This window comes from Manis javanica, unplaced genomic scaffold (assembly GCF_040802235.1).
Source record: "Manis javanica isolate MJ-LG unplaced genomic scaffold, MJ_LKY HiC_scaffold_23, whole genome shotgun sequence".
Classification (NCBI taxonomy): Eukaryota; Metazoa; Chordata; class Mammalia; order Pholidota; family Manidae; genus Manis; species Manis javanica.
This window is the reverse complement of record NW_027332169.1, coordinates 1,402,260-1,474,348: the sequence shown is the minus strand read 5'-3', so window position 1 is coordinate 1,474,348 and position 72,089 is coordinate 1,402,260. Positions and strand designations below refer to the sequence as shown.

The 72,089-nt window shown below is 39.1% G+C and overlaps 1 long non-coding RNA gene across 4 annotated transcripts; it reads left to right on the top strand.

The window, feature by feature from the left end:
• The first annotated feature begins 24,324 nt into the window (after positions 1-24,324).
• LOC140847592 (uncharacterized) lies at positions 24,325-70,088 on the top strand. 4 transcript variants are annotated; one of them, XR_012127633.1, is made up of 8 exons: positions 24,325-24,356; positions 26,109-26,239; positions 26,606-26,696; positions 28,093-28,216; positions 32,365-32,494; positions 36,516-36,645; positions 39,148-39,277; positions 67,444-70,088. It is a non-coding gene; the product is annotated as an uncharacterized lncRNA (long non-coding RNA). The 4 variants fall into 4 exon arrangements; XR_012127632.1 differs by lacking the exon at positions 26,606-26,696; XR_012127635.1 differs by lacking the exons at positions 26,606-26,696; positions 67,444-70,088 and adding an exon at positions 53,842-53,959.
• Positions 70,089-72,089: the final 2,001 nt, after the last annotated feature.

The window sequence follows — 72,089 nt, the reverse complement described above, 5'->3', positions numbered from 1 at the left end:
ATTTTTAGGTAAGTAGATTGAAAAAAATAGTGAAAAATAGGTGGAAAAAATGAGCACACTCAGGGATACTAACTTTTTTCAGCCACTAAAGCCAAAAAAGAGGTTACAGTGGTGATAGAAGTTTGAAGTGAAATGAGGACCGAGGAAGGTAACTTTAGGGACAGGGAATTTACCGGTGATTTAGGAGATGATACAAAAAGTCAGATAACAAAATACTAGGAAACAGCTATGTCTAAGGAAGTGCCACAAGTGTAGACTATTTTTAGAAGATTTTTGTGGGGATTCTATCTATTCTATCTACTACAAATCTTTTGCAAATACCAAAATAAGATACGGAAGTGAATATACTAACATATTTAGACAGCTCATGGTAGGAGAATAGGTAAAGATGGATCTACCTTCCAGAGAATGATGGATTTACATAATCATAGTCAGCTTTTCCTGACTCTAGCAGTGTTTTAACATTGCCAGATGAGAAGCATGGTCCCTGCTGCCTCACTATATAGAATACTTATATACCAGTGTTTTAATAATCCAAATGAGCACCCAAATTTTGGAGCCAATATTATTCTTTGCCATCAAGGGGAAGAAAAATTTGTGTCCATGTGGTGATGTGTCTTACAGGTAGGGAATCAGACTGGGCCATTCCTACAACATGAATGTCTGTGTAAGGTAAAGATCCTGGGAGCCAACTTTACCAGACATTTGGTTATCATTTTTAAGAGATATTAAAATTTTAAATTTGTTTTCCAAATAAAAATTACTGGCATCGTCTATATCTCTTTGGCAGCATTTCTCCCTTTACAAGACTGTTATGTTCCACATGCATTTCAAATTAGAAAGAAGGCTTTTAAGATTTCAAAATACAGCTTCTGGGACTCTCACCTTGGATATCAGAGCACAAAATAGTAAGCAAAATAGAGCACCATCCCATAAGATACCTTACTTCTTCTCCAAGTATTTCCTTATATATTATCTTAGTAATTTAGACATACTGATGATGCGATTAAAATAATATTTCTGTTTCAGCAACTGTTGACTATAAATCTTAGTATTTTTGATGACTTTGATGTCCTGCTGTAAGATCATATAATTGTAGCATTTAATGGAAAAATGCTAAAGCTGCCATTAAATATAAAATGGTAGTGTAAATCTCACTGGTAGTGGTGAATACACAGTTATAGTTACATTATGTAATATGGCAACTTTGGTGCATAATTCACTTAAACTCCAGTTCAAAAGTTTAAAAATGTAAAAAATAATCATAAAAAAATAATTTGTTGCAAGTTACAAAAAATAAAAACATGTAAATTTTAACCACAATAATCCACAATGTGGTTGGGAAGAGTTGTTCAGTGCAAAGTCTATGAATTCTATTAAAATTAAACTGTCATTTTAAATTAGGGTGTTATAAGTTTAAGATATTTTATGTAAGCCCCATAATAACCACAAAGAAAACTTCTGTAGTAATTATAGAAAAAAATAAATGATTAGTGTACTGATACCAAAAGACATCAACACACACACACACACACACACACACACACACACACACAAACAGAAAACAATTAAAAAATTGAAAATAGTAAGTCTTTACTTATCAATAATTACATTAATGTAAACACATTAAATTCTCCAGTTAAAAGGTACAGAATAGCTGGTGGATTAAAAAAAATATCAAACATATGCTTCCTGTAAGAGGCTCACTTTAGACTTAAAAGAAACAACTTAGACTGAGAGTGAAATGAGGTAACAAGACACTTAATGCATAGGGGGAGTCTTATAAACCATAATGTTGCTAATGTAATTGTAGATTAATGATACCAAAATGAAAAAAAATAAACCAGAGAACAGGAATACAGAGATGCTGAGGCAGAGAGACATAAAAGGGTCTCTAGGGAATGAAAATATTAAAAGAACAGTGTGACCAATCCACATGGAACTACATTTGCATTATAGGGGTACCAGAAGAGAAAGAGAGAGAAAAAGGGATACAAAGTGTCTGTGCAGCAGAGGAGGCAAACAAACAGTGAATCTGTGGCATCTTACTACACTAATGGACAGTGACTGCATTGGGGTATGGGTGGGGACTTGATAATATGGGTAAATGTAGTAACCACACTTTTTCTTCATGTGAAACCTTCATAAGGGTGTATATCAATAATACCTTGACTAAAAATTTAAAAAAATAGTAGAAAAGCAAAAGGGAATGAAGAAAGACATCATTGACTATGTAGTAAGTGCATTGAATGACTACATGAAACAAAATGCCTCATGTGTGGGGATTTATGATACAGTTATAACAAAAACAGGAGAAAATAATAGCATATAAATGGGGAAGAAAATGATGAAAGTTTAAGAAACAGTTTGTTTTTGTGAATGAAGTTAAACACCATGATAACTTGAGATATTGTTGATAATGTATGTTAAAATATCTATGCTGCTGAATGTAGCTAGAGAGTATTATGCTCAGTGAAATAAGCCAGGCTGAGAAAGACAAGTATCAAGTGAGTTCACTCATCCATGGAGTGTAAGAGCAAAGAAAAACCTGAAGGAACAGGACAGCAGTAGTCTCACAGAACCCAAGAATTGACTATAGCAGTTACCACAGGGCAAGAGATTTGGGAGCAAGGGTGAGAATGGAGTGAAAAGGGGGAAAGGGGGCAATAAAATAGCATACACAATGTGGCCGGGGATGGGGGCACGGGGAGAGCAGGATACCTCAGAGAAGACAAGTAATGATTCTACAGCATATTAATGGGCTGAAAGACAATGAGTCTTATGGGGTATGTGGTGGGGACTTAATGATGGAGGGAGTCTAGTAACCATAATGTTGCTCATGTAAATGTTTAGAACTGACACCAAAATAGAAAGAAACCCACAGTACCTTGGATATGGTTTCCATATTCCTGTACAGTCAAGGGGGTCAGCACGCACCTCACCGAAGTCATACACACGCAAGGGCACCAGGCTCTGAAGTGGGAATCTGAGCCACACACCATAGACACTCTGTACCTAGGAAACAGGCACCAGTGTGATTTCATGGAATCTCCAGGCAACAGTGCTGCTCTTGCAAAGTCCACCCCAGATTATGGGCACTGCCCAGCCGTGGCAAACAGCATCAATTTAGCAAACATTAGTGGTTCTGCTCTACATATGTGTGTATACATACATATATATATATATGTGTGTGTGTGCGTGTGTGTGTGCGTGGGTGTGTGTGTGTGTGTGTGGGTGGGTGGGTGTGTCTGTGTGTGTATCTGTGTGTGCTTAATTAACATATGCACATTGTATTGTAATGCTACTGCCCACTAACTAAACTAACAGTATTATGTATACATATCTTTCGAATACGCTGGGAAACCAAAGAATTCATTGGAATAAGTTAATTGTGATATTTGCTTTATTATGTTGGTCTGGAATTGAACCCAAATAGCTCTGAGGTATACCTGTATAGGACAATCCTAAAAACTTTAACAAAAAAAGCTGTTAGAACTAATAAGCAAATTCAATAAGGTTTCAGGATCCAAAATCAATTCACTGAAACAGTTGTATTTCTGTACACTCACAAGGAACTATTAGAAAAAGAGAAAAATAGTACTACTTGTAAATGAATAAGAAAGAATAAAGTATGTAGATGTATATTTAACCAAAGAGGTGAATACTATAAGACGTTAGTGAAAGAAATCAAAGGAAAGACAGCTAAATAAAAAATATATTCTGTGCTCCTGTGTTGGAAGAATATTGTTCAAATGTCCAGACTACCCAAAGCAAACTACAGATGGAATGCAATTACTATCAAAATTCTACAGGCATTTTTAACAGGAACAGAAAAGAACAATCCTGGAATTTGTATGGAAAAACAAAAGACCATGAATAGCCAAAGCAATCTTAAGAAAGAAGAATAAAGCTGAAGGCATCACATTCTCTGCTTTTAGACTAAATTACAAAGCAATAATAACTAAAACAGTATGGTATTGGCATAAAAATAGACGCACAGATCAATGGAACAGGAGTTCAGAAAAAAACCAACACATATAAGGTAAATGAGCTTACAAAAAACAGAGCCAAAAATGTACAATGGGAAAAGCATAATCTCTTCAAAAAAATGGTACTGGAAAATTGGACATGCAAAAGAATGAAACTGGGCCATTATTTTACACCACAAACAAAAACTAATTCAAAATATATTAAAGATTAAATGTAAGGCCTGAAACCACAAAACTCCTAGAAGAAAACAGACTGTGAACACTTCAACATTGGTATTAGCAATTTTTTCCTGAATATGTCTCCCTAGGCAAAGGAAACAGGCATAAACAAACAAGAGGGACTATATCAAACTAAAAAGCTTCTTCACAGCAAAGTAAAGCATCAACAAAATAAACAGGTGACCTACAGAATAGTAGAATGTAGTTTTGAAATGATGTATCTGATAAGGGTCTAATACTCAAAATATATAAAGAACTCATACAGCACAACAACAAAGTAACAAATAATCTCATTTAAAAAATGGGCAGAAGACCTGAATAGACATTTTTCCAAAGAAGACCTACAGATGGCCACAAACACATGAAAAGATTCTCAACGTCACTAATAATCAGGGAAATACAGATCAAAACCACAATGCGATACCACCTTACAACGATCAGAGTGGCTACTTTCAATAAGACAAGAAACAGTAAGTGTTACCAAGTATGTGGAGGAAAGGGAACACCTCTATACTGTTAGTTGATATGTAAACTGGTACAGTCAGTACAGAAAACAATATGGAAAAAATGAAAGTAGAAATACCACATAGCCCAGAAATTCCAGTTCTGGGAATTTAGTTGAAGAAAGCAAAAATCACTATTTTGAAAAGATGTATGTACTCCTATGTGTACCACTGCATTATTTATAATATCCAAAATATGAAATCAACCTAAAGGTCCATGGAGAAATGAATGGATAAGGAAGACTTGGTACCTATATACGTTGGAATATTAGTCAACCACAAAAAGGATGAAATATTGCTATTTGTGACATGGGTGGACCTACAGAGTATTATGCTAACTGAAGTAAGTCAGAGAAAGATAGACACCATATGATTTCACTTACATGTGGAATCTAAAAAAATGAAACAGAAAAACACATAAATTTACTCAAACACAGAGAATAGCCTAGTGGCTGTCAGAGGGGTGAGAGATGGGTAAAAAGAGTGAAGCAGTGGTAATCAGTGAGAATGTTTGATGTCTTGGTCTGGGCAATGGTTAAATGAGTGTATATATATATGTCAAAATTCAGTAAGCAGTGCAGTAAGATTTGTGCATTTCATTGTATGCATCTCAATTAAAAAATAAACACTAAAACCACCAAAATATATAAAGAATTCATGCAGCTCAATAGAAAAACAATCAATCAAATTAATAAACTGGCAGAGCATCAAAATATATATTTTCCTAAAGGAGACACTCAGATGGCCAATAGGTCCATGAGAAGCTGCTCAACATCACTCATCAGGGAAATGTAAGTCAAAACTACAGTGAGAAACCACTTCACACCTGATAGGTTAACGATTATCAAAAAGGCAAATAGTAAACACATGGAGGCTAAACAACATGCTTCTAAATAATCAATGGATGAATGAAAAAATTAAAACAGAAAGCAAGCAATGCATAGAGACAAATGAAAACAAAAATTCAACAGCCTAAAATCTGTGAGACACTGTGAATGCGGTCCTAAAAGGAAAATACATAGCAATACAAGCTTACCACAAGAAACAAGAACAATCCCAAACAAACAGTATAAAATCACAATAAAAGAAACTTGAAAAAGAACAAACGAGGCCCCAAATAAGGAGAAGGAGGGACATAATAAATATCAGAAGAGAAATAGATGAAATAGAGAAGAATAAAACAATCGAAAACAATCATGGAGCTGGTTCTTTGAGAAAATAAAGAAAATAGATGAATCGCTGGCCTAACTTATCAAGAGAAAGAGAGAGAGAGTACAAACAAATCAGAAATGAAGGAGGAATAATCACAATGGATACCACAGAAATGCAAAGAATTATTAGAGAATACTATGAAAAATAACATGCCAATAAATTGGACACCTAGGAACTGGACAACTTTGTAGAAAAATACAACTTTCCAACATTGACCCAAGAAGAAACAGAAAATCTGAACAGACCAATTCCCAGCAATAAAATTGAATTGGTAATTAAAAAACAAAAAGAACTCCCAAAAAACTTCCAACCAAATGGAAATCTATCCCATGCTCATGGATAGGAGGAATTAATATTGTCAAAATGGCCATCCTGCCCAAAGCAATTTACAGACTCAGTGCAATCCCTATCAAAATAACAATAGCATTTTTCAATTAACTAGAACAAATAGTTCAAAAATTCACATGGAAACACAACAGACACCGAATGGCCAAAGCAATTCTAAGGAAGAAGAACAAAGCTGGGCGATTATGCTCTCTGACCTCAAGCTCTACCACAAAGCTACAGTAAGCAAAACAGTTTGGTATCAGCGCAAGAACAGACCCATAGATCAGTGTAACAGAAAAGAGAGCCCACATATAAACTCACACATCTATGGCCATTTAAAATACAATGGGGAAAAGACAGCCTCTTCAACAACTGGTGTTGGAAAAACAGGACAACTACATGTAAGAGAATGAAACTGGATTATTATTGAACTCCATACACAAATACAATCTCAAAATGGACCAAAGACCCAAGTTCAGTCATGGAACCATAAAAATCTTATCAGAAAACGTAGGCAAAAATCTCTTAAACATAAGCATGAGCAATTTTTTTCCTGGACACATCTCCTCAGGCAAGGAAAACAAAATCAAACATGAACAACTGGGACTGTATCAAAGTGAAAGAGCTTCTATACAGCAAAAGACACCATCAGCAGAACAAAAAGGCACCCCACAGTATGGGAGAATATATTTGTAAATGACTCATCTGATAAGGGGTTAACATCCAAAATATATGAAGAACTCATACACATCAACACTCTAAAAACAAATAACCTGATTAAAAAAGACAGGCAGAGGATATGAACAGACATTTCTCCAAAGAAGAAATATGGATGGGCAACAGGCACATGAAAATATGCTCCACCTTGTTAATCATCAGGGAAATTCAAATCAAAACCACACAAGAAATCATCTCACAATGGCCACTATCCAAAAAACAAGAAATAAAAAATGTTGGTGAGGATGCAGAGAAAGGTGAACCCTCCTACACTGCTGGTGGGAATGTAAATTGGAGCAACTGCTGTGGAAAGCCATATGGAGGTTCCTTAAAAAACTAAAAATATAAATACCTCTCAGTTCAGTAATACCACTTCTAGGAATTTCCCTTAAGAAAAAAAAATCTCTGAGTTGTAAAGATATATGTACCCCTATGTTTATCACCACACTATTTGCAATATCCAACACATGGAAGAAAGCTAAGTAGCCATCAATAGGTGAATGGATAAAGATGATGTGGTACCTATACACAATGGAATATTATTCAGCCATAAAAGTAAAAGAAATCCTGCCATTGCAACAACGTGGATGGATCTAGATGGTATTATTGCTCATCATATGTATTTGGCTTATTTGTGGAATATAAAAACAAAGCAAAATAGAGGGAACAAAACAGCAGTAGACTCGGGCACTGAGAAGTGACTAGTGGTTACCGAGGGGGAGGGGTTGGTGTGGGTGGTGGGGAAGAGGGAGGCAGATAAAGGGGCACAATGATTCAGAATCACAATTATCAGTTGGTCACAGGGATGATAGTGCAGCATGGAGAACATAGTCTATGATTCTGTAACATCTTTCCACGTTGATAGACAGTAACCACACTAGAAGAGGTGAGGATTTAATAATATGACTAACTGTTGAACCGCTGTGTTGTACATTTGGAACCAATATAAATTGCATATCAATGACACTTTAATAAAAAAGCAAAAGACTAGACAAGAGATAATAAGTGTTGGCAAGGATATGTGCACAAGAGAGCACAGCTTAGGGACTCCTCATAAATTTAAAAGTAGAACTACCATATGAACCAGCAATTCCACTTTTGGGTATATATCCAAAGAAAATGAAAACACCAACTCAAAAACATATCTGCACCTCCACATTCATTGCAGCATTACTTACAATAACCATGATATGAAAACAACCTGTATGTCCATTGATAGATGAATGGGTAAGTGGGAAGTGTTATATATGTTCTATGGAATATTATTCAGCTATAAAAAGATGAAATCTTGACATTTGCAACAACATGAATGGACCTTGAGGGCATCATACCAAGTGATACAAGTCAGACAGAGAAAACCAAATACTGTATGATCTGTGTGATATTTGGAAACTAAAAATAAGTATTAAAACTGCAGTTTTACAATACAAAATCTGCAAGTTCCGTAGCATTTCCTGTCTACTTCTCTGTCTTGATTCCTGTTACAGTAAGAATAATTTCATTTTACCTGTCTTTGGTATCCTCACTATTTTCTCCTAGAAAAGCATGTTCTTTGCTTATACCCTCTCCTTCTTATCATTAATGTTTTCTTCTTTATAGGACCATTTGCATCAATCAGTAAACATACTCTGGTTTCTTGTATCTTTAAGAAGAAAATTTCTCTTGAGTTCCTATGACTGAAGAACTTCCCTATGAATATCATTTATATAATTTGTTGTTCCAAAGTTGTTAATTGTCTCAACTGTTACTACTCACTCTTCCGCCTATTTTAATTAGTCTCAACTTCTCTCTGATGACATCATTCTTGCCAACAACTTTCACGTTGTCAAATTTAAGAGATATTATTTTGTCTTTATCAGTCCTAATTTTCCAATAGTATCCAACAATCCTTGAGCCCCTTTAAAGGACTTCCTTCCTTCACTTCACTCACTCCAAATATCTTGCCACTCACGAGCACTGATTTGATAGCTCCTTGAATTCCATCATGTCCTCAAATAGCATAGATCTTTGGGACTATGTCACAGGTTCTTTCCTACTTACATAGTCAAAATGATGTTACCTAGCCATGTTGCTACAATTTATGATATCTACACACTGATGATCCCATGTTTTCCCTGAATTTCAATTGTGTTCAACTATGGACTGAACTACCACTTGGAAATATCCAAAGACCTTTGAAGTTTACAGTCTCAAAAATGAACTCTTGATTCTTCTCCTCAAGTCTCTAGACTTCCACATTTAATTAAATATAATCACTACATTCTCAAGATGCTCAAGTTAGAAAATTAGGGATCATCCTTCATTTCTTTTTTTTTTCTCTCCATATTGAATTAGCATTGGTAGCTGAGAATTTTGTCTTTAAAAGATACCTTGAATCTGTCTAGTTCACTGCCATCACCAAGCCTCTTGCATCTTACACGTAGACAGCTGTCGTAGCCTTCTAACTACCACTTCTGTTTTCTTTGATCCATCTATATAAACTATAAAGCATGATCTACTGAAATATATGTTGGATCAGGTCACTCTCCTACAACGCTTCGGAGCTTCCCATAACAGGTGGGCGACCTGAATGACTGCAGTAGCCTAGGGGCAACCCTGATGCACCAGCGAGAGCTTTCTCAGCCCCCGAGGGGCTGTGAGTTGTTTCCAGCAGATGTTGCCTTGGAGGTGTATCAGTTGCAACTTCCAAATCTAACAAGGGATATAAAATCTGTGTGTTTGTGTGTGTGTGTGTGTGTGTGTGTGTGTGTTTGTGAAATCCCCTGTAATTTTAAATGTTGTCCCATTAAAAAATTTAAAAAAAGCACTGTGTGCTTTAAAGAAAACATATCTTCTGTCCGGATCAGGCTGAATGGCTGCCAATTTGCTTTCTCTGCAGAAGAGATCTGGTTTCTCCTTATCTTCTAAACTTTATTCTATGCTTTACTCCCATTTACTTTCTGTAATTTAGGCTCACTTATCTTTGCTTTCCTGGAATAGCTATTCAAGATCATGCTCAGTGTGAGGCTCTTCCTTCACTGTAGGCTAGATGCGTAAAATCTGTCTGGGATATATGAGAGGGCAGTTCTTCTTAAATTGGGTGGATTCCTAAACTGATATTTTCATTCTTTCTCACAGAAGTTTCTTTTATTTTTTTGTGTTTTGACTTCAGAGTACTTTCATAAATTTGTGACTACATCTGCATGTGTTCATTTAATTAATTGATAAATTAGCTATGTCATTAATTAATGAACATGTGCACACTGTACATTGTCTTTTCTGACATTAAATCCTAAGAACTATGTGGAGTGGCAAGCAGTATGCCTGGACTTGGGTGTTTTATTTGTTCCTAGTACAAGGTCAGCCTCATAACAGGTTAAACAATATAATGTAGATAATGAATGTACAAGTATATAAATGTATTTCTCTGTATTTTTCTTCCTATCTGTACCAGATTCTAATCATCCTTCGCCTCTTAGCTAAATACTAAACTTCTGTGACCTCATCTCCTCGCCTCTAAAAATACCATACTTCCTTTTTTGTCCATAACATTTCACATTACTTAAACTATGATGACAACATCATATTTTAGTCCAACTGTGAGCATTTTGATGTCTAACATCTACCATGGTGCAAGCAATATAACTGTAAGATGATCTTATGAGTTAAAATCCACTACACTTGAAGATAATTTAACTCATTATATTACTATTGTATTGTCTATTTCCAATGAACCATATCTTTTTGTAAAAAAACATATTTTGTAAAGCTTTTGTAGCAAGTATTAACATTTATCCTAACTGTAATTATTTTATAATATTCTGTATATCATACTATAATAGATACTAGCATTAATTGAATACCTATACTGTCTCAAGCTCTGTGATTCTACCAAGTGTATATTATCGCATGTTATCTTCCTCTCAACCCTTGCAAGATAAGTATTATTATCCTCATTTTTAGATCATAGGAAACAAACCCTTGGAGAAGACAAGATACTTTATGGCAAAGATGGGATTTAAATGAAGTTTGACTTCAAAGCATAGTGTAATAGAGTGTTTAGAAGTCAGATTTTGGAATGACAAGTAATGACTTCAAATTCCAGTTCCGTCAAATTATTAGCTCTGTATATCCTTCAGTTTTCTTATTTGTATGTCAATATAATGTAATAAATTCCATATGGGACTTCATAATAAATAAGCAAGACATGTAAATACCACTTAGTAAATTGCTTGCCACATTGTAGTCTACAAAATATCACTACTAAAAACACTGATATTTAATCAGACACTTTAAAATAATGAATTACTATTAACAGTAACATCGATGGAATCTGTCTGCCACAGTTTTACATAACCAGGTCTTCATCTCCACATTGCTGGTTATTTTTAAAATTTAAACTACACTTTAAGAAAATAAAGAGTGAAATAAACAATTTAAAATATTACCTAAAATCTGATCCAACTCTCTTCCCATTTTCTGGTTCTCCTGGAACTGGGCATAAATTGGGAGCTGTTTTAATACCACCCACGTTTACTGTAACAACAGGAAAAAATAAGAGAGGAAAAAAACATGTTATTAGAAAATTACGGATAACTTCAATTTAAACATTTACATAAAATATATTCTTGTATATTTTGATTATGATAATTAGTTTATACACAGTTAAAATATTATTTTGCTACCTAAAAATGAAGACTAAACATTTTTTCTATTTGTGGACTATAGGAAAATAAGTTTGATGTTCACATGAAACTACATGCTATTCTATTAACACATAAACAGGTAATGCCTTATTTTATTACTATATAAACTATGAAATCTTGGGAAACATGTTCCCAGGGTATCAGTCCCAAAGTTTCTATTAATTACTAGCAGTACAGAAGTCACCAACACTTACAATAGTGTCATTTGGGCACCTGTTATTTTTAAGTTGCAGTAGAAAAATAAGACCCTATGGAAATAGTTTAAAACTATTAGCACTTCTCATCTAGCATATAGTACAACACCTTGGTCTGCTACTGTCAAAGTAAAACTATGGTGCAAATGACCAACATTCCATTGAATTATGATATAATACTGAAAAGCAAAATAATGACTTTACCATCGAACAATTTCCATAACAATGATTTGCTTAGCCATTGTACATGTTTTCCGCAATTTTTTCAGGAATACACAGTTGATGAAAGATTAATTTTTTCCATGAATATGAGCACGGTGGAAAACGAAATCCTCAAGGTCAATTTTTTTAGTGGGAAGATTATTAAACCAGATAGTTTTGAAATATCCGAGTGATACTGTTTCATAACTTCAATGTAACAGTGAACTGGAGAATAATTCTATTTTGCTCCTCATCAACTCATCTACTCTTAAGAAACAAATATACCTGATTGGAAACTGTAGAGGATGAAATAAATAAATATTGCAATGGTTCGTGTCCTGCAGTGTGGATTAGAATCACTTGAGGAGTTTTCCTTAAAGAACAAAGAGGCCTACTTCTACCACAGAAATTCTAATGCAATTATGCTAGGGTGGGACATGGGACATCAGGGTTTTTTAAAAAAAATATGTTTGTTTTGTTTGTTAATAATCCTAAGGTTATTCTAATGTAAATCAACATTGATAACCACTGTATCCCAGCATCATTTAGTTCAGATTGGTCGGTATTTGTCACATAGCAACAGAACCACCAGCAGATGGCCCAGGAGGCATGGCTCTGGTAAAGTTGTCATATTTTCATTTGGACATGAAACTTTGTATTTATGCCCCTCATTCTATAAAAACAACTTTCCTAAGTATTGCCAGCAGTACTTTAATTGTTAACTTTATTACATATTCACCGATCCGTACAAAACAAATGACAACTTTTCTTCTTTGGTCTGCCGACTTGCTATTTAATTCCTCTTTACCATTCTGTTTTTTGTGTGCTTGTTTGTACCTTGGGCACTCTCTTCCTTTGGATGTTATGACACAGAGTGGACAAATTCAAAGGCACTGACCCACAGTTCTACTTATTTTATATTTCCCTCAAGTCTTGAAAGATCACATCTTTGCCAATAACTTTCCATCTATGATTTTGTCATCTTTTGTTAAGCTCCTTTCTTCTTCCTTTAATGAACTTCTGGATAATCCCACCAAATTTCCCAGTGTTATTGCATTGGGAAGCGTAGATATAACCTCATTACTGATGCTTTTTTGACTCTTTTATCGTTCACCTCCAATCCATCTTGAGAACTAAAGGAGAACTAAACTTCCTCAAACACTACTTTTACGACTGTTCAAATCTCATACAATTCTAGATTTATAGTATAACAATTATCTTTTCTACTAGCATTTATAGTATAACAATTATCTTTCCTACTAGCCACCAAGATACACTTACTACTGAAGTCTGCAGGATTCCTCATCTTTCTGCATTTTCATGGGCTGCCATGCTCATTCCGGGCTTGCTTTATTTTCTCCATGCTTCCAGGGTTTCTCTTTCTTCCCCTTTAGCTGTCAAAATCCCACCTAATTTTCAAGACTCAGCTCAAGTTCCACGTTTTGTGAAATATGATCTATCACTTTCCCAGGTTATTCAAATCTGTCTTTTTACAGAAAATGGACAGTTTTATATTTAATTTTTAAATTAGTTTGTGTTATAAATTAATAGTTGCACATTCCTTGCTCATATATACAAAGAGATATATTTGATAAAGGGAAAACTTATAAATATTTTAATATGCCCACATGCATAGATAGGGGTTAGTGATTTCTTAGCAAATACGTTCTAGTTGTTTGAGAAACAACAATATCTGGTATACTGTTTTCAATGAATTGGGTATTTACTATGGGAAGCACTTTTTTACTATTTTAAATAGATTTTTAAAAATATTGTGGTGAATGTTATTAAAATGTGGCTTTTTTACATAGGACAGAGATAAGGAACAATGGCGCAACCTAGGCTTACGTACTTTATTATAATCAATACCACAGATTATAGGTTAAGATAAAGGTGGTCTTTCAATATATTAGTAAACAAAAGTAATAAAATTTCATTTTTTTCCATTTTATCAGAGCCTCAAAAATCAAGCTAAGGTTAATATGAATTTCAATAATAGCATACACTTATGTAATACTATGTGTCAGGAACTATTCTACATCCTTAACATGTACCCATTTATAATCTTCACAACAATCTTAAAGTAGCTATTATTATTACACATTTCCTATAGGTGGGAAGACTAAGGACTAGAGAGGTTAAAAAGTGCCTCCAAAGTCATATTGCTAGTTAGTGCCTTAGTCTAAGTTTAAACCTTGGGCAGCCTGGTTCAAGAAATTCTACTCTTAACCCCTGAGCCTTACATCCTGTCCAGAAATCTCAGCCAGGGAAAAGAGCATCACTAGTTAATTCTCTTTTCCAAACATTTCGCCTTAAAATATAGAGCACATTCACAATGTCCACCATTTTCATTTACTTAATCCCAGTTCTTACAATTCTAATTGCGACATTACTTTCATCTATTTGTACATGTCCTTTAAACCACTGCTTATGGACATCTACAAGAGAGGAAAGACCTCCCAAGTTGAAATGTAAAGATAACAGGATAGTATCTATATATGTGCACTTAATGTTCCTTAACTGAAACCATTTAAAATAAAAGTAAAGAACAAAGTGCATGTAATCTCTTATTTTTCTAATGTTCAGTTATTTCACAACTGCCCTCAGCAAGTGATGTCAAGACATACAAATGAAGTTAGTATTCATTCAATCAGCTGCTCTCACTCCATAACATCATTCAAGCAAGTGGCTAGATTTATCACTTTTATTTTTAAAAGTTTGAATTTAACTTACAGAGTGGTAAGAACAGGAGTACTATTTAAAAGTTTATTTTCCCGGACAAGATGCTGCCCCTTGAATACCGTTTTTTCTCTAATATTTAAGGATATTTTATCATCATCATCATCATTATTTACTCATTCACTATTAGTCATTTACCCCACATATCTGTGGGAAAAAGAGAGGAGGGAAGTACGTATTGGATTTTAAAAATTAAATGAATTGTCCTTTCTTACATCACTGAGGTGCCGTATCTTTATTACATGTGTCTGTCAAATATGTTACCATAACCTTAATAAATTTACCATATTTTTGTGTGTTCCAGCTTAAATACAGTAGCTATATAAATACTCACCATCAAAATATAATTTTGTTATTATTAGCAAGTTTTCTGAGGCTTCTAGCTTTACACAGCATATAATCTATTCTAAAAATAAAAATAAGTAGATTCTGACCAAAAGTCACATCCCTGTTACCTCATCCAGCTACCTTTCTTTGATTTTTTAATAGTGCATTTAAAAAATTTATTCCACCTTATAAAATAAAACACTTTTGGTCTTGAATTCAAACATCATGGATGTGGACAGAATGTTACTTTATACTAACTTTATATTCTTCACAGAGTTGCCTTGTTTGTTTTGCTTCCCAATAAAATGCTGGAATCTTGCAGGCTGAGATTGTATTTTATTCACTCTTTTACCTGCTTAGTTTAGCACGGTGCTCCCATGGAGATGTAGCTCAAACGAAATTGTGAAATGAACGGACAATAATGAATGAATGTAAGTATGAATTTGAAGAAGGTGAAATAAAAAATACATAATGGGAAGCTCATTTTTTTATAATTCCATCTTTATATTCAAGAAGAGTAGTAGAAAAGTTGCAAGTTTTCTAGTTCACCAAATTCAGCATTTTAAAAATAAAATATTCCTTTTATTGTTAAAATAAAAGAACATAACTTTTTTTCGTTTCTTGGAAAACTTGTGCCTTTATGTAGAATAAGGTGGGATGCGTACAGGCTATTTAGAATTCAGGGATGAAAGTTGGAAAAATAATCTGAATTAGCCATTTAAACAACCAAACGCTCTCCATGGACACTACTGCAACATCCTGAATCTCTTATTAATGTTTCTTAGTTAAACTGTAAAATTGCTGTTGCGGGAAGACATGCTTTAGCAATGTGTGTGCTTCATATTATCTATGCTTATGTTAATTTCTGGCAATTCAGATAATAGAATTGATCATTTTTTCAAAGAAGATGAGCTGCGTTTATTTCTTTACATTTGAAAGGTGAATGTGAGATAACAATTGTCTCCTTTTAAAACTGGTTCTGTGTTAAATTATATCAAAGAGATAAAAACTGAATACTTACTTGGTAATAGGTATATAATATTGACATGATTAAAACAATGTAACCCTTTTCTATAAACAGCCATAAAGAATATATTTTTGAAACTAGTGAATAAATGCTTGAGAAAAATATTGGAGGAAAATAAAATTTAAAATGCTTTTGGTTTATTATTCTTGACTATAAAAATTCGGCCTACATAATTTGCTTAGATTGAAGTGGGGATATTACATTCAAAAATAAAACAAGATCAAAAGTATTTTATCTCTCACATGAAATATGAGTGTAAAATTCGTTTTAAAATTATGAAGTAAATTTACAGTTTTCTTGATGACTTTTATTGTCTCATTAAGTTTTGTCCTGACAATTTTAAAGCAAACATAAAAGATTTAAAAATAAAATATTTGTATTTTAAAATGTCAGGTTTCCCTCTCCACACCCAGACACACTGTTGTCTAAATTTCCTTTTTTTATGGAGCTTCATAACTCGTGTACATGAACAACGAAAATAACATATATTTGCACTAAAGCAATGTGCCAAGTTAGAGAGTTGCATGTATCTTAGTGCTAGGACAAATCTTAGATAGTTTCATATAAACAGACTGAATTTCCCTGGGCATCTGAACGTTTGAAGCATGTACCATATGAAATGACATTTGAGTAGCCAAAATAAGAAAAGGGTGAAACAGTAGCAGCTTCTAATTCTACTTAGAATTCCAAAATAACTATATTAGACAAAATATTAGGAAAATAAAGGTAGTAACCCTAATGTTTAAGTCTGCAAATATTTTTATTTATTGTTGACATGATGAAATATGATGTGTCCAAATAATTTCATATGGCTTTTTGTTTGTTTTCTATTATAAAAAAATGTGTTTCAAAATAAAATAACTAATCAAATTGTTAATATATGAGAAACATACTGTAGCATTATTTATTTTCCCTAAAAACTGTCATTATCAATTTGAAACTATGTTTTAACCAAAAAAGTATAACAAGAAATCTTAATTTGCAATTAAGTACTTTGAAGTTAACTGTTCAAGTGCTGTCCAAAAAGGTAACTGTATTTGACCAACAATTTCCTATTGACAACTGCTGAGTTTAGTTTAGTAGTCTCAGAATATACCAAAATGTAAGTATCACATTTTAAAATTAATTATTATACTTCAGAAGATTTGATAATATACATGCCCCAGTTTGTTTCTTGATAATTGATGTAACTTCTCAATTTCTATCGTGTACTTTTTAATATATAAATATTAGCACATAATCCTTTCCTTACGAAGTTACCATAAAACGATTTTTGTTAAATAGTTATTAGCTCATCTCATCAGATGATTTGGAATTGACTAAAAATAACAATGCTAAACACATTCCTGTAAAATCTAATAACATATCATTTGCAACAACTAAACTTACTTTCTATCAACATGCTATTTTAGAAGTCAGATGTATGTCATGAATGGCTTCTCTCAAAATCAGTATATGTATGTGTATGAGCAGTAAGGCAGCGGATTTCTACAAAGTGCTATTGACTTACTCTACAAAAATGCATAATTCTCAAAGGTATTCTATATCCATTTATGGTAATATATATGAATTTTCTAATTTAGTGATCTTAATCTGAGATTAATGGATGAATTTCTGATGATGTATAAACCCTGCATGTTGGGCAAAATTGTATATTGAGGCAATACATAAACATATGTATTTCAAGCCATTCTGTGAGATTTTCAAAAGAAAGCAAAAATTAATTAACTTATAAAACACTATTGATTTAAAGGGTTCAGATAAATTAACTCAAATTAAGAATACCTTTTTCCTCTAAATGAGAAGTTGCTATTAAAATTTTCCTCACAGAAATACTTGTTGAAATTTAGATATGCTCACACAAAAATTCCTGTAAGAAACCACCAATTTATGGAATTTTACTCACTTTTTTATCTCACATCCTAGAGTTATAAAACTAAAATATTACCAACACTCTAGATTAAAAGTTTATTACTGTTGTTTTTTATATGTCGAAACAATCTGAGTTTGGGAGCTTTCTGTATCAATCCATTAACTCAGTGCACATTTAAATACAAGAAAATACTGAATAATAATCATGCATGTTATATAGATATTAATGCAGTTAATTTGGTAAATACACGAACATTTTTAATAAAACACACACAACCAACACAGACACCACAAACTTCACTCTTGCACGAGAGAAAGTAACAAAAAAGGAGTTACACTCACAGACAGAAAACTTGTTGCTGCTGTCGTTCCCTGGAAACCATTAAAACCTCTAGATTTAAAATCTATAGCTTTTTTCACTAGTTAAGAAATCAAACAAAAACATGTATCAGAATACACAATCTTAAAATGAAATTCAAGTTAACAAATTTTGTTAGCATTGAATTATGCATGTTAAAAGAAACAGCTTTCTTAAGCCTGATATAGGGTACGCAGAAGAAAACAAATGAAAATGCAATATAATATAAGTAGTAAAGCACCAAACAGTATAGAAGATTTTTAAGTGTTCTTTAAGGGAGAATCCTGCACGCGCGCGCGCGTGTGTGTCTGTGTGTGTGTGTGTGTGTGTGTGTGTGTGCATGTGTGTGTGTAGATATTTTAAATACTATCCAAGTTTTTTATATAACAGCAAAACATTAACCTTTTACCATAAACAACTTGAATTTATCAAATTTTAATGGTATAAATTAAAGTAGAAAAATAAAAATACCGAGACGTGGTAAAAATGGTTGATGTCAGTACATACCGTATAAAAATATTTATGAAAGTGAATTACATTTTGCATTTTGAAGCAAGGCAATTCACTTCAGGGTTCATCTATAATACCTTGGATCTATATTTGGTATTATGATTTTAAAACTCAGTATATTTTAAACAGATATGACTGGATTTGCCTAGATCATATAAATTCCATGAAATAACTTAAAACATTTAAAAACCTTTTAAAAATTATTTTAGATGAAAGAAAAGTTTTATTTCTTTTTAAGTATAAATTATTTGATTAACTACAGTCATTACATAATTTTTAAGAGAAACAGCAGTTCAATGGAGTACTTTAAATTTTTGATGACACCCAGTGAAATAAAGAAAAGCTATTTAATTAAAAACTCACTACTTAAAAAAGGTTATGCAATCTAATCTAATGGGAATAAACTGTTTCTTTAGTAAGCCAATATGAACAAGAATGTTAATTAATTCTTGTACATATACGTGTGTGTGTATATTCTTGCATGCATGTGTATTTTTAGATATACATTATATATAAAACTTTCTCAATTATAACTTAAAATCTTTTTCGTATTGCTTTTTGTGAAATTTAAAGGAAGAAATGATAGTCTGTAACAGTAGGCAATTAGGCTTTGTTCATGCTAGGAGTTTGAAAAAGGCAAACTGGATTTTGTTAGATAAAATGATAATTTAACTGACATAATTTAGGCACTTTGGGCAATGTGTTCAAATTATGAGTATTTTATTGGTTTTGAAAACATTTTAAGGTGATTTTTTTTTCTTGTTAATAACTTCAAAAGTAGAAAGATAGAGACAAGGCCTGATGGTTTGTTGGAATATGCAGTTATGAGCCCCCTATACACACATACTACAAGAGGAACGTGATCACTGGAGTAAGATTTCAGAGACTTTATTCTTAGCAATTATTAATTGTGTGATTTTGGGCAAGAATCTGCCTTTTTACCTCTGTCTCTCCTCTTGAGATAAGGAGCTACGACAAGATGACTTTTCAGTCTCTTTACAGTTCTGAGATTCTGTATCAATGACCCTTTATTTACAGTTAAAGAATGGCCACATCTCTCTAAAGTTATGCTTTTTGTTTTAATTCTCTTCCACACCCACACCCCCATGGTAAGCTAACATACAGTTCTACTGGAGTATTCAACTGCTCTAAATTTAATTTTCCACTTGTGAATTTTCCTACTGTCTTAAAATTCTTTTTAACAAAAATTTTCATTTTGCATTTTTTAGCATTATTCTGGATTCTCCCAAGCTAAACATGAATTATAAGAATTCTGCCTTTAGTTCTCTCTGCACTCTAAGATTGAGCTTTAAATATTACAAATAGGTCAGAAGATTTCACAGGAGTTTTAACATATCTGGAATTTTTAAAGAATAAAGAAAAATCAATGAAAAGATCTAAAGCCAAAGGACAAAATTAAAGAAGGAAAAGTCCAGAGGATCACTTTGTGTTACTAGGAATAAAGGATGTGTTTACAACCAATGTGTTACAGGGAATAAAGGACACTGAAAACTACAAATGAGGTGTGTGTTTGTGTGTGTGTGTAAACTGAATTATTTTGGGGGATGAGGTAGTCAGGGGTAATACCTAGCTAAGAAAGTGTCAACGCAGACCAACAGGCTTTTAATAGTTTCCTGGTCCTAATAGAAACTATCCTTATTTTTGTTTTTCTTAAGCATCTGTTTGTCAATTTCAATTGAAGATAAAAGATCTATATTTTCAGCATAGAAAGTGTATTAATTGCAATACAGATGCAGAAGATGGAAGGCCACGAAAATAGCCATTTTGGGAGATAAGAAAGAGTGAATAGAAAATAATATAAATTCACAAAATCTTTAAAATATGTGAAATAGTAAACAGACATTTTAGGTGTTTCTGTTATTTCAGTAGGAGGAACCCATACTGTATATCTCTTTATGAAAAATTGGAAGGACAAATATTCCAAGTACCAATTGCAGGACCCTGTTCTAAATTCTGTACCAGTGAAAATTTCAATTTCAAGAATCTGTCATAAAAATATAAATTTATGTATTAACACAACGTATTCATTAAATATCAACATCTACCAAGCAATGAGAACTTCTAGTACCCATATTTAGTTTACAACATTAAACTGACCGGTTTAACAGGTGTATTTCAGTATTACGCCTGTAAACTTAATTTTATCCTAGAGATAAGATGAAAATATGCTATGGTTTCTCATATAGATAAGGAAAAGTGTTAAAAGAGTGTATGTCGTTAGTATCAGTTACTCCCACTGTACTGTGAGCTCCTCAAAGTCAGGATAGTACTTTACTCATGTTGGTACTTGTATGAGTTTACAACTGAAGAATCAGGGCAGTATTTAGATTCTGGCTCACTTAACTAAAGGCATTTTGTTGGGATGATTTCCCTCATTAATCTTGAAATAAGATGGGAGGAAGTGATAAACATGAATGCTCAAGAAGAAGCACTTTCATGTGTAAACTTACTTTTACATACATAAAAACTAATGTGTTAATAAATTTTCAATAAATTTCATTAAGTACATGTCATGTAGACATTATGCACAAAGATTGCCTTGGTTTTTTTCCTGCTTTTCACATGCTAAACGTTTTCTTTGTATTTATTTACTGCTGTTGTGCTTTGACACACGCTTTTTATTTTTTAGCGTAATGGCAATATTTCATAATATGGGAAAGGTCTAGCGGAAAGGAGTAGAGTAATCCAAACAATCAAATTAATTTTTATTTAATTTTAATCCCTGGATTCCAAAAAACAAAATTTGTTTTTGTAATCTTGGTTTAAGTAATTTTAAGCACCTGTAGGGGATGATCACTGTAGTATTTTCCAGATTATTCTTCTGTTATCTTCAAAATCCATTTGAATTAAAAACGCATTTAAAAAATTATTTAAAAATGATGGTCACTGAGGTTACTTAAGCAGGAATACAGAGAAACTGAGGCAGAGAGAGATAAAAGGATCTCCAGGAATGAAAGAATATTAATAGAACGGTGTGACCAATCCAAACGGAACTACATTTGCATTTTAGGGGTACCAGAAGAAAAAGAGAGAGAAAAAGAGATAGGAAGTGTCTGTGCAGCTGAGGAGGCAAACAGTGAATCTGTGGCATCTTACTACACCGATGGACAGTGACTGCAATAGGTAAGGGGGGGTCCTGATAATACGGGTGAATGTAGTAATCACATTGTTTCTTCATGTGAAACCTTCATAAGAGTGCATGTCAATAATACCTTAACTAAAAACTTAAAAAAAATTATAGAAAAGAAAAAGGGAATGAACAAAGACATTGTTGACTATGTGGTAAATGCTTTGAACGACTACATGGAACAACAATGCCTCATGGGCGGGATTTAAGATACAGTTAGAACAAAAATACGATAAAATAATAGCATGGGGAAGAGAATGATCAAAGTTTAAGAACGCTTTGTTTTTGTGAAGGAAGTTAAAGCATCACGATAACCTGAGATATTGTTGAGAATGCATGTTAAAATATCTATGATGCTGAATGGAGCTGGAGGGTATTATGCTCAGTGAAATAAGCCAGGCTGAGTACAAGTATCATGTGATTTCACTCATCTGTGGAGTATGAGAACACAGGAAAAACTGAAGGAACAAAACAGCAGCGGAATCACAGAACTCAAGAATGGACTATAGCAGTTACCAAAGGGCAAGGGGCTTGGGAGCATGGGTGCGAAGGGAGTGAAAAGGTGGGAAAAGGGGCAATACAATAGCATACATAATGTATCCAGGGATGGGGGCACGGGGAGGGCAGGATACCTCACAGAAGACAAGTAGTGATTCTACAGCATATTACTGGGCTGAAAAACAGTGACTCTTATTGGGGTATGTGGTGGGGACTTGATGATGGGGGGGTCTAGTAACCATAATATTGCTCATGTAATTGTACATTAATCAAACCAAAATAAAAAATTGAAAAAATAAAAAATAAAAATATCTATGGTGACCTCTTAAAAAATAGATATACTGAATAGAGCTTTCAAACTGAGACATGGAGAAAAGTGGAATGAGGAAATAGAAAAAGAATATCAATCTGAAAGAAAATATTTTTTTCAAATAATATGACATAATAAGCACAAAATTATGTGATTAAAAATAAATCCAGTTAAGTTGGTAATGAGTACAAGAAATTAAATAAATGCTTAACATAAAGAAAAAGGTTGTCAGACAAGGGAACAAAAAGAAACTTCAGCTCTGTATAGTTTACAAGGGACACAAGCAAAGTTAAAGGGCAAAGAGGCTACTACTTCATGCCCAAAGTTAAAGGGCAAAGAAGCTACTACTTCATGCCCACAAAGACAGTTAAGATAGTTTAGAAAAACATCAGGAACAGAAAAAATAAGTGTTGATAAGGATGTGGAGAATTTAGAACCCTCATACATTTCTGGTGAGAATGTAAAATGGGACAGCGTCTTTGGAAAACAATTTGGCAGTTACTCAGAAAGTTAGACATAGCATACCATATGAACCAGAAATTCCATTACTACCTAGATTTGAAAACACTTATAGAAAAATGTGTACAGTGTTTTCATAGAAGCACTATTTATAACAGCCAAAAAGTGAAAACAACCGCATCAACTGATGAATGGATACACCACAAAGATGTTATATCCATTGCGTGAAATATTGTTGAGTCATAAAAAGGAATGAAGTATTGATACATCCTACAGCATGGATAAACCTTGAAAACATTACAAGTGAAAGAAGGAGACACAGAAGGTCACATATTATAAAATTTCTTCATATGAAATGTCTAGAAGAGATATATACATAGAGGCAGAATATAGATTTAATCTTTTTTCCTTCTATTTTCCACCGTCTAACTCTTGCGGAAGTCGGGGGCGGGGGTGCCCCCGGGCGACTCGCGCACATTGGCCGGGAGGGCCGTCAGTCGATGGCGGGCAGCCATTGGGCGCAGATCGCTTAAGTCCGGCGGCTGCGTAATAGCTGCAGGCGCCGCCGCCTTATCCCACAGTCAGTAGTGTCGCGAGCGCCGTCAGGAAAGGCAGTTTCTGCCGTTCCGTCCGTGTTTCGGTCCGGTCAGGAGCTGCGCGCACCGTCCTGTCCACGCAGCAGATGTGGACTGACCCGAGCGGTGCTCGGGTGCGCCGTCCTCCCGGCGCGCATGCGGAGGGCGGTACCGGCCTCGGACCACCGCCCCGCCCCTCCTCCGCTCTCCCTCGGCGTCCTGAGGGCGGCGATCCGCTGGGAATTGAGCCGCTGGCCTGGTCGTACTTCAGAGAGCTCAGCCGAGAAGCGGCTCCCTTGGCGGCAGACCTGCGGTGGAGGGTCCAGAGCGGGCCCTGCTTCAGGGTGAAGGCGACAGCGACGGCTCTGCGGCCCAGAAGGTACGTGGCCGCGGGGCGTGGCGGGACCCGGACGTGGCGCGGTAAACCCTGCCTCCGCCTGAGAGCGCGGGGGACCCGGACGCGTGGGAGCTCCTGCGAGTGGCTCGGTGGGCAGCGCGTGGCCGGCGGGGTCGGGAAGCGGCCGACGCGGGTTTTGGGCTCGCGGGGTCCTGCTGGGGTCCGGGAGTCGAAGCACTCCGCCGGAGGAGCCGCCCGTGAAGGGAAGGAGAGGAGCAGGTGGCCCGGGTCGGACGTGCGGGCGGCCGCTGAAGTTCTCAGTGGCAGTTGGGGAGGGGCTCACCGGCGCCGCTGCTCTTCCGTCCGTCGGGGTGGTGAGGGCGGCTGCTGTCCACCCCGCGGCTCGCTTCGGCCCGGCCCAGGGCCGCGACGCCGACCTCCTCCCGCCGCCCGGGCCGGGGACGCAGGTGGAGGGGCCGCGCCGTGCCGCGCAGACGGTGAGGCCGGCGGACGTTTTGCCGTGTGTGAATTTTCTCGGCGGGGGCCTTGAGGGTGAGGGCGGGCGAGCTGAGGTTCAAGTGTGACCCGGGGCGGGGCGGTGAGCGAGGGGACGCCTGGAGGCAGCGCCTTTAGAATTAAAAAGTTTTTCATGAGGTACCTCCCGTATTTTTTATTTGGGAATGAAGTTTCTTTACTTGGTATGGGAACTGACAGTGCATTTTCTTGTATTTAGAAATTCATATCTTACCGTCATTTCGGTTCGTAGTCTGCCACAGGGTATTCTGAGACAGGGACCATGGGTGTAGTCAGAGTAGGGTGAGGGCCTCTGGAAAAAGACCCTTACCAAAACTCCGAATGAAACAATTCAGCAAAGTCAGAGTCACATGAAATCTCTCAAGTAAAATACCAAACTAGGAGTATAAGCGTTCTTCCGTGAAGATTAGTAACTAAACTAAAAAGCCAGGAGTAGCCTGGCCTGGAATGTTCGAACATTTCCCGGATAAGAAAATACCTCAGCATGGCCCAAGTCTGCATTGTGTCAGTTAAATGAGGCTATTGTAAAATTTACGTTAGCCTGCGAAAAGGCCTAGTTTATCTTTAACTTTGCCCAGATGCTGCTTTTCCTCCTTCAGCCCCTAATCAAGTAATATATAACCTGGGCGATTAATATGTCAAGTAAACCCAGTCACAAACAACATAGTAAAAGGCAGGAAGCATCCCATCTTAAAGATAAGATTGCATTTGAACATCCAGGATGTTAACAGGTAGGATTCATTTTTTGATTTATTAAGGTATTATTAAAACACACTGTTATGAAGGTTTCACATGAAAAAACAATGTGGTTACTACATTCACCCATGTTATCGGGTCCGCCTCTTACCTACTGCAGTCACTGTCCATCAGTGTAGTAAGATGCCATAGATTCTGTATTTTCCAAGAAGATTCTTAACTTATTCTTTTTTTATTATTTTCTTTCTTTATTTTTAATTTTGATATCGTCAATGTACAATTACTTGAACATTATGAGTACTAGACTACCCCTATTATCAAGTTCCCCCCACATACCCCATTACAGTCACTGTCCATCAGCATACTAAGAAACTGTAGAATCATTACTTGTATATACTGCCTTTCCCCAGTCCCCTCCGCACTACATTACGTGTGCTGATTGTAATGCCCTATTTCCCCCCTTTTCCCTCCCTTCCCACCCATCCTCACCGTGTCCCTTTCCCTTTGGAAATTATTTGATATGTATACATATATAGGCCAGAACCACTGATGTCTGCTGAGATGATGAAGCCTGCCGTGGATGGGCAGTGCCACACTCTGGGGGTGGGCTTTGCAAGAGCAGCACTGTTGCCTGGAGATTCCATGACGTCACAGTGGTGCATGTTTCCTAGGGGCAGAATGTGTATGCTGAGAGGTGCAGGTACCCACTTAAGAGCCTGCTGCCCTAGCCGGGGGTGTGATTTCGGTGAGGTGGGCGCTGACCACCTTGACAGCATCAGGGAAAATGGAAACCAGATCCAAGGTACTGTGTGTTTCTTTTTATTTTTGAGTCTGTACTAAACAGTTACATGAGCAACATTACGGTTACCAGACACACCCCATTATCCAGACCCTCCACATACCCCATTACAGTCACAGTCCATCAGCGTAGTAAGATGCTGTAGAATCATTACTTGTCTTCTCTGTATATACTGCCTTTCCCCTATCCCATCCCCACTACATTATGTGTGCTAAACGTAATGCCCCATTTTCCCCTTCATCCCTCCATTCGCTCCCATCCTCCCCAGTCCCTTTCCCTTTGGTAAATGTTTGGCCATTCTTGGGTTCCGTGAGTATGCTGCTGTGTTGCTCCTTCAGTTTTTTCTTTCTTTGTTCTTATACTCCCCAGATGAGTGAAATCATCTGATACTTGTCTTTCTCCGCCTGGCTTATGTCACTGAGTTTAATACCCGGTAGCTGCAACCATGTTGTTCAAAATGGTAGGATTTGTTTACTTCTTATGGCTGAGTCATGTTCCACTGTGTATATGTACATCTTCATCCATTCATCTACTGATGGACATTTAGCTTGGCTATTGTGAATAGTGCTGTGATAAACATAGGGGTGCATAAGTCTTTGAAACTGGGTCGCCACATTATTTATTTAATTCTAGCTTGTTTATTTATTTATTTATTTATTTTTCATATCGTTGATCTACAATTACATGAGTAAAAGTATGTTTACTAGATTCCCCTATCACCAAGTTGCCCCCACAGATCCCTTTGCAGTCATTGTCCATCAACGTAATAAGATGCTGTAGAATCACTACTTGTCTCTTCTGTGTTGTACAGTCTTCCCCCTGCCAAACCCACATCACACATGCTAATAATAATGCCTTCTTTCTCCCCAAACCTTATCCCTACATTCCAACCCATCCACGCCAGTCCGTTACCGTTTTGTAAGTGTTTGTCCATTCTTGGGTTCTGTGAGTCTGCTGCTGTTTTCCTTCTTCAGGTCTTTCTCTGTTCTTATACTCCCCAGCTGAGTGAAATCATTAGATACTTGTCTTTCTCCGCCTGGCTTATTTCACTGAGTATAATACCCTCTAGGTCCATCCATGCTGTTGGAAAATGGTACGATTCGATTTCTCCTTATGGCTGAATAATATTCCACTGTGCACATGTACAACGTCTTCTTGGTCTATTCATGTCCTTGTGGACACACAGCTTGGCTGTTGTGAATAGTGCTGTGATAAACATACAGGGGCATAGGTCTTTTCCAAACAGGGTTGCTGCAGTCATTTTTTGAAATTATGTATTCATTTACATATTGGTATCATTAATTTATTTTCTATTTTTACTTTTTTATGTATATTTTGGTAGCATTAATCTACTATTCCACGAAGAACATTATGGTTACTAACTAGACTTCCCCCATGACCAAGTTCCCCCCAGATACCACATTGCCCTCACTGTCCATCAGCGTGGCAAGATGCTGTGGAATGACAACTAGTCTTCTCTGTGTTTACAGCCTTCCCTGTGGCCCCCCCCCCACATTATACATGCGAAACAATGCATCCTTTCTTTGCCCTTCCCTTATCCCTCCATTCCCACTCACCCACCCCAGGGCCTTACCCTTTGGTTACTGTTAGTCCAGTCTTGGATTCTGGGAGGCTGCTGCCCTTTTGCTACTGCAGTTTTTTCTTTGTTGTTGTAGTCCGCAGATGAGAGAAATCTTTTATGTATACAATGTAGGCCAGAACCACTAATGTTTGCTAAGATGATGCAGCTTTCCATGGCTGGGCAGTGGCCACCATCTGGGGGTGTACTTTGCAAGAGCAGCACTGCTGCCTGGAGAGTGTATGACATCACAGTGGTGGCTCTTTCCTTGGGACAGAGTGTGCATGGTGATTGTAGCAGGTTCCCACTTGAGAGCTTGGTGCCCTAGCCTTGGGAACGATTTCGGTGAGGTGTGCGCCGACCACCTTGACATCATCAGGAATATGGAAACCATATCCAAGGTACTGTGTGTTTCTTTTAATTTTGGTGTCAGTACTAAACAGTTACATGAGGAACATTTTGGTTACTAGGCTCCCCCCGTTATCAAGCCCCCACCACGTACCCCAGAAGAGTCACTGTCCTTCAGCCCAGTAACATGCTGTAGAATCACTACTGCTCTCTCTCTGTGTTATACTGCCTACTGCGTACTCCCCTCCCTGCCCACATTATGTGTGCTACTCCAATGCTCAGTTTTCCCTCCTACCCTTCCTTGCTGCCCATCCTCCACAGTCACTTTCCCTTTGGTAACCGTTATTCCATTCTTAGGTTTGGCGAGGCTGCTTCTGTCTTGTGCTTCAGTTTTTTCTTTGTTCTAAGGCTCCACAGGAGAGTGAAATCATTTGATGCATCATTTCTCTCTCTGTCTGGCTAATCTCACTGAGCATAATACGCTCTAGCTTCACCCATGTTGTTGTAAATGGTAGCATTTGTTTTCTTCTTATGGCTGAATAATATTCCATTGTGTATATGTACCACATCTAATTTATCCATTTCTCTCATTATGGACAGATCGGTTCTGTCCATTTCTTTTCTACACTAAGTAGTGCTGTGATAAATATAGGGTTGCATATGTCTTTTTCAAACTGGGTTGCTGCAGTGTTTACTCATTTATTCATTTATGTACCACATCTAATTTATCCATTTCTCTAATTATGGACAGATCGGTTCTGTCCATTTCTTTTCTTCTCTAAATAGTGCTGCGATAAACAGAGGGGTGCATATGTATTTGTCAAACTGGGTTGCTGCGTTGTTTATTTATTTATTCATTAATTTTGCTTTTGCATCATTAAGCTGGAATTACGTGATGAAAATTGTTTACTAGGCATCCCTATCACCATGTTGCACCCACATAAACTGTTGCCTCCACCTAGCCCATTGCTATCAGCGTCCATCAGAGTGGTATGATGCTGTTCAATCACTACTTGTCTTGTCTGTGTTGCACAGCTGTCATCATGCCACCCCTCATTATACATACTAATTGTAATACCCGTTTTCTTCCCTGACCCTTTTCCCTCCATTCCCACCCATCCCATACATCCCAGTCTGTAAGTAAGTAAGTAACTGTAAGTATATTCTTGGGCTTTGTGAGTCTGCTACTGTTTTGCGCCATCTGTTTTTTTCTCTGTTCTTTTACAGCCCAGATGAGTGAAATCAATTAATACTCATCCTTCTCTGTGTGGCTTTTTTCACTGAGCATAATACCCTCTAGCTGCCACCATGTTGTTGAAAACTAGTATTTACTTCCTTCTTATGGCTGAATAATACTCTATTGTATATATGAACCACCTCTTCTTTATCTATTCAACTCCTGATGGACACTTACCTTGGCTATTGTGAATAGTGGTGTGATAAAAATTGCTATTGTGAATAGTGGTGTGATAAAAAAGGGATGCATGTGTCTTTTTCAAAGTGGGTTGCCGCATTCGATTTTTTTTCTTATTTATTGATTCCCACATTCATTCATTTATTTATTTATTTATACACACACACACACACATACACACACACACATATATATATATATATTTTGGTGTCATTTATCTACTTTTACATGAGGAAAATTATGTTTACTTGACTCCTCCTTCACCAAGTTGCCCCAGCGTATCAGAATGCAGTCATTGTCTATCTAGGGAGTAAGAGGCTGTAGAAACGCTACTTGTCTCCGCTGTGTTGTACAGCCCTCCCTGTGCCAAACACACATTATGTATGCTAATCATAATCCCTGCTGTCTCCCCCACCCATATCCCTACTTCCAACCCATACCCCCCACCCCACCCCCGTTTGTTTCCCTTTTGTAACTATTAATGCATACTTGGGATCTGTGAGTCTGCTGATGTTTTGCTCCTTCAGGTGTTTCTCTGTTCTTATACTCCCCACATGAGTGAAATTACTTGATACTCATCATCCTCCTGGCTGATTTCACTGAGCATAACACCCTCTAGCTCCATTCATGTTGTTGGAAGTTGAAGTATTTAGATTTGTCTTATAGCTAAAGAGTATTCTGTTGTGTATATATATTCCACATATTGTTTATCTATACATCTCCTGATGGACACTTTACATCGCTATTGTGTGTAGTGCTGTGATAAACAAAGGGGTGTATATATCTTTCTCAAAGCGGGTTGCCGCATTCCATTTTTTATTTATTTATCTATTGATATATACATATGTGTGTGTATGTAATATATATATACACAAATATATGTATTATATATATGTGTATATATATATATTATTTTTTGATGTGATTAATCTACTATTACATGAGGAAAATTATGTTTACCAGACACTTCCATCACCAAGTTTCCTCCATATCCCTTTGCAGTCACTGTCCATCAACGTAGTAAGATGCTGTAGAGTCACTAACTGTCTCCGCTGTTTTGTGCAGCCCTCCCTGTGCCAAACCCACGTTAAAAATGCCAATCATAATGCCTGCTTTCTCCCCGTGTATCCCAACATGCGAACCCATCCACTGGAGTCCGTTTCCGTTTTCTAATGATGAGTCCATTCTCGGGTTCTGTGAGTCTGCTGCTGTTTTGGTCCTTCAGTTTTTCGTGTGTTCTTATACTCCCTAGATGAGTGAAATCATTATATACTTCTCTTTCTCTGCCTGGCTCATTACACTGAGCATACTACTCTCTAGCTCCTTCCATGTTTTTGGAAATGGCAGTATTCATTTCCCTCTTATGGCTGAATTATATTGTATTGTGCATATGTACCACATCTTGTTTTATCTATTAATGTCCTGTTGGACACTGAACTGGGCTATTGTGAATAGTGCTGTGATAAAGAAAGGGGTGCATATGTGTTTTTCAAACTGGGTTGCCTCATACTGTTTTCTTTCTTATTTATTTATTTCTTTATTTCTTTATGTATTCACATACACACACATGTATATATATTTTTTGGTGTCATTAATCTACTATTATATGAGGAAAATTATGTTTACTAGATTCCCCCATCACCACGTTTCCCCCACATATTCCATTGCAGTCATCGTCCATCAATGTAGTAAGTTGCTGTGGAGTTACTACTTGTCTCAGGTGTGTTGTACTGCCCTCCCCGTGCAAACACACATTATACATGCTAATCATAATGCCTGCTTCTTACTCGACCCCTGTCCCTACGTTCCCACCCTTCCACCCCAGTCCGTTTCCCTTTTGTACTATTAGTCCATTGTTGTGTTCTCTGAGTCTGCTAATGTTTTGCCGCTTCAGGTTTCTCTCTGTTCTTATACGCCGCAAGTGACTGAAATCATTTCACAGTTGTCTTTCTCTGCCTGGCTTATTTCAGTGAGTATAATATCCTCTAGCTTGATGCATGCTTTTGGAAATGGTAGGATTTGATTTGTTCTTGTGGCTGAATAATATTCCACTGTGTATATGTACCACATCTTCTTTATCTGTTCGTCTCCTTATGGACTCTTAGCTTGCCTATTGTGAATAGTGCTGTGATAAACATAGGGGTGCATAGGTCTTTTCCAAACTGGGTCGCTCCATTCTTTTTTTCTTCACTTATTTTATTTTGTATTTTGGTGTCATTAATTTCTTTTCTATTTTTACTTGTTTATGTATATTTTGGTATCATTAATCTCCTATTCCACGAGGAACTTTAAGTTTATCAGTCTTCTCCAACACCAAGTTCCCCACTGATACCCCATTGCCCTCACTGTCCATCAGCATGGTAAGATGCTGTGGAATGACTGCTAGTCTTCTCCGTGCTGTACAGCCTTCTCTGTGCCACCCCACACAATACACATGCTAAACAATGCCCCTTTTCTTTCTTCTTCCCTTAAACCTCCATTCCCACCCATATACCCCAGTCTCTATCCCTTTGATTACTGTTAGTCCATTCTTGGGTTCTGTGTGCTGCTCTCCTTCAGTTTTCCTCTTTGTAGAAATCATTTGGTATATGTATATGTCTGTGTGTATGTGTGTGTGTGTACACATATATACACAGATATATATATATATATAGGCCAGAACTACTGTTTGCTAAGATGATGCAGCCTGCCATGAGTGGGCAGTGCCCACCATCTGGGGGTGTACTTTGCAAGAGTAGCACAGTTGCCTGGAGATTCCATGACATCACAGTGGTGCCTATTTCCTAGGGACAGAGTGTCTCCGGTGATTGGAGGAGCTTCCAACTTCGGAGCCTGGTACCCTTGCCGGGGGTATGATTTCAGTGACGTGTGCGCTGAGCACCTTGACAGCATCAGGATTATGGAAACCATATCCAAGGTAATGTGTGTTTCTTTTAAAATTGTTGTCAGTACTAAAGAGTTACATGAGCAACATTATAGTTACTAGACTCCCCCCATTATCAAGTCCCCAGCACATACCACATGAGAATCACTGCCTTTCATCCTAGTAATATGCTATAGAATCACTGCTGGTCTTTGTGTATTACTGCCTTCCCCGTGCTCCCCTCCCAGCTCACATTATGTGTGCCTCTCGTAGTGCCCAATGTTCCCCTTATCCCTCCCTTCCCAGCCATCCTCCACAGTCACTTTCCTTTGGTGAGCGGTAGTCCTTTGTTAGGTTTGGCGTAGCTGCTTCTGTCTTGTTCCTTCAGTTTTTTCTTTGTTCTAAAACTCCAGAGGAGAGTGAAATCATCTAATGCATTTCTCACTCTGTCTGGGTAATCTGACTGAGCATACTACCCTCTAGCTTCATCCATGTTGTTGAAATAGTGGCATTTGTTTTCTTCTTATGGCTGAATAATATTCCATTGTGTATATGTACCACATCTAATTTATCCATTTCACTCATTATGGACAGATCGGTTCTGTCCATTTCTTTTCTTCTCTAAATAGTGCTGTGATAAACAGAGGGGTGCGTATGTGTTTTCCAAAGTGGGTTGCTGCGTTGTTTATTTATTTATACATTAATTTTGCTTTTGCATCAGAAAGCTGGAATTACATGATGAAAATTGTTTACTAGGAACCCGATCACCAAGTTACCCCCACATAACCCATTGCCTTCAGCGTCCATCAGAGCGGTATGGTGCTGTTCAGTCACTACTTGTCTGTTGCACAGCCGTCATCATGCCACCCTTCATCATACATACTAATCATAATACCCCTTTTCTTCCCTGCCCCTTTTCCCTCCATTCCCACCCATACAGCCCAGTCCCTTCGGTAAGTGTAAGTACATTCTTGGGTTTTGTGAGTCTGCTACTGTTTTGCCCCATCTGTTTTTTCTCTGTTCTTATATTGCCCAGATGAGTGAAATCATTTGATACTCATCCTTCTCTGCATGGCTTTTTTCACTGAGCATAATACCCTCTCGCTCCCTCCATGTTGTTGGAAACTGTAGTATTTTACTTCCTTCTTATGGCTGAATAATACTCTATTGTGTATATGTACCACCTCTTCTCTATTCAACTGCTGATGGACAATTACCTTGGCTATTGTGAATAGTGGTGTGATGAAAAAGGGATGCATATGTCTTTATATGTACCACCTCTTCTTTATCTATTCAACACCTGATGGACACTTACCTTGGCTATTGTGAATAGTGGTGTGGTAAAGTTGGCTATTGTGAATAGTGGTGTGATAAAAAAGGGATGCATATGTCTTTTTCAAACTGGGTTGCTGTATTCTATTTTTTTCTTATTTATTGATTCACACATTCATTCATTCATTTATTTATTTATACATTCACATACATATGTATATATATTTCGGTGTCATTTGTCTACTTTTACATGAGGAAAATTATGTTTACTTGACTCCCCCTTCACCAAGTTGCCCCAACGTATCACAATGTAGTCATTGTCTATCAAGGGAGTAAGATGCTGTAGAAACGCTACTTGTCTCCGCTGTGTCGTACAGCCCTCCCTGTGCCAAACACACATTATGTATGCTAATAATAATCCCTGCTGTCTCCCCCACCCTTATCCCTACATTCCAACCCATACCCCCCACCCCACCCCCGTTTGTTTCCCTTCTGTAACTATTAATGCATTCTTGGTATCTGTGAGTCTGCTGATGTTTTGCTCCTTCAGGTGTTTCTCTGTTCTTATACTCCCCACATGAGTGAAATTATTTGATACTCATCATCCTCCTTGCTTATTTCACTGAGCATAACACCCTCTAGCTCCATTCATGTTGTTGGAAGTTGAAGTATTTAGATTTGTCTTATAGCTAAATAGTATTCTGTTGTGTATATATTCCACATATTGTTTATCTATACATCTCCTGATGGACACTTAACATCGCTATTGTGTGTAGTGCTGTATAAGCAAAGGGGTGTATATATCTTTCTCAAACTGGTTGCCGCATTCTATTTTTTTTCTTATTTATTTATGTATTCATATATACATATGTGTGTGTGTATAAAATATATTTACATATATATATTATATATATGTATATATATTATTTTTTTTTGTGATTAATCTACTATTGCAGGAGGAAAATTATGTTTACCAGACTCTTCCATCACCATGTTTCCTCCATATATCTTTGCAGTCATTGTCCATCAACGTAGTAAGATGCTGTAGAGTCACTAGTTGTCTCCGCTGTTTTGTACAGCCCTCCCTGTGCCAAACCCACGGTATACATGCCAGTCATAATACCGGCTTTCTCCCTGCATATCGCAACATGCGAACCCATCCACTGGAGTCCGTTTCCGTTTTCTAATGATTAGTCCATTCTTGGGTTCTGTGAGTCTGCTGCTGTTTTGCTCCTTCAATTTTTCCTGTTTTGTTATACTCCCTAGATGAGTGAAATCATTAGATACTTCTCTTTCTCTGCCTGGCTCGTTACACTGAGCATAATACTCTCCAGCTCCTTCCATGATTTTGGAAATGGTAGTATTCATTTCCCTCTTATGGCTGGATTATATTGTATTGTGCATATGTACCACATCTTGTTTTATCTATTCATGTCCTGTTGGACACTGAACTGGGCTATTGTGAATAGTGCTGTGATAAACAAAGGGGTGCATATGTCTTTTTCAAACTTTGTTGCCTCATACTGTTTCCCTCTTGTTTATTTATTTCTTTATTTATTTATGTATTGACATACACACACATGTATATATATATATTTTTTGTGCCATTAATCTTCTATTATATGAGGAAAATTATGTTCACTAGATTCCCCATCACCACGTTTTCCCCACATATTCCATTGCAGTCATCGTCCATCAACGTAGTAAGTTGCTGTGGAATTACTACTTGTCTCAGGTGTGTTGTACTGCCCTCCCCATGCCAAACACACATTATACATGCTAATCATAATGCCTGCTTCTTACCCGACCCTTATCCCTACGTTCCCACCCTTCCACCCCAGTCCGTTTCCGTTTTGTACTATTAGTCCATTGTTGTGTTCTCTGAGTCTGCCAATGTTTTGCCACTTCAGGTTTCTCTCTGTTCTTATACTCCCCAAGTGAGTGAAATCATTTCACAGTTGTCTTTCTCTGCCTGGCTTATTTCAGTGAGTATAATATCCTCTAGCTTGATGCATGCTTTTGGAAATGGTAAGATTTGTTTTGTTCTTGTGGCTGAATAATATTCCACTGTGTATATGTACGACATCTTCTTTATCTGTTCATCTCCTTATGGACTCTTAGCTTGCCTATTGTGAATAGTGCCGTGATAAACATAGGGTGCATAGGTCTTTTCCAAACTGGGTCACTCCATTCTTTTTTTTTTCACTTATTTATTTTATATTTTGGTGTCATTAATTTCTTTTTTATATTTACTTCTTTATGTATATTTTGGTATCATCAATCTACTATTCCACAAGGAACATTATGTTTACCAGACTCCCCCAACATTGAGTTCCCCCCAGATACCCCATTGCCCTCACTGTCCATCAGCATGGTAAGATGCTGTGGAATGACTGCTAGTCTTCTCTGTGTTGTACAGCCTTCTCTGTGCCACCCCACACAATACACATGCTAAACAATGCCGCTTTTCTTTCTCCTTCCCTTATCCCTCCATTCCCACCCATACACCATAGTCCCTATCCCTTTGATTACTGTTAGTCCATTCTTGGGTTCTGTGTGGCTGCTGTCCTTCACTTTCCCTCTTATAATCCAAGGATGAGAGAAATCGTTTGATATATTTATATGTCTGTGTGTATGTGTGTGTGTGTGTAAAAAGACATACAGATATATATATATATATATATATATATCTGTATGTATGTAGGCCACGGCTGGGCAGTGCCCACCATCTGGGGGTGTACTTTGCAAGATCAGCACAGTTGCCTGGAAATTCCATGACATCACAGTGGTGCCTATATCCTAGGGATAGAGTGTCTCTGGTGATTTGAGGAGCTTCCAACTTCAGTGCCTGGTGCCCTAGCTGAGAATATGATTTCGTTGAGGTGTGCGCTGACCACCTTGAGAGCATCAGGAATATGGATACCATATCCAAGGTGATGTGTGTTTCTTTTAATTTTTGAGTTAGTACTAAACATTTATATGAGGACCATTATGTTTACTAGACTCCCCCCATTATAAGTCCCCACCACGTACCCCATGAGAGATACTGTCCTTCAGCCCCGTAATATGTTTTGAATCACTGCTTGTGTTTGTGTTATTGTCTGAACTGCATACTCCCCTCCCCTCCCACATTATGTGTGCTACTCCAATGCTCAGTTTTCTCTCCTACCCTCCCTTTCCACCCATCCTCCACAGTCACTTTCCCTTTGGTAACCGTTACTCCATTCTTAGGTTTGGCGAGGTGCCTTCGGTCTTGTCCTTCGGTTTTTTCTTTGTTGTAAGACTGCACAGGAGAGTGAAATCATTTGATGCATTTCGTTGTCTGGCTAATCTCACTGAACATAATATGCTCTAGCTTCACCCATGTTGTTATAAATGGTAGCATTTCTTTTCTTCTAATGGCTTAGTCATATTCCATTGCATGTATGTACCACATCTTCTTTATCCATTAGTCTAATTATGGAGACATCGGTTCTTTCCATTTCTTTTCTATACTAAATAGTGCTGTGATAAATATAGGGGTGCATATGTCTGTTTCAAACTGGTTTTCTGCAGTGTTTACTCATTTATTTATTTATTTAGGTATCTTTAAGCTACACAAATATGACGCTAATTATGTTTACTTGACTCCCCATCACCCATACCCCAGTGCCGTCAATATTCATCAGCGTAGTATGAAGCTTTTCAGTCACCGCTTGTCTTCTCTGTGTTGTACAACCATCGCCATGCCACCCGGCAGTATACATGCTAATCATAATGCCCCCTTTCTTCCCCGCCCCTTATCTTTCCAGTCCTGCGCATACATCCCCGTCCCTTTCCCGTTGGTAACTGTAAGTCCATTCCTGAGTTTTGTGAGCCTGATGCTGTTTTGCTCTTTCTGTTTTTTCTCTATTCTTTTATGCCCCAGATGAGAGAAATCATTTGATACTCATCCTTCTCTCCCTGGCTTATTTTACTGAGCATAATAGTCTCTTGCTCCATCCATCTTCTTAGGGCTGAATAATACTTTATTCTGTATATGTTCCACATGTTGTTCATCTGTTCATCTCCAAATGGACACTTATTTTGTCTATTGTGAATAGTGCTGTGATAAACATAGGGGTGCATATGTCTGTGAACCTGGGTCACCACATTACTTACTTATTTATTTATTTATTTTTAGCTTATTTATTTATTTATTTATTTATTTTTGTATCGTTGATCTACAATTACATGGGTAACAGTATGTTTGCTAGACTCCCCCGTCACCGAGTTGCCCCGATATATCCCGTTGCAGTCATTGTCCATCAACGTAGTAAGATATTGTAGTATCACTGCTTGTGTCTTCTGTGTTCTACAGCTTTCCCCGTGCCAAACCCACATTACACATGCTAATAATAATGCCTTCTTTCTCCCCAACCCTCATCCCTACATTGCAACCCATACACGTCAGTCCGTTTCCCTTTTGTAACTATTAGTCCATTGTTGGGTTCTGTGAGTCTGCTGCTGTTTTCCTCCTTCAGGGCTTTCTCTGTTCTTATACTCCCCAGATGACAGAAATCATTAGATTCTTGTCCTTCTCCACCTGGCTTATTTCGCTGAGTATAATACCTTCTAGCTCCATCCATGCTGTTGGAAATGGTACGATTCGTTTTCTCCTTATGGCTGAATAATATTCCACTGTGTATATGTACAGCATCTTATTTGTCTATTCATCTCCTTATGAGCACTTAGCTTGGCTATTGTTAATACTGCTGTGATAAACATACGGGTGCATCGGTCTTTTCCAAACAGGGTTGCTGCAGTCATTTTTTGAAATTATGTATTTATTTACATATTGGTATCATTAATTTATTTTGTAATTTTACGTTTTTTATGTATATTTTGGTATCATTAATCTACTATTCCACGAAGAACATAATGGTTACTAGACTCCCCCCATGACCATGTTCCTCCTATGATCATGTTCCCCCCAGATATCTCATTGCACTCACTGTCCATCAGCGTGGCAAGATGCCGTGGAATGACTACTAGTCTTGTCTGTGCTGTACACAGGCTGTGCCTGTGCCCCCCACACATCATACATGCGAAACAATGCACCCTTTCTTTGCCCTTCCCTTTTCCCTCCATTCCCACCCTTCCACTCCACTCCCTTTTCCTTTGGTTACTGTTTTTCCATTGTTGGGTTTTGTAAGGCTGCTACCCTTTTGCTCTGTCAGTTTTTTCTTTGTTCTTGTAGTCCTCAGAAGTGAGAAATATGTGATATATATATCATATATATATATATATATATATATATATATATATATATATATATATAGGCTAGAACCACTAATATTTGGTAAGATGATGCAGCTTGCCACCGCTGGGCAGTGCCCGCCATCTGTGGCTGAACTTTGGAAGAGCAGCCCTGTTGCCTGGAGATTCCATGACATCACAGTGTTCCTCTTTCCTAGGGACAGCATTTCTCTGGTGAATGGAGCAGCCTCCAACTTCAGAGCCTTGTGCCCTAGCCGGGAATATGATTTTGTTGAGGTGCACGCTGACCACCTTGAGAGCATCAGGAATATGGAAAGCATATCCAAGGTGCTGTGTGTTTCTTTTAATTTTGTTGTCAGTACTAAACAGTTACATGAGGAACATTATGGTTACTAGACTCCCCCAATTATCAAGTCCCCACCATGTACCCAATAAGAGTCACTGTCCTTCAGCCCAGTAATATGCTGTTGAATCACTACTGGTCTTTGTGTTATACTCTGTACTGTGTACTCCCCTCCCCTCCCACCTTATGTGTGCTACTCCAATGCTCAGTTTTCCCTCCTAACCTCCCTTACCACCCATCCTCCACAGTCACATTTCCTTTGGTAACCATTACTCCATTCTTTGGTTTGGCGAGGAGGCTTCTGTCTTGTCTTTCAGTATTTTCTTTGTTCTAAGGCTCCACAGGAGAGTGAAATCTTTTGATGCATTTTGCTCTCTGTCTCCCTAATCTCACTGAGCATTATACGCACTAGCTTCACCCATGTTGTTATAAATCGTAGCATTTGTTTTCTTCTTATGGCTTAATAATATTCTGTTGCATGTATGTACCACATCTTCTTTATCCATTAATCTAATTATGGACACATCAGTTCTTTCCATTTCTTTTCTACACTTAATAGTGCTGTGATAAATATAGGGATGCATATGTCTTTTTCAAACTGGGTTGCTGCAGTGTTTACTCATTTATTCATTTATTTATTCATTCATTTATTTATTTATTTATTCACTTATTTATTTATTTAGTTATCTTTAAGCTACACATACATGATGCTAATTATGTTTACTTGACTCCCCGTCACCAAGTTCCCCCCACATACCCATTGCTGTCAATATTCATCAGTGTAGTATGAAGGTTTTCAATCACTACTTGTCTTCTCTGTGTTGTACAACCATCGCCATGCCACCCAACAGTATACACGCTAATCATAATGCCCCCTTTCCTCCCCGCCCCTTATCTCTCCATTCCCGCCCATACACCCCAGTCCCTTTCCCTTTGGTAACTGTAAGTCCATTCCTGGGTTTTGTGAGCCTGCTGCTGTTTTGCTCTTTTTGTTTTTTCTCTGTTCTTTTACGCCCCAGAGGAGAGAAATCATTTGATAGTCATCCTTCTCTACCTGGCTTATTGTACTGACCATAATAGTCTGTAGCTCTGTCCATCTTATGGCTGAATAATATTCTGTTGTGTATATGTTCCGCGTGATGTTTATCTGTTCATCTCCAAATGGACACTTATCTTGTCTATTGTGAATAGTGCTGTGATAAATATAGGGGTGCATATGTCTGGAAACTGGGTCACCACATTGCTTGCTTATTTATTTATTTATTTATTTAAGGTTATTTATTTATTTATTTATTTTTCTATCGTCGATCTACAATTACATGAGTAACAGTATGTTTACTAGACTCCCCCATCACCGAGTTGCCCCGACATATCCCGTTGCAGTCATTGTCCATCAACGTAGTAAGATATTGTAGTATCACTACTTGTGTCTTCTTTGTTCTACAGGTCTCCCCGTGCCAAACACACATTACACATGCTAATAATAATGCCTTCTTTCTCCCCAACCCTTATCCCTACATTCCAACCCATCCACGCCAGTCCGTTCCCCTTTTGTAACTATTAGTCCATTCTTGGGTTCTGTGAGTCTGATGCTGTTTTCCTCCTTCAGGGCTTTCTCTGTTCTTATACTCCCCAGATGACTGAAATCATTAGATAGTTGGGTTTTTCCACCTGGCTTATTTCGCTGAGTGTGATACCCTCTAGCTCCATCCATGCTGTTGGAAATGGTACGATTCGTTTTCTCCTCATGGCTGAATAATATTCGACTGTGTATATGTACACCATCTTCTTTGTCTATTCATCTCCTTATGAACACTTAGCTTGGCTATTGTGAATTGTGCTGTGATAAGCGTATGGGGGCATATGTCTTTTCCAAACAGGGTTGCTGCAGTCATTTTTTGAAATTATGTATTTATTTACATATCGGTATCATTAACTTATTTTCTATGTTTACTTTTCATGTATATTTTGGTATCATTAATCTACTATTCCACGAAGAACATAATGGTTACTAGACTCCCACCATGACCATGTTCCCCCCATGAGCAAATTGCCCCCAGATATCCCATTGCACTCACTGTCCATCAGCGTGGCAAGATGCCGTGGAATGTCTACTAGTCTTCTCTGCGCTGTACAGCATTCCCTGTGCCCCCCCCCACATTATACATGCGAAACAATGCACGCTTTCTTTGCCCTTCCCTTTTTCCTCCATTCCCACCCTTCCACTCCACTCCCTTTTCCTTTGGTTACTGTTTGTCCATTGTTGGGTTTTGTAAGTCTGCTACCCTTTTGCTCCATCAGTGTTTTCTTTGTTCTTGTAGTCCTCAGAAGTGAGAAATATTTTATATATATATATACATATGTATATATATATATATAGGCTTGAACCACTAATGTTTGGTAAGATGATGCAGCTTGCCACGGCTGGGCAGTGCCCGCCATCTGTGGCTTAACTTTGGAAGAGCAGCCCTGTTGCCTGGAGATTCCGTGATATCACAGTGGTTCCTCTTTCCTAGGGACAGCGTGTCTCTGATGAATGGAGCAGCCTCCAGCTTCAGAGCCTTTTGCCCTAGCCGGGAATATGATTTCGTTGAGGTGCGTGCTGACCACCTGGGGAGCATCAGGAACATGGAAAGCATATTCAACGTGCTGTGTGTTTCTTTTAATTTTGGTGTCAGTACTAAGCAGTTACATGAGGAACATTATTGTTACTAGACTCCCCCCATTGTCAAGTCCCCACCACGAACCCCATAAGAGTCACTGTCGTTCAGCCCAGTAGTATGCTGTTAAATCACTACTGGTCTTTGTGTTATACTCTGAACTGTGTACTCCTGTCCCTGCCCACATTATGTGTGCTACTCCAGTGCTCAGTTTTCCCTCCTACCCTCCCTAACCACCCATCCTCCACAGTCACTTTACCTTTGGTAACTGTTACTCCATTCTTAGGTTTGGCGAGGCGGCTTGTGTCTTGTCTTTCAGTTTTTTCTTTGTTCTAAGACTCCACAGGAGAGTGAAATCATTTGATGCATTTTGCTCTCTGTCTGGCTAATCTCACTGAGCATTATACTCTCTACCTTCACCCATGTTGTTATAAATGGTCGCATTTGTTTTCTTCTTATGACTTAATAATATTCCATTGCATGTATGTACTACATCTTCTTTACCCATTAGTCTAATTATGGACACATTGGTTCTTTCCATTTCTTTTCTACACTAAATAGTGCTGTGATAAATAGAGGGGTGCATATGTCTTTTTCAAACTGGGTTGCTGCAGTGTTTTCTCATTTATTTATTTATTCATTTATTTATGTATTTAGGTATCTTTAATGTACACATACATGATGCTAATTATGTTCACTTGACTCCCCATCACCAAGTTCTCCCCACATACCCATTGCTGTCAATATTCATCAGTGTAGTATGAAGGTTTTCAATCACTGCTTGTCTTCTCTGTGTTGTACAACCATCGCCATGCCACCAAACAGTATACATTCTAATCATAATGCCCCCTTTCTTTTCCGCCCCTTTCTCTCCATTCCCACCCATACACTCGAGTCCCTTTCCCTTTGGTAACTGTAAATCCATTCCTGGGTTTTGTGAGCCTACTGCTGTTTTGCTCTTTTTGTTTTTTCTCTGTTCTTTTACGCCCCAGATGAGAGAAATCATTTGATACTCATCCTTCTCTGCCTGGCTTATTTTACTGAGCATAGTAGTCTCTAGCCCCATCCATCTTCTTATGGCTGAATAATATTCTGTTGTGTATATGTTCCGCGTGATGTTTATCTGTTCATCTCCAAATGGACACTTATCTTGTCTTCTGTGAATAGTGCTGTGATAAATATAGGGGTGCATATGTCTGTGAAACAGGGTCACCACATTACTTAGTTACTTATTTATTAATTTATTTTTAGCTTATTTATTTATTTATTTATTTATTTATTTTTCTATCGTTGATCTACAATTACATAAGTAACAGGATGTTTACTAGACTCCCCCATCACCGAGTTGCCCCGACATATCCCATTGCAGTCATTGTCCATCAACGTAGTAAGATATTGTAGTATCACTGCTTGTTTCTTCTGTGTTCTACAGCTGTACCCGTTGCAAACCCACATTACACATGCTAATAATAATGCCTTCTTTCTCCCCAACCCTTATCCCTACATTCCAACCCATCCACGCCAGTCCGTTCCCCTTTTGTAACTATTAGTCCATTCTTGGGTTCTGTGAGTCTGATGCTGTTTTCCTCCTTCAGGGCTTTCTCTGTTCTTATACTCCCCAGATGACTGAAATCATTAGATAGTTGGGTTTTTCCACCTGGCTTATTTCGCTGAGTGTGATACCCTCTAGCTCCATCCATGCTGTTGGAAATGGTACGATTCGTTTTCTCCTCATGGCTGAATAATATTCGACTGTGTATATGTACACCATCTTCTTTGTCTATTCATCTCCTTATGAACACTTAGCTTGGCTATTGTGAATTGTGCTGTGATAAGCGTATGGGGGCATATGTCTTTTCCAAACAGGGTTGCTGCAGTCATTTTTTGAAATTATGTATTTATTTACATATCGGTATCATTAACTTATTTTCTATGTTTACTTTTCATGTATATTTTGGTATCATTAATCTACTATTCCACGAAGAACATAATGGTTACTAGACTCCCACCATGACCATGTTCCCCCCATGAGCAAATTGCCCCCAGATATCCCATTGCACTCACTGTCCATCAGCGTGGCAAGATGCCGTGGAATGTCTACTAGTCTTCTCTGCGCTGTACAGCATTCCCTGTGCCCCCCCCCACATTATACATGCGAAACAATGCACGCTTTCTTTGCCCTTCCCTTTTTCCTCCATTCCCACCCTTCCACTCCACTCCCTTTTCCTTTGGTTACTGTTTGTCCATTGTTGGGTTTTGTAAGTCTGCTACCCTTTTGCTCCATCAGTGTTTTCTTTGTTCTTGTAGTCCTCAGAAGTGAGAAATATTTTATATATATATATACATATGTATATATATATATATAGGCTTGAACCACTAATGTTTGGTAAGATGATGCAGCTTGCCACGGCTGGGCAGTGCCCGCCATCTGTGGCTTAACTTTGGAAGAGCAGCCCTGTTGCCTGGAGATTCCGTGATATCACAGTGGTTCCTCTTTCCTAGGGACAGCGTGTCTCTGATGAATGGAGCAGCCTCCAGCTTCAGAGCCTTTTGCCCTAGCCGGGAATATGATTTCGTTGAGGTGTGCGCTGACCACCTGGGGAGCATCAGGAACATGGAAAGCATATTCAACGTGCTGTGTGTTTCTTTTAATTTTGGTGTCAGTACTAAGCAGTTACATGAGGAACATTATTGTTACTAGACTCCCCCCATTGTCAAGTCCCCACCACGAACCCCATAAGAGTCACTGTCGTTCAGCCCAGTAGTATGCTGTTAAATCACTACTGGTCTTTGTGTTATACTCTGAACTGTGTACTCCTGTCCCTGCCCACATTATGTGTGCTACTCCAGTGCTCAGTTTTCCCTCCTACCCTCCCTAACCACCCATCCTCCACAGTCACTTTACCTTTGGTAACTGTTACTCCATTCTTAGGTTTGGCGAGGCGGCTTGTGTCTTGTCTTTCAGTTTTTTCTTTGTTCTAAGACTCCACAGGAGAGTGAAATCATTTGATGCATTTTGCTCTCTGTCTGGCTAATCTCACTGAGCATTATACTCTCTACCTTCACCCATGTTGTTATAAATGGTCGCATTTGTTTTCTTCTTATGACTTAATAATATTCCATTGCATGTATGTACTACATCTTCTTTACCCATTAGTCTAATTATGGACACATTGGTTCTTTCCATTTCTTTTCTACACTAAATAGTGCTGTGATAAATAGAGGGGTGCATATGTCTTTTTCAAACTGGGTTGCTGCAGTGTTTTCTCATTTATTTATTTATTCATTTATTTATGTATTTAGGTATCTTTAATGTACACATACATGATGCTAATTATGTTCACTTGACTCCCCATCACCAAGTTCTCCCCACATACCCATTGCTGTCAATATTCATCCGTGTAGTATGAAGGTTTTCAATCACTGCTTGTCTTCTCTGTGTTGTACAACCATCGCCATGCCACCAAACAGTATACATTCTAATCATAATGCCCCCTTTCTTTTCCGCCCCTTTCTCTCCATTCCCACCCATACACTCGAGTCCCTTTCCATTTGGTAACTGTAAATCCATTCCTGGGTTTTGTGAGCCTACTGCTGTTTTGCTCTTTTTGTTTTTTCTCTGTTCTTTTACGCCCCAGATGAGAGAAATCATTTGATACTCATCCTTCTCTGCCTGGCTTATTTTACTGAGCATAGTAGTCTCTAGCCCCATCCATCTTCTTATGGCTGAATAATATTCTGTTGTGTATATGTTCCGCGTGATGTTTATCTGTTCATCTCCAAATGGACACTTATCTTGTCTTCTGTGAATAGTGCTGTGATAAACTTAGGGGTGCATATGTCTGTGAAACAGGGTCACCACATTACTTAGTTACTTATTTATTAATTTATTTTTAGCTTATTTATTTATTTATTTATTTATTTATTTTTGTATCGTTGGTCTACAATTACATAAGTAACAGTATGTTTACTAGACTCCCCCATCACCGAGTTGCCCCGACATATCCCATTGCAGTCATTGTCCATCAACGTAGTAAGATATTGTAGTATCACTGCTTGTTTCTTCTGTGTTCTACAGCTGTACCCGTTGCAAACCCACATTACACATGCTAATAATAATGCCTTCTTTCTCCCCAACCCTTATCCGTACATTGCAACCCATCCACGCCAGTCCGTTTCCCTTTTGTAATTATTAGTCCATTTTTGGGTTCTGTGAGTCTGCTGCTGTTTTACTCCTTCAGGGCTTTCTCTGTTCTTATACTCCCCAGATGACAAATCATTAGATACTTGTCCTTCTCCACCTGGCTTATTTCGCTGAGTGTGATACCCTCTAGCTCCATCCATGCTGTTGGAAATGGTACGATTCATTTTATCCTTATGGCTGAATAATATTCCACTGTGTATATGTACAACATCTTCTTTGTGTGTTCATCTCCTTATGAACACTTAGCTTGGCTATTGTGAATAGTGCTGTGATAAACATACGGGGGCATAGGTCTTTTCCAAACAGGGTTGCTGCAGTCATTTTTTGAAATTATGTATTTATTTACATATTGGTATCATTAATTTATTTTCTAATTTTACTTTTTTATGTATATTTTGGTGTCATTAATCTACTATTCCACGAAGAACATAATGGGTACTAGACTCCCCCATGACCATGTTCCCCACCATGACCAAGTTCCCCCCCAGATACCCCATTGCACTCACTGTCCATCAGCGTGGCAGGATGCCGTGGAATGATTACTAGTCTTGTCTGTGCTGTACAGCATTCCCTGTGCCCCCGCACACATTATACATGCGAAACAATGCACCCTTTCTTTGCCCTTCCCTTTTCCCTCCATTCCCACCCTTCCACCCCACTCCCTTTTCCTTTGGTTACTGTTTGTCCATTGTTGGGTTTTGTAAGGGTTCTACCCTTTTGCTCCATCAGTGTTTTCTTTGTTCTTGTAGTCCTCAGAAGTGAGAAATATTTTATATATATATATATACATATATATATATATGTATATATATATATATGTAGTCTTGAACCACTAATGTTTGGTAAGATGATGCAGCTTGCCACGGCTGGGCAGTGCCCGCCATCTGTGGCTGAACTTCGGAAGAGCAGCCGTGTTGTCTGGAGATTCCATGATATCACAGTGATGCCTCTTTCCTAGGGACAGCATTTCTCTGGTAAATGGAGCAGCCTCCAACTTCAGAGCCTTGTGCCCTAGCTGGGAATGTGATTTCACTGAGGTGCGCGCTGACCACCTTGAGAGCATCAGGAACATGGAAAGCATGTCCAAGGTGCTGTGTGTTTCTTTAAATTTTGGTGTCAGTACTAAGCAGTTACATGAGGAACATTATGGTTACTAGACTCCCCCCATTATCAAGTCCCCACCACATACCCCATAAGAGTCATTGTCCTTCAGCCCAGTAATATGCTGTTGAATCACTAGTGGTGTTTGTGTTATACTCTGCACTGCGTACTCCCCTCCCCACCCACATTATGTGTGCTACTCCAATCCTCAGTTTTCCCTGCTACCCTCCCTAACCACCCATCCTCCGCAGTCAGTTTCCCTTTGGTAACCGTCACTCCATTCTTAGGTTTGGTGAGGCAGCTTCTGTCTTGTCTTTCAGTTTTTTCTTTGTTCTAAGTCTACATAGGAGAGTGAAATCATTTGATGCATTTTGCTCTCTGTCTGGCTAATCTCACTGAGCATTATACGCTCTAGCTTCACCCATGTTGTTATAAATCGTAGCATTTGTTTTCTTCTTATGGCTTAGTAATATTCCATTGCATGTATCTACCACATCTTCTTTATCAATTAGTCTAATTATGGACACATCAGTTCTTTCCATTTCTTTTCTACACTAAATAGTGCTGTGATAAATATAGGAATGCATATGTCTTTTTCAAACTGGGTTGCTGCAGTGTTTACTCATTTATTTATTTATGTATTTATTCATTCATTCATTTATTTATTTATTTATTTAGGTATCTGTAAGGTACACATACATGACGCTAATTATGTTTACTCGACTCCCCATCACGACGTTCCCCCCACATACCCCATTGCCATCAATGTTCATCAGCGTAGTATGAAGCTTTTCAATCACTACTTGTCTTCTCTGTGTTGTACAACCATCGCCATGCCACCCAACAGTATACACGCTAATCATAATGCTCCCTTTCCTCCCCGCCCCTTATCTCTCCATTCCCGCCCATACACCCCAGTCCCTTTCCCTTTGGTAACTGCAAGTCCATTCCTGGGTTTTGTGAGCCTGCTGCTATTTTGCTCTTTTTGTTTTTTCTCTGTTCTTTTACGCCCCAGATGAGAGAAATTATTTGATACTCATCCTTCTCTGCCTGGCTTATTTTACTGAGCATAGTAGTCTCTAGCTCCATCCATCTTCTTATGGCTGAATAATATTCTATTGTGTATATGTTCCATGTGTTGTTTATCTGTTCATCTCCAAATGGACACTTACCTATTTATTTTTATCTTATTTATATATTTATTTATTCATTTTTGTATCATTTATCTACAATTACATGAGTAACAGTATGTTTACTAGACTCCCCAATCACCGAGTTGCTCCGGTATTTCCCGTTGCAGTCATTGTCCATCAACGTAGTAAGATATTGGAGAATCACTACTTGTGTCTTCTGTGTTCTACAGCTGTCCCCGTGCCAAACCCACATTATACATGTTAATAATGATGTCTTCTTTCTCCCCAACCCTTATCCCTACATTGTAACCCATTCACAAAAGGGCAGTCCATTTCCCTGTTTTAACTATGAGTCCATTCTTCGGTTCTCTGAGTCTGCTGCTGGTTTCCTCCTTAAGGGCTTTCTCTGTTCTTATACTCCCCAGATGTCTGAAATCATTAGATAGTTGTGTTTCTCCACCTGGCTTATTTCACTGAATATAATACCCTCTAGCTCCATCCATGCTCTTGGAAATGGTATGATACGTTTTCTCGTCATGGCTCAATAATACTCCACTGTGTATATGTTGAACATCTTCTTTGTCTATTCAGCTCCTTATGAACACTTAGCTTGGCTATTGTGAATAGTGCTCTGATAAACATACGGGGGCATAGGTCTTATCCAAACTGGGTTGCTGCAGTCCTTTTTTGAAATTATGTATTTATTTACATATTGTTATCATTGATTTATTTTCTGTTTTTACTTTATGTATATTTTGGTATCGTCAATCTACTATTCCATGAAGAACACAGTGGTTTCTAGACTCCCCCCATGACCATGTTTCCTCCATGACCAAGTTCCCCCCAGATACCCCATTGCACTCACTGTCCAGCATGCAAGATGCCGTGGAATGACTACTAGTCTTGTCTGTGCTGTACAGCCTTCCCTGTGCCCCTCCCCCTACGCACATTATACCTGCTAAACAATGCATCCTTTCTTTCCCTTCCCTTATCCCTCCATTCCCACCCTTCCAACCCAGTCCCTTTTCCTTTGGTTACTGTTAGTCCATTCTTGGGTTTTGTAAGGCTGCTGCCCTTTTGCTCCTTCAGTTTTTTTCTTTGTTCTTGTAGTCCACAAATGAGAGGTATCATTTGATATATATGTATATATGTGTGTGTGTATATATATATGTATATATACACATATATGTATATGTAAGACAGAACCACTAATATTTGCTCAGATGATGCAGCTTGCAAAAGCTCGTCAGTGCCCACCTTCAGGGGGTGAACTTTGCAAGAAGAGCACTGTTGCCTGGAGATTCCATGACATCACAGTGGTGCCTCTTTCCTAGGGACAGATTTCTTTATAGTGATTGGAGCAGGTTTCCACTTCAGAGCCTGGTCCCCTGGCTGGGGTTATGATTTCGGTGAGGTGGTCGCTGACCACCTTGACAGCATGAGGAATATGGAAAGCATATCCCAGGTGCTGTGTGTTTCTTTTAATTTTGGTGTCAGTACTAAACAGTTACATGAGGTACATTATGGTTACTAGACTCCCGCCATTGGCAAGGCACCACCACATACCCCATGAGTGTCACTGTCTTTCAGCCAAGTAATATGCTGTAGAATCTCAGCTGCTCTTTGTGTTATACTGCCATCCTCGTGCTCCTCTCCCCACCCACATTATGTGTGCTAATCGTGGTGCCCAGTTTTCACCCTTATCCCTCCCTTTCATGTATATGTGTGTTTGTATATATATATATATACACACATACATATACCCATATATATATGTTGGCCAGAACCAGTAATGTTTGCTTAGATGACGCAGCTTGCCATAGCTGGGCACTCCCCACCATCTGTGAGTGGACTTTGCAAGAGCCGCACTGTTGCCTGGAGACCTCATGACATCACAATGGTGCCTATTACCTAAGGACAGAGTATCTATGGTGATTGGAGCAGGTTCCCTCTTCAGAGCTTGGTGCCCTATCATTGGGTATGATTTCAGTGAGGTGCGTGCCGGCCACCTTGACAGCATCAGGAATATGGAAACCATATCCCAGGTACTGTGTGTTTCTTTTAATTTTGGCATCAATACTAAACACTTACATGAGGAACATTATGGTTACTAGACTCTTCCCATTATCCAGTCCCCACCACATACCCTATGAGAGTCACTGTCTTTCATCCCAGTAATATGCTGTAGAATCACAACTGGTCTTTGTGTCATACTGCCTACTGCACACTCCCCTCCCTACCCACATTTTGTGTGCTACTCCAATGCTCAGTTTTCCCTCCTACCCGTCCTTACCACCCATCCTCCACAGTCACTTTCCCTTTGGTAACTGTTACACCATTCTTAGGTTTGTCGAGACTGCTTCTGTCTTGTCCTTCAGTTTTTACTGTGTTTTAAGACCCCACAGGAGAGTGAAATCATTTCATACATTTCTCTCTCTCTGTCTGCTAATCTCACTGAGCATAATACGCTCTAGGTTCATCCGTGTTTTTGTAAATGGTAGCATTTGTTTTCTACTTGTGGCTTAATAATATTCCGTTGCATGGATGTACCACATCTTCTTTATCCATGAGTCTAATTCTGGACACATTGGTTCTTTCCATTTCTTTTCTACACTAAATAGTGCTGTGATAAATATAGGGGTGCGTATGTCTTTTTCAAACAGGGTTGCTGCATTCTTTATTTGTTTATTTATTTTGGTATCTTTGAGCTACAAATGCAAAAGCAAATTATGTTTACTAGACTGCCCATCACCACGTTCACGCCACATACCCCATTGCCGTCAACGTTCATCAGTGTACTATGAAGCTGTTCTGTCAGTACTTGTCTTCTCTGTGTTGTACAACCATCACCATGCCGCCCAGTATTATACATGCTAATCATAATGCCCCCTGTCTTCCCTGCCCTTTGTCTCTCCATCCCCGCCATTACACCCCAGTCCCTTTCCCTTTTGTAACTATAAGTGCATTCTTGGGTTTTGTGAGTCTACTACTGTTTTCCTTTTTCGGTTTATTCTCTGTTTTTATACTCCCCATATCAGTGAAATCATTTGGTACTCTTCTTCACTGCCTGGCTAATTTTACTGAGCATAATACTCTACCTCCTCCATCCATGTTGTTGGAAATGGTAGTGTTTACTTTGTCCTTATGGCTGAGTAATATTCTATTGTGTATGTGTACCACATTTTATCTATTCATCTCCTGATACGGACACTTAACTTGGCATTTGTGAATAGTGCTGTTAAAAACAATGTGGTGCATAGGTCTCTTCCAAACTGGGTTGCTGCAGTTGTTTCTTTTTACTTATTTATTCTATATTTTGGTATCACTAATTTGTTTTCTTTTTTCACTTGTTTATTTATTTTTTTTATTATTAATATATTCCACGAGGAACACCATGGTTACTAGACTCTCCCCATCACCGTGTGTCCACCAGATAACCCTTTGCCCTCACAGTCCAACAGCGTGTTAAGATGCTGTGAATGACTACTAGTCTTCTCTGTGTTGAACAGCCTTCTCTGTGCCCTGCCCCACACATTATACATGCTAAGCAATGGCCACATTGTTTCACCTTCTCTTATCCCTCCATTCCCACCCGTCCACCCCAGTCCCTAACACTTTGGTTACTGTTAGTCCATTCTTGTGTTCTGTGAGGCTGCTGCTCTTTTGCTCCTTCAGTTTATTCTTTGTTGTTGTAGTCCTCAGATGAGAGAAATCTTTGATATGTGTATATCTATATGTATATGTATGTATATATGCACGTGTGTGTATATATATATACATATATGCATTCATATATGTAGGCTAGAACCACTACTATTTGCTAAGATGATGCATCTTGCCACGGCTGGGAAGTGCCTACCATCGGGGGGTGGGCTTTGCAAGAGAAGCACTGTTGCCTGAAGATTCCATGACATCACGACATTCCATGCCATCACAGTGGTGCCTCTTTCCTAGGGACAGAGTGTCCATGGTGATTGGAGCAGGTTCCCTGTTCACAGCTTGGTGCCCTAGCCGGGGGTTTGATTTCAGTGAAGTCTGCGCCGACCGCCTTGACAGCATCAGGAACCTAGGAACGATATCCAAGATACTGTGTGTTTCCTTTAATTTTGGTGTCAGTACTAAACAGTTACATGAGAAACATTGCGGTTACTAGACTCCCCGCATTATCAACTCCCCACCACATACCCCATGAGAGTCACTGTCTTTCCTCCCAGTCATATGCTCTAGTGTCTCTAATGGTCTTTGTGTTTTACTGCCTTCCCTGTGCTCCCCTCCCAGCCCACATTATGTGTGCTACTTGTAATGCCCAGTTTTTCCGCCTTATCCATCCCTTCCCAACCATCCTCCACAGTCACTTTCCCTTTAGTAACCGTTAGTCTATTCTTAGCTTTGGCAAGGCTGCTTCTGTCTTGTTCCTTCAGTTTTTTCTTTGATGTGATACTCCACAGGAGAGTGAAATCATTTGGTGCATTTCTCTCACTGGCTAATGTCCCTGAGCATAATACCCCCTAGCTTCATCCATGTTGTTGTAAATTGCAGGATTTGTATTCTCCTGATGGCTTAATAATATCACATGGTGTATATGTTCCACATCTTCTTTATCCCTGTGTCTAATTATGGACACATCGGTTCTTTCCATTTCTTTTCTTCTCTAAATAGTGCTGTGATAAACATAGTGGTGCATATGTCTTTTTCAACTGGGGTGCACCCTTTTTTTTCCTATTTATTCATTTATTATTTATTGGTTTCTACATAGGTATGTCTATATATATAGATATATATATATATATATACATATATTTTTGGTATTATTTATCTACTTTTCCACGATTAATATTATGGTTACTAAACTCCCCCCATAACCAAATTTCCCCCAGATACCCCATTGCCCTCAGTGTCCATGAGTGTGGGAAGATGCTGTGTCATTACTACTAGTCTTACTTGTGTTTTGCAGTCTTCCCGGTGCCGCACCCCCAACGTTATACACACTAAAAATTGCTCCCTTCCTTTCCCCTTCTTTTATCCCTGGGAAGGCTGGGAATGGAAGGATAAGAGAAGGGGAAAGAAAGGGGGACATTTTTAGTGTGTATAATGTGGTGCGGGCGGGGGGGCACAGATTTCCCAGCCTTCCACCCCAGTCCCTTTCCGTTTGTTTACTGTTAGTCCATTCTTGGGTACTGTTATCCTGCTGTGCCTATGCTCATTCAGTTTTTTCTTTCTTCTTGTGGTCCACAGATGAGAGATATCATTTGATATATATATATATATATACGTGTATATGTATGTATATATACACATATATGTATATGTAGGCCAGATCCACTAATATTTGGTAAGGTGATACAGCTTGAACAGCTGTGCAGTGCCCGCCATCTGGGGCTGGACTTTACAGGAGCAGCACGGTTGCCTGGAGATACTGTGACATCACAGCAGTGGTGCCTCTCTCCTAGGGACAGAGTGTGTATGGTGATTGCAGCAGATTCCCACTTCGGAGCTTGGTGCCGTAGCCTTGGGTATGAGTTTGGTGAGGTGCACGCTGACCACGTTGACAGAATCAGGAATATGGAAACCCTATCGAAGGTACTGTGTGTTTCTTTTAAGATGGTGTCAGTGCTAATCACTTACATCAAGAACATTATGGTTACTAGACACCCCCAGTATCAAGTCCCCACCACAGATCCCATGAGAGAGTCGCTGTCTTTCAGCCCAGGAATATACTGTAGAATCTCTACAGGTCTTTGTGTTTTTCTACCTTCCCTGTACTCCCCTGCCAGCCCACATTAGGGGCGCTACTCATCATGTCCAATTTTCCCCCTTTTCCTTCCTTCCCACCCATCCCCCACTGTCACTTTCCCTTTTGTGACGATCAGTGCATTCTTTGGTTTCGCAAGGGTGCTTCTGTCTTGTTCATTCAGTTTTTTATTTCTTCTAATACTTCACAGGAGAGGGAAATCATTTTGATGCATTTCTCTCTCTGGGTAATCTCACTGAGCATAATATCCTCTAACTTCATCCACGTTGTTGTAAATGATAGCATTTGTGTTCTTTTTTTGGCTAAGTAATGTTCCTTTGCGTACATGTATGGCATCTTCTTTATCCATTAGCCTAATTATGGGCACAATGGTTCTTTCCATTTCTTTTCTACTCTAAATAGTGCTGTGATAAACATAGGGGTGCATGTGTCCTTTTTCTTACTTGTTTGTCGCCTTCTGTTTTTTTCTTATTCATTGATTGATTGATCGATATATGAACACACATACATATTTTTTCTTGGTGTCATTAATCTACTCTTACATGAGGAAATTTATGTTTACTAGACTCCCAGTCACCAAGCTTCCCCCAGTTACTCCATTGCAGTCATTGTCCATTAATGTTGTATGATGCTGTAGAATCACTACTTGTCTCCGTTGTGTTGTACAGCCCTCCCTGTCCCAAACCCACATTATACATTCTAATCATAATGCCTGCTTTCTCCATCACCCTTTTCCCTGCATTTCAAACAGTCCACCCCAGTTCTTTTCAGTTTTGTAACTACCAGTACATTCTTGTGTTCTGTGAGTCTGCTGACGTTTTTCTCCTTCAGGTTTTTCTCTCTTCTTATACTCCCCAGACAATTGAAATAATTTGATACTCATATTTGTCTGGCTGGCTTATTTCACTGAGCATTATACCTTTTAGCCCCATGCATGTTGTTGAAAGCGGTACAATTTTTCTTCTTCTTCTGTCTGAATAATGTTCTATTGTGTATATGTACCCCATTTTGTTTAACTATTCATCTCCTTATGGACACATAAGTTGGCTATTGCGAATAGTGCAGTGATAAACATAGGGGTGCATAGGTCTTTTCCAAACTGGGTTGCTGCATTCTTTTTTTTTTTTGTACTCATTTATTCTTTATTATGGTATCATTAGTTTTTTTCTATTTTTATTTTTATGTATATTTTGTTATCATTAATCTACTATTCCACGGAGAACATTATGGTTACTACACCCACCCCCCTTGACCAATCTCGTCCCGGATACTCCATTGCACTCACTGTCCATCAGCGTGTTAAGATACTGTGGAATGACTACTAGTCTTCTCTGTGCTATACAGCCTACCCTGTCCTCCCCCATATTACACATGCTAAACAATGTCCCCTTTCTTTCCCCTTCCCTTATCCCTCCATTCCCACCCTTCCATCCCAGTCCCTTTTCCTTTGATTACTGTTAGTCCATTCTTGGATTCTGTGCGGCTGCAGCCCTTTTGCTCCTTCAGTTTTTCCTTTGTTGTTTTAGTCCCCAGATGGGTGAAATCTTTCATATATATGTGTGTGTCTGTGTGTGTGTGTATATATATATATATATATATATGCACACACACACATACATATACCCATATATATATGTTGGCCAGAACCACTAATGTTTGTTTAGATGATGCAGCTTGCCATGGATGGGCAGTCCCCACCATCTGTGAGTGGACTTTGCAAGAGCCGCAGTGTTGCCTGGTGATCCCATGACATCACAATGGTGCCTATTACCTAGTGACAGAGTATCTATGGTGATTGGAGCAGGTTCCCTCTTCAGAGCTTGGTGCCCTATCGTTGGGTATGTCTGATAGGGAGCAACGGGGTTGTCTTTCTGCATGGAAGGCGTAGTTGGAAATATGAAGGGGCACGGCGGCCAGCAGTGGGCGCTGTAGTGATGTGCAATAAAGAAACAATTGGTTGTGTTGGGGGCGTGGTTGAGAAAGATGGGGGTGTCTTGAATGAGCTGTAACCAAGAGTAGGAGAACTGGAAGAGGGGGGGGGATAAGAAGATGAAGAGTTGCTGTCAAGAGTTTGCATAATGACTTTTTTGGAATGTCCTCTATCTGATGCAACTTAAGAGATCTAGGAATGAGAGGGAACATACTTTCAAGAGATATGAAGGTGACCGTGCAGGTGCGAGGACCCCTCATAGTAATCTGAGGCTGTGACTCCGGCGGCCCATCAAGAGTCCCAGGGATCTGGAATTGATAAGGAGAATGAGCTGTTGGGATATTTTATGAAATGGTTGGAGGTGTAATACTGTGGGTACTGGGAGTTACCCATATAGTGAATGGCGCAAGACCAGTAGGGACATCCCCCGTAGGTGTCTGGCCATCGCCTGCAACAGGCTTGTTTTTGGTCATAGAGGAAGCAGAGGTAGGGAGAATAAAGGCAGCTGCTAGTGAACACTTCGGTGGAGGGAGGAGAGTGGAGGTATAAAGGCTCGGAGCAGCGTTTCAGAGGGCAGTCTGATGTGGCAATGAGGGCGGTAATTTTTGTTTGATGCTGTGTGTAAGTCTGTCTGACTTTGAATTGCCATACAAAGGAGGCTGGGTTGGCGGGGAAGACAATAGGAATGAGGAAAAAAGCGAGAGAGCAGTAAAGGAGGAAATAGTCATGATTCGGGTATGGATGGCAAAGGGGGTGAATGGGATTTTGGAGGAAAGAGGACAGTAAGGTCAGGAGTCTGGAGGGAGGGAGAGTCTGTAAACTTTTGTAGGTGAAGAAATCTTTTAGGTGATGTGGGGACAGAATGGTAAGGGGCTCCGTGAATGTCAGTTTATGAGCTTCCTTCTGCGAGAGCTGTTCAGTGGCTAATGCCCATAGGCAGGGGGCCCATCCCCGAACTGTGGGGTCTAATTGCTTGGAGAGATAAGCTACTGGGGCAAAGGATGGATGATAATACTGGCCTAGGACTCCTAGAGCTTGACTGGACCTCTCATGAATGTATAATGAGAAGGGCTTCAACAAATCAGGAAGATGGAGAGCTGGGGCTTCCACAAGGGCTTGACGGAGCTTAATGAAGGAGTGTCGGGGTGAGGATGATAATGGTTCTTCAGGGGGGGCCCTTGCTGAGGTCGTATAGGGGTCTTGCCAACAGGGAGAAGTTAGGGATCCATGCGCTAAAATACCCAGCCAGGCCTAGAAAGGAAAGGATTTCTGTCTTGGTTTTGGGAACGGGCAGGTCAGAGAGGAGCCATTTTTTGTCTAAGGTAATGTACTTTCTTTGTTGAGATAGGAGGAATCTGAAGTAAGTGACAGAAGGGGAAGAGATTTGAGCTTTGACGGGGGATACCCGGTAACTACTGGAAGCTAGAAGGTTAAGTAGGGAGGCAGTGTCAAGTTGAGACTGTTCCCACGAGGGACTGCAGAGTAGAAGATCGTCCACGTATTGTAATAAGGTGGACTCGGAGTGATCATGATGAAACTGTTTGAGGTCCTGAGCTAGGACCTTTCCAAAAATATGGGGAGTATCTCAGAAGACTTGTGGCAAAACTGTCCAAGTGAGATGTTCAGAATGTCTTGTGTATGCGTCCGTCCAGGTGAAGGCGAAAAAATCATGGGAGGAGGGGTCCAGAGGGATAGAAAAAATGCATCCTTGAGATCTAGAACTGAGAAGTGGGATGCTGAGGCAGGGATCTGCGATAAAAGGGTGTATGGATTTGGAACTAAGGGATGGACAGGGACAACGGCCATGTTGATGAGGCAAAGGTCTTGGACAAGGCGGAAAGATCCATTGGTTTTTTTTTTAACAGCTAATATGGGGGTATTAAATGGGGAGTGAGTGGGTCTGAGGTAAGTTTTGTTTAAGAGATCTTGAATGATGGGTTGGAGGCTTATGAATGCTGAAGTTGTTAGGGGGTATTGGGCCTGACAGATATAATGAGAGGGGTCACGAAGGCAGAGGAGGTGAGATGGGGGAGGATATGGTGGGGGAGGAAGGGAGAAGGGCTGTTGTAGGAGAAGGGGGAGTGAATGGGTGGCTTCTGCAGGGGTGGAGGCGGCGGTGACTGCAGTGGTGGTGGAGGAAGGGGAAGGGGCTGTTGTAGGAGAGGAGGGGGAAGGGGGTGGGCGAGAGGCTTCTGCGGGAGAGATGGCTTGCAGGCTAGGAGAACTTGGGGGGAGGTGGGGGGAGGAGGAGGCCACAGCTGCGAAGGGGGTGGGAGGAGGAGGTGGGGGAAGGGAGTGAATGGGAGGCTTCTGCGGGGGAGACGGCTTGCAGGCTAGGAGAACTTGGGGGGAGGCGGAGGCAGTGGTGGCAAGGGGGGTGGGAGGAAGAGGGGGGAGTGAACGGGAGGCTTCTGCGGGGAGATGGCTGGCAGGCTAGGAGAACTTGGGGGGAGGCGGGGGAAGGAGGAGGCGGAAAGCTTCGATATAGGGAATCTCCTTCCATTATTTCAGGTGCTGGCAGTAGTTAAAGAGATTGCGAGTGATGTTAGGATCAAGAGTTTCCCCCTGCGGGCCATTGGTTGTTATTGTCTAGGCGGTATGTTGGCCAATCTTGGGAGCAGTATTTACGGAGAAATTTTGGTTTTATATCAGGTGTCAGGGAGAGGGTAGCTAGATACTTGAGCAGGCATTCAAGAGGTGAATCTTTAGGGAGGGAGGAGGAGGCTCCCATGGCTAAAGGACAGAGAAGGAGACAAACAGGGGAAGATGAACAGAGATCCTTGGATGGGGAGCAGACCGCAAGGAGACAAAGGGCGTCTCCGATGATCCCTGGTGGTCTGCGGAAACTTGTATACGAGTCGGAATTTCTTAGGAAGTGTGGGTGTCACCCAGACTTCTCTAAGAAGGCAGAGTGCTGGAGTCACGAGGTACCTAGTACTAGGAATTTTTGGCGGAAGGAACGGAAGGAGGAGGGGGGCGGAATGGAGCATTCCTATCCGCAAAGAAGTCACCTCGTTTATGGCTGCTGGAGGAGGGGCCTGAGGGTCCGACACAGCAGTGAAGGCCTAAGGCGGGGAGAGCAAAGGAGTCACCTCGTTTATGACTGTTGGAGGAGGGGCCTGAGGGTCGGCTGCAGCCATGAAGGCCTAAGGCGGGGAGAGCAAAGGAGTCACCAGGTATTTACCCATTGATATGGAGATGAACTTCTCTCAACCCCTGAGGAATGATGCAAATGAACTAAAGCCATACTTCTCTCCACTCTTGAGTGCCTGTTGATATGCAAATGTACTAAAGCCAGGTGAGATATTCTGGAAATATTACAATTTTACCCACAGGCCACCCTTCCAGAAATCTCACCTTACAATTTACTCATTCCCCCTCTTCCAACCAAACTAATGACATACAATAAAATCATGATAATCCTCAAGCCAGAGGACTCATCCTATACAGATTAAGTAAATGTACTTTACAGCACAATCCTTTACCAAGCACAAAATATGTTTCTCCACTTGTTTACTCATTGCTAACAGCCATGCTAGATTGCTCACAAAACTTTTACCAAACATTAGTCAAAGTCAATCCTCTCTTTAAGATTTTTTTTCTTGACAACAGCAATACGATCATGATAATTCTCCAGACAGAGGATTCAGCAAGGTTCAAAGTCCCATGCAGATTAAGTCCAAAGTTTGTCCATTCCAGCCATCACGTGGCAGCTGCAGTCAGGGTACACATCCAGGACACAAGGACTGTAGAAGTAAATTGTGGGGGGCCACTTTGCTGTTTCTCCAGGACACATGAGGACAGCTTCCAGGCCTTTTCCCCAAAGTGCCAGAAGAGCCAGCCATTGCTGGTCCATGCGTCGAAATGCCAGGGCCATGTCCACTTGATTCCTAATTGCTGCACCCATCCTTGCAATGCACATCTAATAAAGTAGGTACCTTACTCGCTCTCAATCACTGGCGACGGGCCATAGGCTGCAAAGAGATGCTTTAGGTCCTTCTTGGTGGTTTGCTGATCTGCACAATGTGCAGGGCACTTCTTCCAGGCTCAGCTGACTTCTTCAAAGGTCAATGGCAAGCCCCACCAATGGGCAACAAGCCCATATTGTCTTTGTCCCTGTGTGCAGCAAACGCTGATGTAGCTATTGGCCCACATCAGTGGCAGGCTTTCCTTCTAGCCAGCACACCTGGGGCAATGCATCTGCTTCATCATTCCCTGGGGATGCCAAAAGCAAATGGCCAGTCACATGATATACAGTAGATGTCTGTGCCACACCACTCCATGGCCTTTGGGTCCAGTCTCTCAGTTATCCCTTGATGGGATAGGTGTTTATTATCTTGGTCGGAGCTTTTCTGGCAATGGGCTCTGGGGTACATAGCAGCCAGTTGCTTCTCTAGCAAGATGTACTGGACCTCTGCTCCTTTCCACAGTTGTGACCAGGCTCCAGTCGGCAGCAGAAGCAGCAGCAGTAGCCTTAGGCTCGGGCAATGGGCTGGGGTCGGCGCTTCCATGACCACACGAGTGTAGACACACTTCCCTTGGTGCGAGCGCCACTTCTTCCCATCATTTCTAGGGGCAGCCCTTCCAAAGGTCCTACCCATTGTAACAGATATTGGGTTCAGAGGAATCCTGCTAACTGCACCAAATGTTAAGTCCAGGGAGAGGACATACAAGGGCAAAATGCCTCTAAAAACTGAAATCAGTCAAAGGGAGAAATAAAGTTTAAAACCCATTTATTGCTTACAAACTGTAGTCCAGGCCCTTCTCTCTTTCCTGCTGCAGCAGAAACAAAACTGCCGACGCCCCCTTCACCTCTCAGGTACAATAAGCCCTCTGTTGCCCAGGTAATTACCCACTAATATGTAGATTAACTTCTCTCCACCCCTGGGGAATGATGCAAATGCACTGAAGCTGTTGGTGCCCTCCCTGCCTCTGTCCTGCAGATAAGGGAGGGGACATGATGAGATATCAAAGATCTGAAAGGGCCAGCCAGAGGACTCAAGGCATAACAGTGCAAGAGTAATGCCGAAAAGGCACTCCTCATATTTATTGAGCAAATGAACCCAAACATCCAAAGAATTCTGAGTAGGGGTTTCAACACATGACCAACACACAATCATTATCTGACCTTGAGTCCAGCCCTAGGGCGTGATGCTCCTCAAAGACACCAAAACCATGTGAGGGTGGTCATGAGTTGTAGGAACTGTTTTGTCTTTACTCATTCTGTTACTGATCATGCATCAGGAGTTGTAGGAGAAACAATCAGGTCATACGTATTTGTACATATGATCCCTATATCACTTGATTTATGTGTTAAACCCATTAATCCCACAAAAGCCATACTTCTCTCCACCCTTGAACACCTGTTGATATGCAGATGAACTAAAGCCAGGTGAGATATTCTGGAAATATTAAAATTTTACCCACAACATCATTTAAAATTTATCTTTATCTTTAATTGCCAAGAAAAGGACCTGGTTAGGTTATGAATCAGTAATACAAGCTCCTGATGCTGTTCTTTATCACTGTAAGGGACATTTCTTAAAAATTATGTTTGTGATTATTTAAATCCAAGGATTGAGAAGAAGATGAGGAGTGTCCTTTGCAGATATTATACTCCCGTTGGAAATAAAGATGTAAATAACACTGACATTGGCATTCAGATAGTAAGGATTTTGGGGTTCAAAATGAGTCATAAGTCAAAGATAACTTGGCTAAGTTCAGTGCAGCCCAACCCAAAGAATGCTTTCATTCCTTTTTTTATTGAAATAAAGTTGACATACAGTCATATTTCTTTCAGATGTACAACAAAGTGATTCTATAATTATATGTATTACTGGATGCTGACCACCATAAGTGTAGTTACCCTCTGTTACCAAACCAAGATATTACAATAGTATTGGTTGTATTCTTAATCTTATCTTCTTAAGAATGATAAAGTGGTTGAGTCAATGGGCTCAACACCCTTTCTGCTAATCAACATTAGAAGAAATCCAGTCAGGGATACACTAAGACTAAGACAGGAGTGTATATGTGTACATGTAGGCAGGAGAAGTTACTAAAAATGGTGAGTTCTGAACACAGTCTTGAGCTACTGAAGTTAGTGTTATTTTCTTTCATTTAGTCAATCATATTTTTTAGTTTGTAGCACCTTAAAGGCACTATTCTAAGTTCTGAAGACACATTGGTGATTAAGACAAACAGTCCCTCACTCATGACACTTAAATTCTCTCCCACTTGGAAACACATCCCAAGACAGACTCAAGATTTATCCTCTGGCTTTTCATGGGAGACACATTATGTGGACCTGAGGATCAAAGCCATAGTCCTAAGTCATCATTACTGTTTCATCCACTGTAGGCCACATATATCCCAAGGTAAAACAAGCCCCAAGTAGAAGTCTTCAACCCTGGAGCCAAGGCAGTGGTGGTGGAAGGCAAGGATTGGGTGAAGGGTGCAAATTCCTTTTTTTTTCTTTAATTCCATGCATCAAATACATACAACTTTCCCTTTAATTTAAGGGTCTGATAGTAGAGAGGGCTTAATTTGAGCATGGGCTTTGAGAATTTTGGAATAGGCCTTTTATGAACCACTGCAATTGGCTTAGGAGCCATCCCGACTCAGTCTGGCAATAGGAGTGGCAATTATTTACTCCTTAAGGACTTGCAGGTAAAAAGTTTTCCCAATGCAGATCCAGCTTGCTTTGAGTGAAGACTTTCTTTTTCATCAAATTTCAGTGAGTTTATTGCACATGTATTTGTTAGTACCTGTTTTGGGACAGGCTCTGTTCTGGTTTCTGAGCATATGGTGTTGAAGCAGAAAGACAGTCATGAGACTTATGGTAACTAAATAAAGATAGGATTAAACAAGTAAATTTAAAATTTATTATTTGATCCCAGCAATGCCATTGGCTCTGAAGGGTGCTGAGTGTGTAAGTGATAAAGCAAACTGACTTGTTCTGGGGATCAGGAAAGCCCTCTTATTTGGCTAGAAATAGGTGAATAGGAATTGGCAGGGAAAAAAGGAGGACAGTTTTAGGCAGAAATAAGAGAGTGAGGAAAGAGTGGCAGATGTGTGTGTGAAGAATGGAATAACAGAAAAACACATTTGTTTAAAGCCTGGACCGTGAGGAAGACAGTGCTGCCAGATGAGGAAGGAGATAGGCAGGCCTCATAGTACTATGGACCTCAAAGACGAGGGTGAGGAGTTCAGAAAGTCTGTTAACAGAGACAAGAAGCATTTTAAGCTGGCCATGAGTAAGATTAGATTAGCATTCTTTGAAGATCACTGCAACTGCCACATGGAAGTGGTTTGAAGGGAAGCTGATGTGAAGTACAAGAACTGTCAGGGAAATAGTACAATTGTTCAGCAAGGAATGATGAGGGCTGGGATTCAGGTGGTGTGAATAGGTATAAATTTTAAACACCCTTCCTTGCAAAGAATTCTAGGATAGGTCAGCCATCTAAATTTTCCCCACAGAACTTTCTGCTCTACCAGAGGGCAACAACATGGGTTCACACTGGGGCTGGTGTGTCAGCTGCATTCATGGTACAGCATAACTGTACGTGTATGCTATCAAACACAGGTCCTTTTGCAGAATCAAGATATGCAACAGAGCTAATGCCCATTTTATGGAACTTGGACACAAGAGTATTGTTTCAGGTGACCAGAGCAGCTTCCAGCTATTGCAGATTTGTGTTTAGGATAGTTTGGTCATAGCTCTGATTTATTGGATGTTGAGCCCTTAATCGGGATGCTCTTCCAAAAATGGCATTTTTCCTGTGGGGAATATGATTACCTTCATGACAGTCTGATTTATGGACAACTTTTCAGGAATACCCATTGATTCTAGTGGTCAGCACCAACCCTGTTCTAGGTCAACTGTGTGCTAGATATAGGGTATACAAAGATGTCTTCAAGAAGGAGTTCACAACCCAAGAAGGTCAGGCTCATTTCTAGCTGGAAAAACCCAAACTTATACTCCATCTAACCAGATTTCTTAATGATCACTGCCATCATGTTTTCTCACACCACCCCTTTCAGCTGGCCCTTTATCCTGTCCAGACTGACATCATCCGTAGTCACAATTCCATAGAGATCCAGGCCAAAGGGCCAGAAAGCAAAAACAAAGGAAACCATTTATTCATGGATTGCATTCTAATATCTTCCTAGGCCATGGTTTATGTATCCAAGTATTTTCCACAAAAGACCTAGTATCTCAGAAATATGCCAAAGCAAAGCTTTTTTTAACTGTTTATTTCCATAAAAAAATTCTCAGACTTGAAAGTGCGGCCCTTCATTAATAAAATGTGATACTTATTAACTCCCTGATGTAATGAAAAATGCAGTGTTTGGAGATGGGAGCATGTGTGCAGATTATTTATCACTGAAGTAGCTTCCAAAGCTGGATTTCCAAGCATGAGCCATATAAATAGAAGCTCAGAAAACCTCTTGTGAGTGACCTGGCCTTTTTGCTATCACCTCTCCTGAGCTAACAAGATAAATACTTTGCTTCTTTTAGAGGAAACACTTCAAAGGCAAAAATAGCTCTTCCAAGAAATCATTTCTAAAAGCTACTGCCTTTGAGGAGGCTACACATGGCTCTCTAATGAAGCAATAGCTTACTGTTTTTCTTCCTCTTGCTAAACTATTTCCTCTTGCTTGTTCTTTTATGTTTTTTTTTAATTTGTTTATTTTTCTGAGGCTTTGGTGAACACAGCTAGAGCATAAAACTCTTCAAAGTCCACTATATCTACCAGGAAACTGACTCTGTGATTTTGTGAAGAAGCAACCAGAAGTACTGTGAGCAGTGGTCCCGACTGGCTCCAGAGAGATGTTGTTTAGAGGTTTCCTGCACAGAACCCAGCTGTGTTCTAGTCCCTGACTTTTGTGAGTTTACTCTGACAAAAGTGTAGCCTCATGCATCAGAAATGGCATCAATACCCTAAAACCTTGTTTATCCTCATGTGTATGTAAGTGGATGTATGATGAGAAAGACAGAGAGAGACAGATATCCAGGTAATAGTGGTTCCCACAGTAATTGGTAGTAATAAAAATGTTAATATTAATAATAATAGTAGTCATATTAATAACAATGAGTAATAAAACTATAATGCATTGAGTACTTGCTTGTACAGATAATGAACTAAAGTGTTGATATTTATTATCTACCTCAATCCTCGTAACTCCAGAAGATTGATTATATTAGTCAGAATAAGCAGGTGAAACAGCAATAATAAATTAACTCTAAAATCAGTGGTTAACAAAGGTTAAGATTTATTCCTTACTTGTATCTGTTGTGATTTCCTTGGCCATTATACTCCAACAGTGGTAAAGTGATCTGAGTAGTTTCCTCCTGCCATTCTCCATCCCTTAAGTTCTTTGGTCATCTACCTGTGTAGATGGAAACAAGTATGAAGAACACATATGTCCTCTTGTCAGTATCAGACCAGAATTGGCATGTTTTAATTCCCCTCACAAACTATCGACTAGAAACAATCCCATGACCCACACAAACTGCAAACGAGGGGAGCATATGCACTACTTTGTGAGCACCACTGTCTTGTCCATTTGATAACACTATTATCATCATTTAACAGACAGAGAATGAGAGACTTTGAGAGGTTAAGTGTCTCAAAAATAGTAAGAGTCAGGGCCAAGGTTGGACCGAGATCAGGGATGCTGAACCTTGTTCATATTCTTTCAGGATAATTAGACTCACTCATTCATTCATCCCACAAACATTTGACAAGCATCCATTATATACAAAGAACTGTGCTGGGCTCTGACAACACCACAGTGAGTAAGTCAGATGAGGTTCAAGGTAAATACGTGTGGGGCTAAAACATACATATTTTCTTTCTATTCAAAAGACATTTCTTGAGCATTTCCTGGGTAGTTGTACAAGACACTATATTGAGGAGATCATAATAAAATCAAATGTAGATCCTGGCCTGAAGACTTGATGATCTATTAAGGTAAACTGGATATCAAAACTCTGTATACTCAACATTGATATCATGCTTTGCTTGATCATAAGGAGGAACATACCAATTACTGTGGGAACCAATAGCAGGCAGAAGACTAGAAGTGTTTTCATGGTACAGATGTAATAAAACAGGGTAACGGGAAGTGTTTGTTCAAACAGAGGTAGCAAGATCTCCATGCATGTGGAAGAGAAATGTATGTATAGACCAGTGTGAATAGGGTCTGAGCTAAAAAGCTAGACATCAGGCGACATGGACAAAGCAGTTCAGCAAATGGTCAGGACTCTGCTGTCATGAAATAATATGTGAATACTAGCTTGGCTTATTCCTTACTGTGTGGCCTTGGACAAGCCCATTAACACTCTGAGTTTCAATTTCTCATTATATTAAAATAGGGATAAATTTAGAACCACCTCATAGGATTGCTGAGAATATTAAATCAGATAATGTTTCTAAAGTCTGGCATGTAGAAATCCAATTCTGTGCCATGCCTAATGCCTTATACTCAGGTGGACTGACTCACAAGGGTCATTATGGTCATTTTCCAATCCACTGTGCTACATCCAGAATGTCCATTTCCTTCAAAAGCCCCACATTTGTATTGAGTGAATCACAGAATGTGCTCTTGGCTTGGGGTGGGAAGTTTCGGTGATGGCTAGTCAGGTAAGTTCTGTAGTTCTGTCTTTCAAGATTCTCTTTGCTAAGACTGATTAAAAGCTATGATTCTTACATTCTTGTTTTGAATGGCTCAAAGGTAACATTGATCTCTTTAGGATGGTTGTGGTAGGGATGCTTCCCTTAGAAACTAAACTGTCAGAGATGGAGGAGCCAATGTGGCTTTTTAGAGAAATTTTGACTCAAGGGATATTCTTAAATTCTTTTGAATTAAGTACTTCACTAGTTGTTTTCCCAACTAGAAAGAGCCTCTAGCTTGTAAGCAAAAAAGCATTAAATACTGTATTAGTTATTACAGAGACCCTTCATGTTTTTAACTAGAAGAAATGATTAATATTTATTCCTTGCCTCAGGATTATGATGTTCATCAGATCCTGGGTCTTGAGGGAAAACTGCCCCATCACTTGGCAATGGTAACACTCGTTACTGTTAATGGACTTGCAGGGAAGCACACTCCCTCTCAAACTGCCTCAATCTATTCTGGAACTGGAGCCACTACTGTGAGTTTTAGCTACTCAGCAGAGCAGGGAAAGCCTAACTTTTCAGAAAAGTATTTTAAGCACTTTCTGCTAGCTTCCTTGTTAGGTAAGGTATCAAGGTAATTTAAGTCCCTTTTGTGATCTAAAGCCTCTGCTTGCTGGCTTATTGCTTTTTAATACTTTAATACTAGTGGCTTCTGGTTTTATAATACTTTATATTTATTTTACAGACTTCTAGATTTGCTGAGATGACTCAACTAAAGAAGTGCAAACTGATTAGCAACATATGACGGAAGGGGAGCTTCCTCCTTGTCTCCTGCCTTAACGTTCTCAAGAATGTTCAGAAGCCTGGGTAGCTCAGCATCCCTGACCTCCCCTCTGCTTTTGGTAAAGGCACAGATTTTGGACTCAGCAGAATTCAGAACAGACTCTGTGTGGTGCCACACTCATGGGTGAGCACATGGTATGTGCTTCTGAAGCCTCTACTGAATGAGTGAATGTCCACAGGACATACTCAGGAAACTGGAAGAAAGCATTTTGTGGATAATTCTCAATTCACCAGGTACGCCATTGTTTTACCCAATGCTTTGCAGTAGTTCCATCTTTAACCAGGGTACTTTTTTTTGCAGCTGTTATAAACAAATATAAATTCTGCTTGTGAATATAACCTATGAAATTACTTATATGAGATGTGAGAGATAGCTATATATCTAAAATGTACAACTATCTATTTCTTTATCTATACATATTCCCATAACCATATTTGGGGTTCCTCAAATGAAATCAGGCGTATGTAACCATTTCTGGCCAGCTAGCTTACAGAGATGATAACAAAAGAAATGGGACAATGGATGGAATGGGACTTTGAATAAATCTCTTCAAGATATAAGGAATTATTGAGACTGAAAGAGGATAGTTGTTTTTTCAGGTGACAGAGGGTAGTATTTTGCCAGGTGACAGAGGGTAGTGTTTTGCCATGCCTGATGGAACGCTTTCAAGTGAAATGTTTTCATTTCCATCAGCACATTTTAGTGCTGTATATTAAAGTAGGACGTGTGTGGTTATATGCATAATTAAAAGGTAATAAAAAAGCTACTTCACAGTATTCTAATTCAGAATGTGACAGATGAGAACTTAATTGTTCACTCTGTGATGGTTGCACTCACTGTCCACTTAACAGAAGGTGACTCACGTGGAGACTTTCTCATCAGGGCCTTGAAGGGCTTCTGTTATAATCTCCATTCTCTTGTTTCTAATGCTGCTGCTGTTCCAAGGTGGTGACAATCCATTTAAGTGTCAAGGAGAAATTAGAATCCTTTCACAGTGCTGGATTGTACTGCTGGCCCCTTGAGCCGAGCACAGTCCATCTAATTGCATGTCCTTATTGAGTTCCTCGGGATGTATGTGGCACTGATTTTAAAGACTGAAGGGGAGGAGGACTGAGAAGCCTACAGTCTGGCTAGACTGATAAGCCTTTCACACAGAGGCAATTAAGGAACAAGATAGTACATGCATGGTTTAACAGCTTCCAAAATGTATTGTTTGTGCATCTACTGTGCATTTATTCTAATCTTACTTGTATTAACTGTGTCAATATCTGTTACTGCCACTTGTGTGTAAATTCTTGAGGGGAAAGAACAATTACATATGTCATGTCACTCTCAATAAAAGTCCTTCAGTGGGATTTCTTTCTTAGGTCATGACAGAGTTTGGGCACCAAACTCACTGTCCTATGACAAACAATTAGGGCTGTGGAAAATGGATCAAAAAACTGTTTACAGGCATTGGTAAATAGTGTAAGATTATGACTTGAGATAGAAAAGAGAAAAATGAGGTGAGACCTATATTCCTTTTTGCCTGGAGTAATTTTCTGAATTGTGCAGAGAGGGGAAATCCAAGCAGAATCAATGTGGTCATACTGAGTTGATTGAATTTCAAAGAGAATTAAACAACTGAAATTTTCAGAGAAGAGAACCATAGAAGAGGAAGTTACACAAAGAAAGAGCTCAAGATTGCATGGGGCTTTCCTGAGTCTTTGGTGAATAGTGATTTATGTATGTCATGAAATTGGGCTAAGAGCAACTATCAATAAACTCTAAACTGAACTTTGAATTCCTGAGACTTTTGAATTCCTGGGAGATGACTGAATGAGTCAGAGTAATGAGTCTTTATTGAATACTCATTCTGTAGAGCCCCCAGAAGAGTCAAAGCAGTCCTAGGGTAAAGGCCATTCTAGATGTTCACCAACAAAACCAACCATGAAAAGATCAAACTGATCTACAAGAAATGTCAAAACCAATATTAGTACTCTTTAAAGGATAATAACAAAATCCAGGCATTCACCAATGTGATTTTCACAATACTTGTATCTAATCAGAAATTACTAGAAGTGCAAAGAATCAGTGTAACCTATAAACACAAGAAAAAAATTAATCAACAGAAACAAGTTTAGAAATGACAGAGATGCTGGACTTAGGAGACAAGAGAGAAGGCCAGAAAAAAATACCCCATAATATTGACCCAAAGCCCCAGCTGCTGCCCTCTGGACCCACCTCTCTGCTTGCACTGAGACTGTGTTTCTTAGGGCTTCTCTAAGCCAATGACTGAACATGGCAGAGGATTTAAGGTAAGCCCATTCCCCCAATGGGAGATATTGAAGATTTGCTTATCTGTCTGGTTGAACTCTTCTTGGTACTACTCAGCTGTCTAAGATTTTTCTACCCCATCCCCTTCCTCCCCTCTCTCTATGATAGTTGTCAGATCTGCCCCATGGTTTGAAGTCTCTCTCTGCCTTTTCATGCCTTCTCCCCTTTATCCTTCATAGGCATTTTCACCAATAAATGCCTTTTATTTCTATTCCTGTGTCAATATTTGCTTTTTGGAAGACTTCAGCTAAAAATGTCAAAGGACAGAGCTTCAAAATTCATGAAGAAAAACATGACAGAAATGAAAAAGAAATGCATATGGCAGAATATATATTCTTTTAAAGTATACATAAAATATTTACCAAGTCCAATCATATATCGGTCCATTGAGTGAGTCTTAATACATTTGTAAGGCTCAAAATTATATAACATATTCACCCTTGATTCAGTAAAATTAAATTACAAGTCAATAATAAAAGGATAATTGAAAAACCTCCATGTACTTGAAAATTAAATGATTAAAATAATTATAAGTAACCAATGAGTCAAACAGGAATTTTAAAGCAGAGTTGGAAAATATTTTGCATTGAATAATTAATACAACATATAAATATTTTGGAATCCAGGTAAAATAGAGTTAATGGGAAATGTATAGCTTTAGAAGAAAGGAAGTATTAAAAATCAATTATCTAAATTTCCCTTTCAAGAAGCTAAAAAAGGAGTGGATTGAACAAAAAGCACAAAGAATAAAGGAAATAATACATATAAAACCAGAAATCAATTAAACAGAAAACAGAGAAATAATATAAAATATCCATAATGCCAAATACCATTTGTTGTTGAAAAAACAGTAAAATTAGTAAAACTCTAGTTAGACTGATCAAAAGAGAGAAAGAAAAGACACAAATTATCAGTATGAAGACTAAAAGAAGAGATATCACTGTAGAACCTCCTGACATCAAATTATATTAAGGAAATATTGCAAAACATTTTATCAGTAAATTATAAAATTTTTAATGGAAAAAATTACTTGAACAATACAAATTAGCTAAAAGGCTCAAAAATGAATATAAAATATGAATATATCTGTATTTATTAACTAATATAAATTTAAACCTCATTAAAGAAATTCCAGGACGAGAAGGTTTCATTGTTGGATTCTCTATATTTAAGGAAGAAATACTACCCATCCTACACAAACTGTTTCAGGGAATAGAGGAGGAAAGGGCACTTTTATTTTTTTATTATTTATTTTTTATTAATGTATTATTGATATACACTCTTATGAAGGTGTCACATGAAAAAACAATGGGGTTACTACATTTACCCATATCATCAAGTCCCCACCCATATCCCATTGCAGTCACTGTGCATCAGTGTAGTAAGATGCCACAGATTCACTATTTGACTTCTCTGTGCTACACTGTCTTCCCCGTGAACCCCCACACCATGTGTACCAAACATAAAACCCCTCAATCCCCTTCTTCCTCCCTCCCTACCTACCCTCCCACACACCTCCCCTTTGATAACCTCTAGTCCCTTCATAGAGACTGTGAGTCTGCTGGTGTTTTGTTCCTTCAGTTTTGCTTCATTGTTATACTCCACAAATGAGGGGAATCATTTTGTACTTGTCTTTCTCCACCTGGCTGATTTCACTGAGCACAATACCTTCTAGCTCCATCCATGTTCTTGCAAATGGTAGGATTTCTTTCTTTCTTATGGCTGAATAATATTCCATTGTCTGTATGTACCACATCTTCTTTATCCATTCATCTACTGATGGACACTTAGGTTGCTTCCATTTCTTGGCTATTGTAAATAGTGCTGCAATAAACATAGGGGTGCATGTGTCTTTTTGAATCTGAGAACTTGTACTCTTTGGGTAAACTGCACGGAGTGGGATTCCCGGGTCATATGGTATTTCTATTTTTTGTTTTTTGAGGAACCTCCATACTGCTTTCCACAATGGTTGAACTAATTTACATTCCCACCAGCAGTGAAGGAGGGTTCCCCTTTCTCCACATCCTCACCAGCATTTATTGTTCTTAGTCTTATCGATGCTGGCCATCTTTACTGATGTGAGGTGATATATCATTGTGGTTTTAATTTGCATTTCCCTGATCATTAGTGATGTGGAGCATCTTTTCATGTGTCTGTTGGCCATCTGAATTTCTTCTTTGGAGAATTGTCTCTTCATATCCTCCACCCATGTTTTAATCAGATTATTTACT